Source organism: Notamacropus eugenii, chromosome 6 (genome assembly GCF_028372415.1).
Source record: "Notamacropus eugenii isolate mMacEug1 chromosome 6, mMacEug1.pri_v2, whole genome shotgun sequence".
Classification (NCBI taxonomy): domain Eukaryota; kingdom Metazoa; phylum Chordata; class Mammalia; order Diprotodontia; family Macropodidae; genus Notamacropus; species Notamacropus eugenii.
In genome coordinates this window covers 320,817,029-320,889,117 of record NC_092877.1, presented here as the reverse complement: position 1 = coordinate 320,889,117, position 72,089 = coordinate 320,817,029, and the positions used below count along the sequence as shown (strand labels likewise).

At 38.0% G+C, this 72,089-nt stretch overlaps 1 long non-coding RNA gene across 3 annotated transcripts; it reads left to right on the top strand.

Annotated features, from left to right (window-relative positions):
• Positions 1–28,521: 28,521 nt before the first annotated feature.
• LOC140509889 (uncharacterized) lies at positions 28,522–57,491 on the top strand. 3 transcript variants are annotated; one of them, XR_011968979.1, is made up of 9 exons: positions 28,522–28,605; positions 29,704–29,770; positions 34,709–34,821; positions 37,321–37,460; positions 44,364–44,476; positions 52,218–52,285; positions 53,043–53,083; positions 54,962–55,057; positions 56,411–57,491. It is a non-coding gene; the product is annotated as an uncharacterized lncRNA (long non-coding RNA). The 3 variants fall into 3 exon arrangements; XR_011968978.1 differs by having other exon boundaries at positions 37,094–37,460; XR_011968980.1 differs by lacking the exon at positions 34,709–34,821.
• Positions 57,492–72,089: the final 14,598 nt, after the last annotated feature.

Here is a 72,089-nt window from a genome sequence, read left to right as displayed (position 1 = left end):
GATCTGGAGCATGAGCGGCCCCCATTAGCTTATTTTCCTGATGCAATAGCTCTGATGGGGATGGGTTCCTTTTTTGGGGTTCATATCCCAAAGACGTGAATTAAGATCCCATCCCTATCAGCTCCATGTGGAGGATTCTAAAGAGTGGCTTCCGGGAGATTTGTGGTAATGTAGAAGACAAATGTCTTGGGGAGACTATAGAACTCCTGTGGATATTCTGGTTGTCTAAATGTGTGGTTCAGAGGAACATGTTTCAATTGATTGCATAGCTGAAAGAGTTGTCATTTTCAAAAAGGTCTAAGTTGGCTCTGAATGTCTCTTTCTGGTGCATCTGAGTCAGAGAGGGCTTGGTGACTCCTCACTTGCATCTTTGAGAGAGTATAAAGGGACAAGCCTTAGGGCCTCTTCCAGAGAAAAGGATGAGATTCTTTTTGTGATCTTTGGTGTTTTTTATTATTTCCTTTTTAGCTGAAAAAAAATGAAGCTCTCAGATTTGGAAACTTTGATCTATAGTAAAGTTTATAACTTTATAACTATATAGTAAAGTTAGGGTCACCCCTGACCAAAACCTGATATCAGTTTCTCTGGTTTCAGGGTCAGGTCACATTGGCTTTGCAAGTAACTTGCCCACCTGAGATAGGGGCATGGTGTAGCTGCTGGTCCAACTTTTCAGCCAGAGTTCACAAGCTCAGATTCCTAGTTTGCAAGGCTTCTTTCTCTCCTCACTCCATTGTATTCCTGAGTTGTGGTCTTATCCAGTGTTCCAGTGCTTTTGACATCAACTCGACTGCTGAAATCTGATGTCCTGGTTGAGAGTATATCTATGGTACAGGGACTGCCAGAGGGAAGCCCCAGGGAGCAAGGCAGCTTTAGGACTAAGAGCTGGGTTGCCAGGTCACTCCACTGAATAGCCAGTGCTTCTTACTCCTATCATTTCTCTTTTTCTCCATGAATTATTTCTTTCTTTACTGCCTGCTGCATTTACAAAGCATGGATAATTCATAGCATGATAGATTTATCTCTGGAAGGCCATTGAGTCCAAGCCCCAACTTTTTCCAGAGGAAGAAAATGAAGCCGAGAGAGTTTAGGTGACTTACCCACAGCCACACAGCCATTAAGTGTCTGAGGCAGAATTCAAAATCAAGTGTTCCTCATTCCCTATGCAATGCTTTCTCTCCTGTGCTTCTTAGCTGGGGGGCTTGCCTCTGGCCAAAACACAAGTGAAGCTTGAGTTTTTAGTTTTTTATCATGAACAGTAGGCATCTGAGTGAGGACTGAAGTTGGGAAGATAAAGTAAAAGGAGCACAAGGAAAGGAAGGCTTTTGGAGGAATTTGCAGTTAATTGAACACTCATGTCGATCCAATCAAGCATGAATGATCTTTGGCTGTCTCTGGAAGGAAGACAAATGGCAAGATAAAGCAATTAAGGAAAGTAAACACAGAGTTGAGACTGAGATACTAATTTCTAAGCTGATAGCCTGGTCCCAGTGTATAATTCCATTAGCATCATGCCAGCTACATCACATGATTTAGCAGTGTTCATCAATCACTTAAGTTTAGGACGATGCAAATTAAGGAAATGCATCATACCAACCACAAAGTTCTTCACCTGTTATACAAACAAAACTTAAGGAAACAAATGGATAGAGAAAATAGAATGGCCAGCCTTGAAAGTCAAGTAAAAAATTGAGGCTAAACATCCATGATGGAAAACCATCAATACTCAAGCATATTGTCAAGTATCTATAGACATTCTATAAGTTCCTTGAGGGCAGACTGTGTATCTTATATGTCTGTTGGACATTTAAATCCTTTCATCCCAATTTGCCTTCCCCATTACTTCTTTTTATGCATTTTATCAATCAGCCAAACCAACCTGTCTGCACTTCATCATACGTGACATATGTGTCTATAAGGTCATCTGTCTTTACCTCTGTTGCTTATAATTCCTGGTTTCCTTCAAAGGCCAGCTCAAATTACACCTTCCATAAGAGACCTGTCCTGGTACCCATAGATGCTGCCCCAATAACTGTGCATTTGCACTGTGCATATTTTACATGTACTTATATGTGTACATTTCCCTTTCTCCTTCCATAATGTAAGCAACTTGAGAGTGGGGATTATTTCATTTGTCTTTGTATCCCCAATGCTCAGCATAGGGCTATGTGGATAGTAACAGATTAATTAATTTTTAAGTTGATTGATTCACTGTATTCCTCAGTATGCCTAACATAGGTTTTTGATGCAACCAATAGATTCTTAATAGATATTTGTTACTTTGCAACTAGGATGGATCTACAATTTCACTGATATGGCATTCTCCCTCTACTCAGCCAAACGGCAACCCAATCTCCCTTCTCATTTTTCTGATACCCTTATAAATGTTTCATAAAAGATCTGCCCAAAGTACCGGAAGTCTCCCCAAACTATGCTTACTGAGTTTGTTATAAGCTTATGTGTAACTCAAGGGAATCTGTAGAGATTTCCAATCATGTGTGTGACTCAGAACTTGAGCCCTTTGATAAGATGAGTCAAACGCTTTATTGTCCACTGAGCAGGAATTGGTGGTAACTTGGTGGCCCTTTAAACGGAGAGGGACTCCACCCATGCATCTGTTCTGCTCTAGCACAAAAGGTAACTCTTGTTTTCTAGACTTCCCAAGAGAGGGTGGGATGGTGACCTTTCCCGCATCCCAGAAGAAACAGCAAAAATTGATGAGTTCTCAGCAGCTAAAACACGTGCCTTCTCTATTTGAGTCAAGATCTCAGAGCCCTGGTCACCTCCTCTGATGATTTTTTTTTTTTTGCCTGATTCTAGGTGACCAAACATAGATCTGGAGATAGAGGCATTGGAGGTAACCTTGTGAGTGTGATGGGTCTGGAATTCCTAGGTCCTTACTTGATTCTAGTAGCACACCAGAAAAAGCCCCAGTAACTGGGCTTGGAGAAAATTACTACCAGTTAGACTCAGAGGATAAGCCCATTTCCTAGCCTAAAAGGCAATACTTTCCACAATTAACTACCTGCCAGGCCAAAGTTGAGGTGAAATGTGACAATGCCTATCCATTAGTTCTCCAAACTGCCTTTCTGATGAATTAATATATGGCTCTCTCAGGGGAGTAATTATAAGTTGTTATGAAATCCTACTTTTGTCTTTCTGTCAATGCATACTTTGTGAATGTTTTGCACTTAGCATTTGTGTGTGTGTGTGTGTGTGTGTGTGTGTAAAATATACTATATCATTTTGTACATTGAGTATGTTTCTACTGCCATTTGAGAAGAACCAAAACTGAATCAAAACCCAAGCTTTAGAGAAATTAATATTAGAATCCTAGGGTGGAGTGGAACAAGCCAAAAAGTTTTAGGAAAAGGTGCCAAACCCATTTCCTCAGAGTCCAAGAATCCCTGGGACTGAACCTTGTCTATACCAAGTATATAGGTTCTGAGCAGAAGAGCTCTTTTGTGGAAACAGAGAAATTGCCCTGGAATTCCAAATACACCATCAGTTCTAATGTTTGTCGTGTTCCCTGATTTCAGATTGGTTTTCATTGCAGCAAGCCATTCCTTTTCTTCCCCTATAATTGTTCCCCTAGTCTACTTATCCCAGTGGCTGGCCCAAACTTTCTCTGAAACTTCCCATGCCATCTACTTCCCACCTCCAGCCCCTCTCAGTAAGGACATTCACTCTTCATGAAAAAAAAAAAAAAACAGAACCTTTCCTTTTCTCCTCATCTCACATACCTCTGACAACATTCCTCACCATCTCCTCTTTCACTTCCATCTCTGATGAAGAGATATCTCTTCCTTATACCAAGACTTAGGCATTTACATGATCCATAGGTATGCTAGAGCTATTTGATAAATTTTCTGTGTAAACATTTTCATGTTGGAAATCAGCAAACTCTATAAACTGGTGCCTGATTTATTGTTTTGTCAAATGCTTAGACTTAAGAAAATGATGGGAAAATGATAACAATGAAGATTAAGTATAAAAATGCATCAAATACATTTTCCCTCTGAAGTCAGTTGTTAAACATTTACTATCCCCTCCACCCTTCATCTTATCCCCACTGGTCTTCTCCAGAGTATTGGCTTTATTGTTAGGAGACCTTCTGCTCTGTCTCACATCCTCCTCCCCTTATAACTTTCCTCTGAGGTTGCTGTTTCTCTGCATCCTAAACATCTTGTAAGTACTTAGCTACTGGCATGTTGTCTCTCCCATATGTATGTGAACTCCTTGAGGTCAGGGACCAATTCTTGCTTTCTTCTTTTTGAACATCTCCAGTAATTAGCATAATGCTTAGCACATTTACTAAAGGCTTGTTGACCAACTATCTTTCTCATCTTTCCCCTTTATCTCCTGATTCCTTCCTTACTGCCCACAGACAAGACCACATTTCTCTCATCCTTTAAAAAACATCACTAGGCATTACTATGCAGGCTGCTTATCATCCTATAGCTCTCCTGCTTCTCAGCTAAACTCTTTGAAAACATCATTGGTACCTCTACTTTCTTTCCCTTCACATTCGTCTAAACCCGGAAGCAAATCTAGATTCCAATTTCATTATTACACTTAAAGTACTCACTCCAAAGTTACTAATCATGGTGGGCTTTCTCCTAGCCCTGCTGAAAGTCCCACTGAGACCCCACTGCTTTTCATAGCAATGCCCTGAGGGCAGTGGGCTCAGTAAGAATTTTAGTGGGTGAGAAAACAAGATCTTGACATAGAGGGACTTGGGGGTGGGAAAGATTTAGGAAGAAAAGGAAGGCTGTAAAATGTAAAACAGACATGCCTCAAGTCATTTAAATGCTTTTTAAACAACTGACTGAACAACAAGTCCAAAGAGTTAGTTTAAAAGCAATAGCTTTGACTTCTGACCTGGAGAGATGCTCCCCTCAGGCTGGATATGGTGCTAGGGACATAGGACAAATTACTTTGGGGGGAAAGAGAACAGTTCATTGACTGACTGTAATCATTATTGGGTTAGATCTTGCACATAGTGCTGAATGATTGTATCCTTACCAGCTAAGACAGTCTGTTTATCTATCCATCCATCCATCCATCCATCCATCCATCCATCCATCCATCCATCCATCCATTCCTCCATCTACCTACCCATCTATCTATCCATCCATCCATCCATATCCATCCATCCATCCATCCATCCATCCATCCATCCATCCATCCATCCCTCTCTGTATCTATATATCTATCTTTATATCTATGTATCTATCTAGTACTCTTAGCTTGTGTAAGCCCAAGCAAAGTGGGGTTTTTTTGTTGTTTTTTTTTTGGAGTTCAGTTTCCCAGGCTCATTGAAAACATCTGGAGGATTGATCTTCTTTGAACCTCTTGGTTCACAGCTGTGCTAAATCTCGCAGGTTTCATCCCTACTGATTCTGAATCAATCAGGGGCCAAGTCTTTGTTACATATATTGAGAGGTTGATATTTTGCTTTGGGGGTTAACTCATGAGAAGAATCTTTTGATTTCCTGATCAAGACTCTGAGTAGTCGTATGTTCAGAACTTTTGGACTACCAGATGTCTGTGTTCCCTCGATCCATTGATGTATGGGAAGCATATAACAATATTGCTTTACTCAGCCAGCTGGTGCCCTGTCTGTTGGTCTTTGCGCTAATGTCTTTGCTTGCATTTTCTCTGTATTTTCTCCAAGTTCAAGGTACTGACCTTTTGCTTGAACTAGTGAATGTAATAAAAAGTAGGACTGTTAATCCCTTTTTGAGCAGTCTTTCCTTTAAAAGCAAATCACAGAACCTGTGTTGGCAGGTCATCTTGGGTGTGCTAGGGTGCTTGTTACTACCACTTGTTGGTTCAGTAATTGTTATCATCTCTATACCTAATAATAAGAGGCCTGTAGCCTTCTACCCCACTGAAGATCTCTTAATTGCCAAACTTCAAAGTTTTTCCTCTAGCTTCGTCCTACTTTACCCTTCCGCAATGTTTCACGGATTGACCACTTTCTCTTCCTGGATACTGCCTCTTTTCTGGGTTTTCATGATTTTTCTCTCTTGTCTCCCTTCTACATGTTTGACTGTTCCTCCTTAGTTACCTTTGCTGCATTGTCCTCTGTGTTATGCTAACTGGGTATTATTCCCCAAGGTTCTGCCCTGGGTCTTCTCATTTCTTTTTTCGCTTTTGTATGTTGTAAACTCATCAGTTTTCATTTGTTCAGTTATCTTTTTCCTTCTGATTCCCATAACTCTATGTGTAGATGTAATCTCTCCTCTGACCTCTACTCTCATATCATCAACTGCCTATTGGACATTCAAAATTGGATACCTTGTAGACTTCTCAAACTCAACGTATCCAAAAAAGAAATCATTATCTTTCCCCTTAAATCTTCTGAGCTTCCACGTTACTGCTTAGAGTTACTTCCACCAACCCAGGTTCCAAAGTTTTCCTCATCCCCAATTCCTTCCTCATGATCACCACATATTTTTAAGCAGTTACTGAATTTTGCCATATCTTTCTCCGGATTTCTCCAATACTTCTGTTCTCTCCGTTTGCCCAGTCCCTGCCTACCCCAGATCAGGTCTTTGTCAAAAATAGCTCCCGTTTACATAGTATTTTAAATTTTGTAAAATGCTTTACATATATCATCTCATTTGATTCTCATGACAACCTTGTGAAGTGCTATTCTTATCTCCATTTTACACATGAGGAAACTGAGGCTGAGGGAGGTTAAGTGATTTCTCTAGGGTCACACAAATAGTAAGTGAGAAATATTATTGTTATTAATTTTTATTATTATTATCTCTCTTTAACTTTTAGAAGGCCCAAAGCCTATGGAAATTTGGGTTTTCTGGGAGGTTCAGACCTACTGTTTCCTTGGTTTAGGGGCTTCTGATTGAGGTTTCCATGTAGATCAGCAATTGTTCTGTAATTTAAATTTTTACCTAATTACTAGACAGAAAGGAAGTGGTTAATGACTTGCCTAGGTGAGTACGTGGAGGAGATGGAACTTGGACATGGGTCTTCCTGCATAGAGTCCAGGTCTCTATTCATGTATTAGAGAAAGGAATTTCTTTCTTTTTTTCCTTTCATCCAAACCCTACCAGGGCAAATCATCTACCCTTTGCTGGTGTCATTAATCTGACTTAAAAGCTGCATGAGTAAGAGATCACATGGCATCTCTCTTTAATTGGAATTAATATCTTCTTGTTGTTGGTGCCCGAGGGCTCCCCTGTTACCCTCTATTTTGACTGCACCCCGTAGAAATCCCATGAGTTATCATCTTATTCAAAAACTGGTTTTGTGTCTAGTCAATAATGATGTGATTTATTTTTTTAATGATAAATTCTTCTAATTGCTTTAGCTAATAAAACACCACTGAACTGATAAGCATGAGCAATACTGCTTAATTGCATTTGCTGAAGATAGAGTTGTATAGCATTTGTTATAGTCCTTTTAACTCTGAAGCAGCCACCATAAAAATGACGAGAGTACAGGGGGAAAATGACTTAAGAAACTCATTTAGAAGAGACTACACTTTTACCATCCTTCAATTGACTGGGGAAAAACTATATAAACTGAAACACAATTTTCTGAGATGTTTCCCATAATTCTATACCAGTCTATCTTTTTCCCCAGACTGTAGAGAGGAGGACCTATTTTAAAATTTCGGTTCTTTTATTTGTTTTGTTTCAGAATCACTTTGGGACCTTCCACGGAGCAAGCACTTTTGCTTATTAACTGTGGGAAAGCACTGGCTTTGCTACTATTATGCAGGAATATTTCCCCCTGTGGTTTTCTCTGTAGCCAAAATCACTTGAATTCATTTTCACCTACTTTATTTTTATAGCAATTGTCAGTAAGTAACAATTTTGTGACAGCACTAGTTTGCTGTAACTTCTAGTAGTGATCCTTTTAAACCATTTAATCACCCAAAGTAAGTATCTAATCTATTTGGCTCTAAATAGTTCTAGGAGTTATTTTAATTCTTATAGAAGTTTAATGAAAACTTCCATTAAACTGAAAAAGTCAAGCCTGTGTCCATTGCTACCTTAAATACTCTTAGTACCACCTGCCCCTTCTAGCTCCATGAAGACAGTTTCCACTTCTGAAAAATCCCTGGCGTGTTGATACTTGGAAGGCAAGGTCCTGCTACCTTCTCAGAATAAGCCCAGATTTTTCTACTATTCCAGGTATTGAATTTGTTCTTTAAATCCTCATAACTTCAAGTTACAAGGATTCTAGGGGGGCAAATAGGACATAAATGTGGGCACATCTATAGACCTGAAGGTCATGTGGAATCAGTCAGAGGAAAAAAGTTTGCTCACTGCAGTGATGAGGAAGTGGATTGTAGACTTTATTGTTTTTGTGCTGTGGTTTTAGGGCAGGGGAGACTGACCCAGCATTGAAAGCATCTAACTATGGAAGTCTTCATTGACTTGGCTTTGGTGGGAGAAAGAGCAGGAACCTAACACTGTAATCTGAATAGCCAGGTTTAAGGCAATATGATGAATTCACCCAAGGGTGGATTAGGTTATTATACCTTAAACAGTCATAAAACTTTGGTTATACAAACATACAAGGGGAAAGTGCTGGATCATGATATCTTACTTATGCACCTGTGGACTCCCTTCTTATATCTGGGTCTCCAGAAAAGCTACCCTAGATTCAAGGTCAAAGTGTACTCTGTGGGTTAGTGTCTACTCAAAACCACAGCTTATGAGACCCTATCAATGTGTCATTCACTTATGATCTTATGTATTTTTCTTTCCCCAATGTAATGTAACATTTGTGAGTAGGGACTATTTCATTCGTTTCATTCACTTATTTATTTCATTCATATCATCAATACCTAGTACATAATCCACATTTAATAAATGCTTGTTGATTGAATGATTGATTGATAATATGACAATGAGAGATGCTTCCATACCCACATGGGATACACTCTCCCATCACTACTGGTTACCATACTACTATTGAATAGGTCATACACAAGGGCACATATGTAGAAAACAAACATAATGCATATATGTGACCTGGGTAGCTCATACCACCAATACTGCAGAGCAGCATGGTGCAGATGTGGCTTTGGAAGGAATGGCCAGAGTAGGCCAAGTTGTTGGAATGGGGTACACTGATTCTTGAGTCAGGAGACATAGGTTCAATATTAGCTTTACTATTTACTGCTTATGTGATCCTAAGCAAGTTATTTAATTTCTTCTGAGACTTGATTTCCTCATCTATTAAATGAAAAGGTGGGACTGGATGATCTCTAGGGTCCCTAGCACCTCCAAATCTATCATACTAAAATTGTCTCATGAAATAGATATTTGGGCAAATGCCCAAGTGCCCACTAGACTAATCCAACCCTCATTAGAAGGACTGACTTTTTTTTTTGGATGGAAACATGTCTAGAATATACTTTTCCTGTTGGGATTGAGAAAAGGTCCACATTGCTTTTAGTAGGAGCTATATAGAAGCAATAGCTAACTTTCAGCAGTATCTCTCTACCCACCCATTCCTCTTTTTCCCTTTAATCTGTCATCTTGCCTTGCTTAGTCTATGGAACCAAACAACATAATCAGGAAGTTTTGAAATTTCTCTATTCCCTACCTCATAGCACAATGCTTGGTGCTTAATAAATACTTGTTGACTTGACTTGAACATAATGTTTTACAGAATCAGGGCCCACTGAACTGCTGCCCAGAAAGGTGGGAAATACTCTCTTTGTGCAATGATGAATGACACTTCATATTTATACACCACTTTATACTTGTCAAGTTTCATTCACGTGCCGTTTCTTATTGCATTCACAGCAACCTCATGAGGAAGACAGGGCAGATATTATCTCAATTTTTCAGTTGAGAGAAACTGAGACTCAGAGTTGTTCAATGACAGCTCTAGCTCACTCAGCAGGGCCAAAGCTGTAATGTGAATCCAAGTCTTTGGAATCCTTATAGAGTCCATGATGCCTCTGCTGGCAACAATCATCAAGCATTTATGGTTTACTAGGTGTCAGGCACAGTGATAAACAAAAAACAAAACAAAACAAAACAAACCCTCAAGGAGCTTATATTCTAATGGAGGTGTGTATGTAAATAGGCACTTCCAGCTAGATATATTGTAGATAGAAAGTTGTTGTTTGCTCTTCATTCTCCAAGAGACCCTGATGGCAGGGAGGTGATGCCATGACTTGCAAGTGAGGGAGGGAGGGCTGGGCAAGGTCATCAGTCTCACTTTTTCCTCCAGTCATCTGGGTTCAGTGGCCAGATATACATCAGGACAATTGGAGATGCCCCCAGAGAGAAGACAATCTGAGAGAAAGGCACTGGTAACGAGGAATTTGGAAGTTGAGCCTTGGAATAAGCCAGGAGTTCTGAGAGGCTATGGAGACCATTCCATACATGTCATGGTACTCAAATGGAGGGATTTTTGTGCACTGATTTGCACCCAGTGATGATGTGTGATGGGATTGCTGTACTGATAGGGAGTTTTCCAAGTTTTCTTTTTCTCTTCAGTGACATCATTTATGTAAAGCACTTTGCCAGCCTTAAAGCGTTTTGTAAATCCGAGTTGGTATTGTTGTTTCATTCTTCTCCTCTTTAAGTTTGAAAGAAATCTTAGAAACTGCCCTGGGATGTGTCATCACCTCATTAGTGTTCTTGTAAGTTTAATGTTCAGTGGGCCATTGCAAGGGAATGAAATGATTGCTTTTATCATTAAACTGCTATTCTGATTCTCCAACTCCACCAACCCCCTTGCCATTTGGACCCATACTTGACGGTTGCCGTTGTGTGTTGGTCTGGAATTTCTAACCTTCATCTTCAATGAGACCTTTCTAGGAAAAAATCTGTGTTGATTAGGGGAACATATCTAGTGAAATAGATTAGAAGTCTGAACACAAAATTTAGTCAGACACAGACTCAGATCTTAACTCTTCTCCTTAACAGGCAGCTTCATCTCACAGGGCCTCGGTTTATTTCTCTGTAAAATATAAGGGTTGGACTAGATCAGAGTTATATAGACCACATCTTCACTTTTTTTCCCCATCCCATTTTGTGGATCCCCAGGACAGTCTTGTGAAGCCTGTGTTCCCCTTCTCAAGCTCATATTTTTAAGTGCATAAAATATATAGATGGGAGTATGAAGGAAACCAATAATATTAAACTAAAGGTGCAATTCTTTTCCTATCCAATTCACAGATCTCTTGAAAACTATTCATCAATCCCATTGGGGATCCCTGGACCTCAGGTTAAGAGTTCCTGGATGTTTGCTGTTGTTGCTTAATTATTTTTCAGTTGTATCTGACTCTTTGCGACCTTTGGGGTTTTCTTGTCAAAGATATTGAGTGGTTTGCTGTTTCCTTCTCCAACTCATTTTACAGATGAGTAAACTGAGGCAAACAAGGTTAAGTGACTTGTTCAGGGTCATACAGCTAGTAAGTGTTTGAGGCTGTATTTGAACTAAGAAAGAGGAGTATTCCTGACTCCAAACCTGGCACTCTATCCACTGTACTACCTGGCTTCCTAGGTCATCTTTAAAGTTCTTTCCATCACTCAATTCTCTGGCAGCAGCCATTATTTAGCTAGTGAGGATTAATTTTTCCACTGATGCCAATGGCATTTTGCATATGGTAGGTACATGATAGATACTGAGTAGTTGATTGGATGCGAAATATCTAGGAAGGCTAATTGTGATAGCTAGCATTTACATAAGCTGTACAGAGTGCTTTACAAATCTTATCTCATTTTATTTTCACAGTAACCTTGGAAGGTAGATGATACTATTATTCTCATTTCACATATGAGCAGGCTGAGGCAAGCAGAAATTAAGTGACTAGCCCAGGATTACACAGCTGGTAAGTCTGAGGCCAGATCTGAGCTAATGGAGCTAGCTAGCTATCCTCTTTATTCTTGTCAACATGGCCTTAGGTTTTCAATTCTAGTACTTAATTGCACAGAAACTATCTCAAGTCAGTTCACTTCAAAGTCTAGTTTGTCAAGTTTGAATATTCAAAAGGAGACTGAAAACCTTTCAAGGGACGGCTTTTTAACCAAGTGATCCAGTCATGAATAACCTTTCTGTCTTCCGAGGAAGGCCTTGCCAAGTCACATAATCTTACCTTAGGATGGAGTCCTGAGTTAAAGATTATTTCTCCACCTGTGGAGGCAAAGTTGGCCACAGGAACAGCTGTTTTGGTGCTATATATACAGAGATGGCTTAAAAGCTGGAGTAAAGGAAATGATTTTCAACCCTAGCATTTGGGCTTTTGGCTTAAATGAAAAGAAATCTTTCCTGAAAGTTGCCTGGGAGGCTGTCAAGGGAGGTTGTTAAGAATGCATTCTGTTTCTAAAATTTTCCTAAGATTAAAAAAATAATTCTTGTTTCTCCTTCCTTCACAGCATCTCTCATATCTTTCCCACCTTTGCTTTCATTGACCTCTGCTCTAGCTGAGGTTTTATGTCCTCTCACCCAGATCATTCCAATAGCTTCCTAAGTGGTCTTCCTGTTTCTAGGTTCTCCCTTTTCCAATCCATCTTTGCCATTGCTGCTGTAGGCCAGGCTTGACTCCAAATGGGGTGCTAGTTCAGGTGGAAATTATAATAAATAATGCCATCTAATGGCTAATAGATCAATCAGTCAATAGGCATTTGTGAAGCTGCTACTATGTATCAGGTGTTGTGCTAAGTATTAGGATACAAGGAAGGGCAAAAAATTGAATCCTGCCCTCTAGGAACTTATATTCCAATGGAAAAGACAACATGTAGACAGCTAGTTGCCTATACAAGAGGTGCAGAATAGATAAATGGTTATCTAGAGGGAAAGTGTTGTTTGTCCTTCATGTTCCAAGAAGGCCAGTGATATCAGGGGTGGTGTATTGACTTGCTTCTGAATTGGATTTAGTTGAGGCAGAGTTGCACAAAGTTGTCAGCCTCTCTCTTCCTGAGTCATCAAAGTCTAGTGGCAAGACAAAAGTCTTTGTTATCTGACCGAGCTACGTGCTCCACAGCATCTGCTTCAGCTGCCTTCATGGCCATTGGATCAAATTGTCCTCCATTTACTCATTCTGCTGAGGAAAATTTTGGGGTAGACATCTTCCAAGCTCACTGGCAGCTTTGAGGCTTATGGGCTTCCTTCAACCTGACTTAGCCTGTTTGCCAAAACAGTTTATCTGGGTGTGGCCAAAGGGCATGCAATAGCTTCTCGGAGTCACAAGTGGAAGTTGGATGAATCAGGTGGGCTCTGAAGGTTGTTGAATAGCCCTGAAAAGGGCTTCATGACAAAGGTGCTAGTAGAAAGCAACGGATCAGGAAAGGCATCTAAACTAATAGGATACCTATAAATTGGGGAATGGCCAAATAAATTGTGACATATAAATATGAAGGCATACTATTGTGTTTTAAGAAATGAGGGAGTATGAATAGAGCACTAGCCCTGGAGACAGAAGGACCTGAGTTCAAATATGACTTCGGACATTTAACACTTACTAGCTGTTTGACTTTAGACAAGTCAACCCCAATTGCTTGCCTTTTGTCTTTGGCCCCCCCAAAAGAAATGAGGAAATAAATGATTTCAAAGAGACATTGAAAGGTGTATATGAACTGATATAGAATGAAATAAGCATAAACAGAATAATAATTTATTCTATAAAATCATTCAAAATGAACAATTTTGAAGACTTGTAAATGTTATATATGATAACAACACACTATAAAGATAACTTTGAAAGCTGTAAGAACAATGATTAATGTAATGATCATCCATGATTCCAGAGGACTGAAGATCAAGTATGATACCCACCTTCTAACAGAGAGGGAATGGATTCAAGATGCAGAATGAGACATATTTTTTGAGTATTGCCAATGAAGGCATTTCTCTTGCTTGATTATATATATTTGTCTCAGGGAATTTATTTTTCTTTTCTTTTTTTTTCTTTCAGTGGGATGAAGAGTAGGAGAGAGAGAAAATAGATTTCTCATTAATTAAAAAATAAAATTATAATGAAATAAAGACTTCTTGATAGTGGGGGCAATCTGCTATTGCTCTGAGCAGACATCAAGGGTACCTATAGGGGGTTAGCCATGACAGAGAAGAAACACCTCTTCATCAGCCACTGAAGGAGTGATGTCAGAAGGATGTAAGTTGAGAAAAAGGGGAGGGATTTGTCACTGAGTGGTGTCTCTTTTTTTTAAGTGAAATATGATTGGAAGTCCACAGCTGAGGGGGGATGGGAGGTGCCACTGGAAGTTTAAAGAAAGGGATCAGAATGTTTAGAATGGTCATTGTAATGAGCAGGACAAGGAATCAATTGGGTTAATGGAAGGTATTTTCAGAGGGAAAGCCCTAGCAGTGGGTTAATAAAAGGTGGTTGGCTTAGCCAGAGGATTGGTAGGATCTTCCACATGGATATAGCACTGATTCAGGTAGAAGCAGACCCTCTTGTCTCCATGGAGATCTGGATCTAGTTTTCAGAGCGTTGGAGCTCCCATGGTCATGAGACATCCACCAGATCTACTCTTAGGTGACTGGAAAGTTGCATCAACAGTTGGACCCCTGCCAATCAAATCTTGGGGGGAGCTTCCTTGCTTTTTAGGACAGAAACTAGCCCCAGCAGAATAGTGGGGACCCTGGCTTACCAGGCAAGTCCCCTGAGTCCCACTGGCTCCCATTGCCATGAAGGTTAAACAGAAACATGTCTCTGGCACTTGGTGCTCTTGACAGCATCATCTTTAGACAATTGTTCTAGACTTATTCGTGCCTTCTGCAATCTAGGCAGTGCCTCATGTACTACATTCCACATCTCCTATTTTTGTGTCTTTCATTATACCGTGTCCTGTGTTTGGAATGCTCTCCTTCTTCTCTGCCTCTGAGAATCCCTAGGTCCCTGAAAGCTCAGCTCAAGAGACATCTCCTCCTGAGGCCTTTGCTGAAATCCCTTAGGTACTAGTATCCCTCCAAATTATCTCTTGTGCGATGAATATATATTTCATATTTACTTATATATGTACATGTTTTCCCTGATAGAACATAAGCCCTTTGAGGGCAGGAGCTGTTTTATTTTTGTCTAGCTTAGTAAACTGACTCATAGTAGGTGCTCAATACATTTTTATCTATTTAATTTTATATTATTTTATTTGTTAGCCAATCAAAGGCTATTTGTCAGGTTGAGAAGGTTTAGGGAAGCTCTGCCCAAAGGAAGAGATTGAAATATAGGACATGGAATCAGAATATCTGCTTTTAAATCCAGCTTCTGCTATGTACGATCTGTATGACCTTGGAGAGATCCCCTTGGGCCTCAGGTGTCTTCATCTGTAAGATGGTGAAATTGGACTAGGTAACGACTCAGTGACCTTCTAGCTTTAATCCAAACACTAGACCATTCTCAAAATGTTATCTAATGCCTGATTGCCAAAGCAAGGGAAAGTTACCCTGGTAGCATCTGAGGAAAGCTCCAAGACAACATAACAGTAAAGAAAATAAAGGGCTGATTGACAGCATTGGATTGTTTCTGTACCCTCCATCACTAGCTCCTCTCTTCTTTCACCCTGCCAAGAACCTGTGTCTTCCAGACACCAGCACACTCCCCACCCTCCATACTAGAAAATAACTATGGTAAATCTACTGAGAGTTGAGCGTGGTAAAAGATTTTGCAGATTAAAAAAATTATGGAGCAGATGGGAGTAGGTGGCTACAGAATCACATAATCTCAGAATTGGAAGGGACCTCAGAGACCATTTCATCCAACTTGTATCTAAACAAGAATCCCCTCTAATAATAGCTGGCATTTATGTCGAACTTTAAGGCTTCAAGCCTTCCTACAATATCTCATTCAATCTTTTAAAAAGATCAATTTTGACATCATTTAATCTTTTAAAAATTCTTTTCAAAGTATATATATATAATAGAATATATAGTATATATAAAAAACACATATGTAGTATGATATATATATTATATGTATAGGTATACATGTAGATAAGTATATATTTGCAATCAAAGATTTGTATATGTATATCTGTAAATGTATGTATGTATTCACACATACACACACACATTCACACATACACACATAAACCCAGTAGGGTAAGAGTTGTTATCATCTCCATTTTACAGAAGGGGAAAATGGGTCTCAGAGAGACGTGGCCAAGTTCAAACCCAAGTTTTCTTGAATTTAGGTCCAGTCTTCTAACCATATGCTATACTTGCCTGTCTACGTTGTACATGACAGGTGGCCATTCTTCATTCTCAATGACATTAGGAGGGTGATATCTTGACTTGCAAGTGAATTGGATTTAAATGAGACAGAGCTGTGCAGCCATCAGCCTCACTCTCTCCTCCAGAGTCATCAGAGTCCAGGGGCAAGACAGGTTAGTACAACTGGCCATGACTCCCAGGTGGCCATCAGCCTTTCCTTGAAGACCTTCAGTGAGAGTGAGCCCTCAGCCTATTCCACTATGGGATAACTTTACTCGTTAGGATGTCAAGACAAAACTGGTCTCTTTGCAACGTCCAACCTGTCTTGACTCTGCTGCTTACTATTTTTGTGACCATGAGCAGACAAGGGAATCTTTTGGCCTTAAAAAGGGGTCTTTGGTGGAAAAAGCCTGAGAATCATTGAACTGGCTAGAGCTTATAAGATCCTCAGAGGCCTACGGTGCAGTGATAGGTGTTCTTTGATCTTCCTCCTGCACAACCTTCAAAATGCTTTGTATCTGAGAATATTAGTTATGCCTCTAATAAGGGCACCTTGCTGTGTGGGTCTTTCTTAAAGGCAATTAGTGTTGGATGCCTTTGGGTAAAGGCTGGGTGTAAGCCTATATTTAGTGCACTCAGTGGAGCAAGGGTTATGCTGGGTTCATTCTGACGGCTCTTAGAACTGCCTGGGTTGGAGGAGAACAGAACATTTCACGATCTGTCACTTTGGGCTTTGTGAGATTCAGGGACTTTTGCACTCTTCTTTGGAAGGAATATATATATGTATATTTATAAAAAGTACATTTCTCTGACTTTTGGACCATAGCCATTCTCAAGTTAAAATAACATGAGGACATGGATTCTTAGTTTATGAGTTAGTTCACCTCCCTAAATGCCAGTGTAAATTGAACTGGTGCTAATTGCTAATAAGAATTACATGTTTTGAGGGAAGAGTGAGGGGAAAAAAAAGCGAAATTAATTCAAACCTAATTTGCATTCCCTTGCCAAATTTGAACTGGGACCAATTTGCAAACTGAGTTATCTCCCTTGCTTTGATAGAGTTTATAATGGAATGCTGGAGATTTCTTAACTCATAGCATTACTGTTTTAATAAAGACATATCCACACAGCTGCAGTCTTGGTGTCTTGTAACATATTGCTAATAATTGAGCTAATAAGATTTTAGAGTTAATTAAAAGGAGGGAGGGAAAAAAAAGCACCCATAAAGTCTGGTATAGCCCAAGCAGCTTGAGATAACAAGCTGACCAAGCAAAAACTGAACAGAGGGAAAGAAGAATAAAAAGAGTTATTGATGACTTGCCAATTGTCAAACTTTTATGCATAAAAGAGTATTGTGGCATTAGGAGACCTCTTTGAGGTTCTTAATACTTTCTGAGTATTTTTTTCTACAAAAAATGGTGGATTAGCATTAGAAGCATCGTTTGAACATACCTCTCACTAACCACAAAAATCACATTTATTTTTTACTACATCTTCTAAGAGAGTGAGGGACTTGGTATTTTTGTGCCTGTTACTTCTGGAAAAGATGAGAATTTTCACAACATTACACCAGAGGCCAGTGGCAGAAGTGAAATGAAAACTTTGGTCTTGCCTGGTTTGCCAGTGGTACTGAGTCCCTTCTCTTTACTGTAAGCCCAAATTTTTCATCTCATATCCTTTGCTTTCATAGAATAGTCTTTTCTAGAACCTTTTGGAGTGTGAGCATCCATTGATTGACTGGTTCATTGATTCATTCATTCACACATTAATTCATTACTTCATTTATTAAAGAAACATTTCATTAACATTCATAATATACAGTGTCCTAAGCTACAACCTATGGGGTGGAGTGGAGAAAGAGAATAAAAGGGTAAAACAAGGACCCTGCTCTCAATGGTATCTCAGTGGTAGAGCAGTGGCTAGAATACTGGGCATGATCTGAGGAAAATCATAAGTTTCAATATGGCCTCAGATGCCTACCAGTTCTGTGATCTTGGGCAAGTCACTTAACCTCTGTCTGCCTTAGTTTCCTCAACTATAAAATGGGGATGACAACAACTACCTCACAGGGTTGTTGTGAGGATCAAATGAGAATATTTGTAAAGTGTTTAGAACAGGGCCTGACACATAGCATATACTTAATAAATACTTTTTCCTTGCCCCTTTTCAAAGAACTTACAATCTTGTAGAGGAAGCTAAGATGAGAATAGATAAATATAGTATAAATTGGAATGTATTAAGTGCACCAGTCTCCAGGTAACCCAAATACCTGACTAGCTAACAGTCCCTCAGAACATTTTTGGAGGCTGATGCATGTCCATTGGAATGTGCAGATTGGAGTTCCAGAGGTATTCTCTTTCAAATGTTCTAGGTAAACCTTCTGGGCTCCATTCCCAGGCTCCCCCTGCCACTCACATTTTATAAAACTGTTTGATGAAATAAAACACATCAACCTCAGCTCTGACATGTGACAGCTTGAGGACTATTCTTAAATGATTTAGGGAGTCAGAAGCAACATCTGCAAAATACTTTACACATGAGCTTGAACTGAATTCAGACTCTCTGAGTTCTGATTTTTTTTTTAACCATCAAACAGCCATGAAAGTGCTGGATATGTAATTTGAGCACTTGCATGATGAATCCTGTCTGTATCTGATTCCTTAGGTTCCATCTTTCCCTTCTCAGGATTATTAGTCCTTCCTATAAACTCTGCCCCTTCCCACTCCAAACCTCTCCTTCGCTCCTCCCAGAGCTCTGTTTCTCCTGGTCCCAGCTGTTTAAAATTCCTTTATAAGACACAAAGCCATAGTTGAAGAGGAGGTTGTAAAGGCAGAAAACTTTGAGACAGCACATTACTTCCATTTACTCTAAGGTATAAACAATAGACTCAAGGAAACCATCCCCATACCCACTTATATCTAACTTATGCATGGTTGTTTGCATGTTGTCTTCCTCATTAAACTGTTAACTCCTCCAGAGCAGGAATGTCTTTTGCCTTTCTTTGTATCCCTAATATTTAACACAATCCCTGGCATGGAAGAGGTACTTAATAAAGCTTGTTGACTGCCTGTTCACTAATGGAATAAGTGACATGGCCAACCTGGGGATTCCTTTTGCTTGACTATGTATACTTGTTGCAAGGGTTGCCCTTTTTTTTTCTTTTCCAATAGGTTGTCAAGAAATGAGAGGGAGAGAAAATATTTTTGTCAATAAAAATCCCTAAATTAAAAATAAAACAAACTAATTAATAAGAGATCTCTTCTTGTAGAAGGTTTGGATGGAGAGGAGGGGCTTGAGGAAGACCATTTCCCCACAAGAGATGTAAAAAGAAAAGTGGTTGGCACATCTGGAATTAAAGGTTTGCCCAGGGCTAGCTCTGCTTGGGGCATGGAGGGGCGGGGGGGGGGGGGGGGGGGCCTGGAGGGGCGGGGTATTAGCAAGCAGTGAGAAAGACAAATGTAAAAAACTGGTAATGGTACTTCTGGCAGTGCTCATTCATTCATTCAATCATTCAATATTTCTTCACATTCAAGGCAATATGAAGCAGGCAAAGGAATATAAAAAAGTGCCATTAAGGTACTTATAGTATAATCTGGGAGAAAATTCATTTTAATTTTAAAAATTAATTTAAATATTAATTTTAATAAAAACATTTATTAAGTATCTGCTATGTGTAAGCCACTTTTGTTGAGGAAACAAAGAAAGCATGACATGGTTCTGATCCTCAAGGTAGTGACATTCTTCTTTTGGGATGATATAATATATATATATATAATATACATATATATATGTAAACACGTGTAGGTGAAGTCAACATGAAATAATTGTTTGGGGGGGAGGAGGCACCAAGTAGTTGAGGGAAAAGAAGAAAAGTCTCATGTAGAAAGTGGCCCCTGAGCCTAACCTTGATGGGAGCCAAAGACTCTAAGAGGCAAAGGTGAGGATCGAGAACATTCCAGATATGGAGGACAGCTTGTAAAAAGGCATGGAGGTAGGAGATGGGAACTGGTAAGTGGTGCAATTTGACTGGAAGATAGGGGAGATAAAAGTACATAATGTGACATTAGGAAAAAGATAGGTTAGAACAAGTCCATGAATGACTTTAAATAGGAAGTTGAACACTTTGTATTTTATCCTAATAAAATAGGGAGCCATAACATTTTATGCTAAAAGTAGTTGGGAGCCATTGAAACTTCTTGAGCAAACGACTGACACAGCAGACCTGTGCATCAGGGAGATTCTTTTGGCAGTTGTGTGGAGGATGGATTGGAGGAGGGAAGTACCAGATGAAGGGTAATCCATTAGGAGGCTATGACAATACTATAGGTGGGAGGTGATAATGGTATGAACTAAGGTGGTGGCTGTCTGAACAAAGAAAAAGGATAGAGGAAACAGATGTCATGAAGGTAGAACAAATAATTTTTGGCAACTGATTGTGTGTATGTGTAAGGAGACTTGATGACTTTGAAGTTGTAAACCTGGATGAGTGGGAGAATGAATGATGGAATTCCAAACAGCCTTAGGGAGTTTTGTTGAATGGGCAGGTTTAGGGGAAAGAGAAGGAATTCTGTTTTGGATTTCTTGAGTTCTAGATACCCAAGGTGGAGGCTGTACAGGAAGCAGTTGGTGATTTGTGACCAACTCTAGGAAGCAAGACACCTGTGTATGTAGAATTGTGAGCCATCTGCGTAGGAAGAGCTAAGACTACCAATATATACATATATACATTTACACGCGTGCACACACACACACACACATACACATACACACACATATACAGACAGAGAGAGACAGAGACAGAGAGACAGAGACAGAGAGAATAGGATATATGTAGAGAGAAAAGAGCCTGGGTGTATTCATACAAAAGGGAAGGGGACAAGGATTATGATCTTGCAAGGAGACTTGTAAGTGGCTATTTAAGTAGGAGAATTCCGAAGAGAGAACAATGTCACAAAAGCTAAGGAAAGAGGGAGAATCTAGGAGAAAAGGGGTAGTCAGTAGTGTCAAAAGTTACAGTAAAATCACCCAATCTCTTGGGCATATAGCACAGTTGTGACCATGTCACCCCCTTTCCTCAATAATCTTGAGAGGCTCTCTATTACCTCCAGAATCATATGTTACTCTATCTGTGATGTAAAGCCATTCACAACTTGGCCCCTTCTTACTCTTCCAATGTTTTTAAAATTTGATCCTCTGTGCATTCTTTATAATATTCCTATAATGGTCTATCAGTAAACATTTATTAAATGTCTACTATATGACAGTAACTGTGCTAAGCACTAGGGATACAGAGAGGCAAAAAAGAATTCCTGTTCAAATTTCCCTTCATAAGGAGCTCACAATATAATGGGGAAGACAGCATGCAAATGAATATAGAAAAGCAAGCTTTATACAAGGTAAATAGGAAATAATAGAACGAAGGCACTGGAATTAAGAGTGGTTGGAAAAGGCTTCCTATAGAAGAAGAGATCTTAGTTGGGACTTAAAAAGAATCTAGGAAAAATAGTAGGTAGATGTGAAGAGGCAGAGCATTCTAGGCAAGGTGAAGAGTTAGAGAAAATGCCTGAAGCCAAGAAGTGGAGTGTCTTGTTCAAGGAGCAACCAAGAAACCACTGTCACTGGATATGTTGAGAAGTAAGGTGTAAGAAGACTGAAGAGGTGTGTATGGGGGAGCTAGCTCATGAAGGGCTTTAAATGCCTCAAGAGGCTTTTGTGTTTGATCCTGTAGGCAATAGAGGGTCCCTGGAATTTATGGAATCTATAAGTGTGTGTGCATGTGGTGGGGGTTAGGGGTGGGGAGTGACACGGCCACACTTGATCTTTTGGAAAAGCACTTTAGTGACTGAATGGAGAATGGATTGGAGTGAGCAGGTGCATGAGGAAGGCAGACCCACCAGCAAGCTATTGAAATAGTCCAGGTGGGAGGTGATGAGGGTCTGCACTAGAGTGGGGACAGTATCAGGGGAGACACAAGTATTCGAGAAATGTTGCCAAGGTAAAATTGTTACTCCTTGGCAACAACTTGGATAGGGGAGGTGAGAGATAGTGAGGAATTCAGGATGATGTGTGCTTATCTCAAAGATTATCACTTGAGAATCAGTCAGGTATTACATTTTTGTGACTTAACTACATAAAGTGAATCCTTCGATGGTGTGTGCCTCTTGAACTAGTTAGTGAACAAGGTATGGAATGAGGGATATGAAGAGCTGGATTCTCTTTGCCTGGAATTTCCAACGAGTGGCTTAGTGACCTTCTTGACTGCTGTGACTTTACATGCCAAATGGACATAATATTTCCTTGCCCTTAAATGTCTTTCATTGAATTTGTCTTTTCTGCATCTTGTATTTGTAGCTAAAATGAATCTATCAATCTTTATAAGTCTGGCAAATCAATTTATAAGCATCTATTAAAATGTATGTGATTTGGGACAAACCATTTTGTTTCCTGTCTGATTCACCAGGGCCTGGGGTCATTTTCATCTTGTTATGAAGTCATTCCAAAATTGCTAAAACTGAGAAAAGTACACAGAGGGTGATGTGTCCTTGAGCCAAGTCATGCCACTTATTTTGGCTTCATGAATCAGTTCAATCAGAGGTACCCTTGGGGGAATGGGTAGAAGTCTGGTCTGGAAACCAGGAAGACTTGGGTTCAGAGCTTGTAGACATCTTACTTTAATAGCTGGGTGACCATAGACAAATCATTTAACCTTTTAGAGCCTCGGACAAGTCAGTAAGACTCTAGGTTACATTCCAGTTGCTAACCTTCATTGGTGGAGGGAATTTCCATACCATGATTCGGTGGTATATGGCTCCCTATACCTATGAAATCCTAGGTCTGGACAAAACCAAATTAGCAAAAGGCAGTTGTCACCATATCCAATGTTTTTGCAAAATTTCAGAATGGATTTTTTTATCCTTCATGAATAAATTCGTGGATCAGATAATGAAGTGGATAGATGGCTGCCTTTGTAGAGGATGTGGGTTTGGCTCCTAGCCCTGTCACTATCTGTGTGACCATGATGACAGGATTGTATTTGATGACCAATAAGCCCCCTTCCAGTTCAAAATCCAAGGTACTATGATCTCTCCAGCTCTCTAGCTTTTTCTCTCGGCCTCTTCCCTTCTGCTAATCCAGTTCCACTAAAGAGTAGGTTGTAAGGGGAGAGGTGACTTTGTTGGGTGTGGGAAGGGGAACTCTTTGACTTTCATTATGCAGATCAGAATCAAATGAATAATTAACCTTCACCAAGCTGACTAGTTACTGTATATGTAAATGCAGTGTTTTATGTAACCTTAGAGATTATCTCTGATAAAACTCTCATAAAATGTGTTTTATTGATGTTTTCTTTTCTTTACATCACAGTCTCCCTGACTTACATTTCTCCACCCCCCCATTGTAAAAAAAAATAAAGATGAGCAAAAGGAATGAATTCAATGACAGAACTGGACAAAACTCTTCAAGAAATCAGTATTTAGTTCCATGAGCTCTGGATCAGAGTGTAAGGGGGAGGGGAGGGAAATTACACAGAGCATAGGTAGCCCCTCTCTCCCTGCTTTCTGCTACTCATCATGAGTTCAACCTTTGGTGCTAGGCTTCTGGATGCTTCAGGTCTTGCTGTGTCTTGGAGCTGAAAGAACTTGATAAGGCTTTCCCCTTTGGTATGACAGCAAACCCTGGGTGATCATTCTGCGTCGCTTAAAAATGGAAAACAGCTTCTAGTTCACTCCTTTCTATGAACTATCCTACATGACAATTAGTTCTTTCACTAGGTTCCTTGTGAGGGTGTTGGGGGAGAGATGGCATTTTTTTCATTCCATTTTCCTCTCATCATGGTGACTGCTTCCATGTAGCAGGTAGAATAGAGAAATTCAGCCAGAGCTTATGCCTGGGTCTTCCCCCCCCACCCCCCCAGCTACCTTTCTTGCTTTGTTTTTCTTTTCAATTCAATCAGAGATGGACCTTGATACAGCTTGGAGGTAACTGTGAATTTGAGAGTAAAGGGACTGCTTCATTGGGTGAATGACAGTCCTGGACAGAATTGGCAGCAAATACATATTGAGTTGTTTGCACAGTGCAAAGCTGAGGTGAAATGTGTAATGCCTCATGAAAAGTTCTACAAACCATTTTATATTCTGGTGAGGTTTAAGTATCAACTCCCTGGGAGAGAGTGTAATAACATAGTTACTGAATCTGGTTTTAAGTCTTCTTTTAATGTCTGTTCATGATTATTTTATATTTGGCATTTCTTTTACGTGTAGGAAAACAAAAACCATACCTGTCCCATACTTGATTCATGTGATACACTTTTACTGACTTTTTGGGGAAGATTCTAGTACTAATCCAAAACCTAAACCTTAAGTCATTCTTCTTCAAGATTCTGGTGTGTAGAAAACAACTAGCCAAAGTGTCTGAGAAAAAGGAGTCTGACCCCTCATATCAGGTCAAGATGCCTTAGGATTGAATCTGACCTTGACCTTGTGTGAGCCCAAAACAGAGGGCCCCTGATTAGAAAGGGAGAATGAGATTGATCTAGCTCCCCTGGGTCCAACAGCAGTTATTATTAAAAGAGGAATGAAGCTATACTCACTATGCATTCTGGTATCTCTAGGTCATTTCTTGGGGTCATTCAACATCTGCCCCTTCAGATTTTGAAGGGTGTTCTTGTATGATGGTTATATCAGTGTTCTAACTTATAAGGACACTTTGAGAATTAAAAAATCTGGAGATTGTTTTAAAAATGTTTTTGAATGAAAAGTCAAAAAAAAAAAAAAAAGCTGTGAACAGGATCATATATCTAGAAGAGATCTCAACAGCCAGCTAGTCTGACTTCATAATTTTAATAGATGAGCCAGCTAAGTCCCAGGAAAGTTAGTTGAATTGCCCAGTATCAAACAAGTAATAATGGTCATGGGCAGAATTTGAAGACAGGCCTTCTGAGTCCACATCCAGCATCTTTCCACTATACCACATGAAGAATATTCATAAATGACATCTGCTATTGTTCAGAGTCTGTAGAGAAAAATGTGTAGATACAAAAGCAAATGAGATTTGCTCCCTTCTCAGGGTACTGTAGAGTTATAAATTAGGTAGCTGTATCTTGCTGGCTGCTGGCTCTGTTATCAAGTTCAAAAAATTTAGAGCTGGAAGGAATCTTGGAGATCATTTTGCCCAACTTAATATTTTACACATGAGGAAATTGGGGCCAATTGGCTGACCAAGGCCACATAGATTAGAAACACCAGAGCATAGACGCAATCTTTGGTTATCTAACTCCAAATCCTGTGCTTTTTTTTTCCCTACAAAGGTCTTTTATAACACTTGCAATGGGGGTCTGGGCATGTCCCAGACTCCCAAAGTAGAAGACCACAGAGAGCTACTTCTGGGAGAATCATGATGATGTTTAAGAGAAGTCCCTTGGAGGGACAGATTTTGGAACACTTGTAGACATTCTGTAGCTAATTACACAAGAGGAAGCTATATTTAACTGATTGTAAAGGAATTAAAAGAATCCTATCATATTTATTTGTGGCATCAGTAACTTCACTTCAGTGCTCTTGGGGAAAAACCCTACAAGGAGGACAACAAGTAGATGAAAGAAGGAAAAGATCTGCAAAAATTCTTATAAAAATCTTTTTTTTTTTTGTAAAAATATTTTTTTACCATCAAAGATAGCGAAGCCCCGACTTTTGGAATCCAGCATCACAGTCCCACATATACTTGTAGAGGAACCAGAAATGACATTGAGTGAAGCAAAAAGAGAGAAACAACTGGGCTAAATATCTCCATATATCTAGAAATGGAAGGTATCAAAGGCATGAAAAATTTGCATGTTGTTATTATAAAAAAGTAACCAGAAAAATCAACAATTTCACCCACATGTTTACTTTTCAATCTATACACATTTTAAAGAACAATTTCAATAGATTGTATTGATATTTTTTCTTTTACATTGCCTAAATTTGTCCTGTTTTTCTTCTCCACACTTCTCAGAGAGCCATTTCTTATACCAAAGATTTTTTTTAAGAAGAGGAAAATCAGAGTAAAAAATAAGCAGTCCCAATAAACATATTAAAAAAAATCTGACAGTATATGTGATTATCCATACCTATGCATCTCCTTCCCAACCTCTGTAATAGAGTAGGTGGAGGTGATTTGATGACATCCTTGATGAGGGCATTACAAGGGAACAGTCAGACCTCTGCAAGAAGTATTCCACAGAAAATCTCATCATTCCCAATTGATCAAAAGATGTAGAGAATTCAAATCCCTGTTGTGTTTATTATTTATTGACTATAAAAAGACGTCTGATTCAATAAAGCAAGTTATTACCTTAAAAGCCCTTCTCCAATGAGGTTTCTTCCATGTATATCTTCAAATTATACAAGATTCTTTGAAAAATATAACAGCAGACATAGCCTTATTCAACAACCTTCTGATCAGGGATTGTTTCTTTCGTTATATTCATATTTCTCCTGCCTAACACAGTGACTGACACACAGTAAGTGCTTAAGAAACACTTGCTGATTAATTGATTGGGTAATATCAAGAGAGCATAGAATGAGGGGACCCGTTTCAACAAATATGTTTGGCACTTTATTAGAGGAGATCCAGCTACAGAGTCAAAGTTGAAAAGGATACCTATAGATGGTGATACTACCTAGATTCTCCTGTTTGTGGATGACATTGTGCTTAGTATATAAAAAATGGAAAACTATAGATCCTCCTAAATGTGATCTTTGATCATTCAGAAGAATTTGGCCTAATGACTCACCCAGAAGTACCAAGTGAATGAAGACTTCTTATTGTATAGATGAGGTCATGCAGGTGAATGGTTGATGAATAGATCTTTCCCATCATTTTGCATGTGTGTGTGTGTGTGTGTGTGTGTGTCTTATATAGACACTGAAAATGCATAGTAAATTGGACCCAGAATTAAATAAGAGAGTAGATTGGATTGCCTTTGGGAAATACAAAAGTATTAAATTGACCCTGACCATTTCCCTGAATTGAAGGTCCATCTTTTTATTACTGGCATTCTTCTGGTCTTGTTGCATGCCTAAAAGATAAAGAATATTATAATCTTTGAAAGACTGATTTTAAAAATTGCTTAAAAGAGAAGCTCATGGTGGACATGAGCCAACTGTAACACATTACAATTAAGGAATGGAAAAGGAGAATCACTGTAAAGGATGTTATCCAAGAAATACATGGGTATGACACAATGGAAATTCAAGTAATGACACTTGAGTCAGAGGACCTGAATTCAAATCCTTTTCTGCTTTCATGACCTTGGTAGGTCATTTAACTTTAGTGGACCTCAGTTTCCTTGCCTGTAAAATGAAGGAGTTAGAATAGATGGCCTCCAAGATCCTTTCTGGTTTTTGATCTCTGATCCTACAAGGAAGAAGAGGGGCTGGTCACATGGAAAGATCAAGGTATAATTGATACATTGTGCCTGTTCTTGATTCATCCTTCTGAAGAAAAAAACAATACGTAATAAACGCTTGTTGTTGACCTTGATATTACGTGGAAGTAACTCCCGTGGTAAAGTTATGGCAGGATATGAAACGACGTTGCAGAGGATGGGGAAGCAAGGATAGACTGAAATCTACGTTGTCAGAAGTAATGCTCATATCAATGAGATCTAAGACCATTGGACTATTTTTATTATTGCTATCCAGTATACTTACTAGACTATCACTTATTATACAGAGAGGAGTTTTAGTGTTAGAGTTACACACATACACAAACATCCGCATACATATAGAAACACATGTATGTACATATATATCCATATATGCACACACATTTATTTATTACGTATCTATACACACATATTATACACACATATATACACATACACATATATACATACGCATATATTATAAAATACATGTATTATATATAACTACATGTACATATATACACACATGCATATATGTATACACACATGTATATGTGTGTGTGTGTGTGTGTGTGTGTATAAAACTTAAATGGTAGTTGAATTGTATAGTAGGGAAGAGCACTGAACCTGGAACCAAGAAGACTTGCATTCAAATTCTCCCTCAGACTCTTACTAGTTGTGTGATCCAGAGCAAGTCACTTAGCCTCATTTTGCCTCAGTTTTATTCTCTGTAAAATGGAGATAATAGCTTACAGAGCTGTTATGAAGTTCACATCAAACAATACAATGTTTACAGTGCTTTGTAAACCATAAAGTGCTGTGTAAACACTATTATTGTTGTCACTGTTCTCACCCATTGTCCTGCATACATTTGTGCCCAAAGTAAATTCACATTAAATCAAACAAAGGTATCCTTCTTCCTGCTAGCTGCATCCACTCAACGACAGCCAGTGCAGATTCAAAAAGACATATTGAGGATATACTGAGCTGAATAAATACATAAAACACTGGCCCAACATCGAAGCAGAGAGGTGAGTGCATTGTATGAGGTGGTGAGTCATGAGAGGTACATGTTTGGACAAGGGGGTGGTGGGGAGGGTGGATCCCCCAACTGCGCCCAAGAGCTCCCAGAATAATTCTCTCTCTCTGAGGCCCAAAGGAAAAACCAGCCACAATATGTTGCTATGGGGAAAAAAATAGGGCGTTATTATTTAACATTTTTTCCTTTTCTTTTCATTTTAGATTTAGAGACACAGTTTAATAGGCAGGTGATAATCCAGTGAGAAAATACCCACCCAAGGCTTGAAGTAACCGGAATTCTCTGAACCAGTTGAACTAGTTTATAATTATGAAGTACTGTAATTAGATGATTGGTTTTTTCCCAGACCACTACAAAATATGAGTTTAAGTTTCAGAGTTTGAGACACAGGTTTTCTAGGCTTGAAATACCTGACTTCATCTTCTTTTCTGAGAATGTTACCTCCGCTAACTCCTTGCCCCATCTCTTTCCTATTAAATTATTGAGCACATAAAGAAATCTAAATTTTGCATCAATATAAATCACTCCTATGAGACTCAATTTCCCTAAAAAAAGTTACTTTATTGTAAATATATCAACAAAGTGTAGTGATAAGAACCTTGTCTTGTAATTAGTCAGAAAATCTGGATTTAAGTCCTTCTCTTCCTCTTCTTAGTTTTGTATTCTTGGGTAAGTCATTTAACCTAGCTGCACCTCAGTTTCTTCATTTGTCAAATCAGGAGATTGGATAAGATGTTATATTGAAGACTCTTTCTAGTTCTAAAACTCTCTACCAGGCGAATATATTAAGGAAAAAAAAAATCCTTCTCATTGTCATGTGTCTCATTTTTAGCAACTCGTTTACATGAACTCTCTGGTGCCAAGCTTCTCTTCATAAAGGTATCTCATAGCCTTACATAAAAGTACTTAGTATCAAGCAAGCATGTGAATATTTTATGCTAAATGCCACCTTGAAGACAGGAAAGAAGACAGAACACCATAATCAAGTCAGATAATTAGTACGGTGAGAGTGTTTAATCGGAGGCAGGGAACTTTTTTCCAGCTTGTACTGTGTCTGTGGAACAAACTACTACTTCATGCAATTCTTCAGGGCATTTCAAGGCACTTTATCAAGATCGATGGATTGATTAATCATCCTTCTTGGCGTCGGGTGTGAGGTGAGTAATAAGTACCAGTCATCGGTAGGTATGGGAAGGAGAGATGGATGTATGGGAACAAAGACTTCCCATCATCACCTGATTAGATGCTAAAACCAGGGGCCTCCGACTAGAGAATTCCTTTTCTCACTCAATCAAAATCCCTGAATTTTCAAATGTGCCAATTTTAAGAGCCTAATGACTTCTTAGCAAATATGCAACAAAGCTAGGAAATTTTACCTAACCCATCCTAGGACAGCATCTTGTGGTTACCTAGTGAACTTTTCTCTAGTGTAGGGAGAAGGTAAGCTGGGATCCCACACCTACTCTAGCTTCTGAATTCCTCATGGGAAGATATTTTTAGCAATATCAATAAGGATATATGAGACTATTAAAACATGCACGTACAGCTTTCAACTTGGAACTGAGGTGATTAGCTTTTAAAAATTAAATAAGACATGACTAAATGATAACATTAAGAAGCCAAATAATTACAGGAATATCTGGGTAGCTAGAATATTGCTAAGGAGTTCTCCAGACAGTTTGGGTTATTCCAAGGTTATCCTTGGATTTATACTACGAGGCCAATCTGCAGACGTCCCTTGTGTTTTACAATTCTACCCAGCACGTAAAATAGGTTCATTCGGTGGTAGCATAAAGGATGCAAAAAGAAGATATGGCAGACCCTGCCCTAAAATACTTTATCTGAGAAAGCAAGGCATTTTAATATGTCTATATCTATGTCTATATCTATCTATCTATCTATCTATCTATCTATCTATCTATCTATCTATCTAATCTATGTCTATATAGACACCCTCCCACATCTTCCCCCACCCTCCCCGTATATATTCACCTCTGAAAACCCAAATAACTTGCACTTAGTGGGATACGTAAGAGTAACATTAACAAGCAGAAGAGAGTCTGGTGAAGATGGCAAACATAGCATGACATAAAAAGCACTGAATTTTGAAACAGGGAACCTGGGTTTGAGTCTCTATTCTACTGTTTAATTTTCTCTCTCCTTGTCTTTCTCTCTCTCTGTTTTCTCTCTGACTCTGTCTCTCTCTTTCTGTCTGTCTCTCTCTCTGCCTTTGTCTCTCACTTTTGAATGATTTTTCACAACGATTCTACTTGACCCACTGATATAATTAGTGGTAGTTTCAATTTTTCCCCAGTGGTGAATGAGAGTTTTAATACCTCTCTTCTTTCCCGAGGACATCAGACAGTGATTTTAGGGTCCTCTCTAAAAATAAGAAATCTCACCAATGCCAGTAAAGGTAATGCATAGATTAAATACTAAGATAAATTTCCTAGGAAACAGATACTGTTACAGTTGGAGCAGACTTTACCAAGTAGTTGGAGTTTAAAGGATGAATCATTATTAGACATTTAGATAGAAAGGAGCAAGAACATTCTCAACATGAACATGGTACAATATGATCAAAAATGAAGAGAAAAGATTGAATATAGAGTAATCAAAAGGCATTGATAAAACCAGTTTAGCTGAATCTGGGGGTTCATGTGGGAGAGTAGTGTAGGATAAGGTTGATAACAAAGATTTAGTCCAAATTGAACAGGGATTTAAATACCAGGCTAAGAATTTGGACTTTATGTTTTAGGCTTTTAGGTATTAGAAAGTTGTTGTAGGTTTCGAACAGGAAAGGAAGATGAAGGAATCAGTGTTCTAATAAGATTAATCTGGTGGGAGTGTACATGTTGGATAAGAAGGGGGAGTGACTGCATATGGAGAGATTACTTGGGAAGCTGTTTAAATAATCCATTCAAGAAGTGAGGGCATCGTAGACTAAGGTAGTAGCAGGGGAGATGTAAAGAAAACTCTGGGGATGAGACATATGTCAAATAGGAATCAGCAGGACTTTTTGAGCCTAATTGAGAAAAGGAGGTAGTGATGAGGAGGACTTTGAAGTAACAATAACGGATCAAAGGTGTATTGTATGTAACTGGGATCTAGAACCAGAACTCAGATAAAAGGATAGGGCTAGAGTAATATTTAAATCAGCAAGGAAGTGAGAGTAAGAGTTTTGAGAAGAGATGATTTCTGCCAGGAAATGCAGAGAAACAGGATGGAGGGTCCCAAACTGAGCCTGCGGTGTTGCTCACGGTCAAGGAAGGAACTGGAGATAATGGAACAGTAGCTAAGAAGATAGAAAATCCATAATTGAGGAGCTAAGAGAGGTTTCCAGAAGCTGGGGTAAGTAAAGAATGCTGTCAAAGTCAAAGAGAATGAGGAATGAGAAAATGCATTTCTTAGAATAGGGAGGGACTCATTTAAGTTTGAGCTGGAAGATACCTCAGAGATCGTGGAATCTAATCTCTTTATTTTTCTGATAAATAATTCCAGCTCAATTTGCATGTCCTTGGGCATCTAACATCCCTTCTGACTTTCAGTCTATGACCCTAGGATTAAATGACCTTCAAGATCCTTTCTAAATCTATGTAGCTATGAGTCTCATAGAGATTAAATCACTTGCCCTAGGTCATAGAGATACTAAATAGTTGATCAGGGACTCAAGTTCAGATCTCCTGATTCCAAATCCAAGGTTATTTCTGTATCGCCATATTTTCCATGATCACTGGACATTTTCTTCCCCTTCTAGATATGATTACCTATATATGCCACCAGGTATGATATAGTTGAGAAATTCGTCTGTGTTTTCCCATTTTCCATTTCATGATGAGCTTGAGAGTCACAGACATTGAATGACTTGGTCAAGGTCAGATAGTTCCTAGAGAGAGGATTAGAACTATCTCTTGATTTCTCATCATTTGCCTTTTCTACTGTAATTAAGTTAGGTGGGACGCACTGCTCTATGTGGATCCTTTTTGCCGCTCAAGGCATAAGAACCCAAGTTTTTACCTTTATTGGCTTGGCATTTTTGAACATAAGGAGACAATTTTTGTATTTATTCTGTACAGTTTATTACATTTAGGCCTAAACCCTGATTCGCCGTTTGGCATTTCTATGTGGAAATACTAGGTGGCACTCTAACACTGTGGTTAGACACATAGTTAACCCAGGCTTCCTCTTTTTTTCTGGGCACATTAAGTCCAGAACACTGAAACTGTATTCAGAAATGTGTTTTAAACATCATTCTAAGGGAATACCTTAAGCATTTAGCACATTTTGGCAAATAATGCAATTCTAAATGATGTCTAACATTTTTTAAAAATTGCAATTAATATATGTCATTAAGTTCAACATGTAAAATGTTAAAAATAGATGCAAGGTCTTCACTAATAAAAGCCTACTTTAATGTCGTCTTTTATGGTTTGTAAGTATCAGAGCCAGAATTCAAACCCACCCTCCTGGCTCTGGACTCAGCACTCTTTCCATTACACCACACCAAGGAGGGTACCAGACCCATTAGGTAGCTTCTCACACCATGGGTTTACTTAGGTCCGTTCTCTCCTTTCCACCCCCACACCTTCCAGCCTGTGCTATGAAATCTTTGGACAGACCTCCAATGGACCATTCCAACTCTGGGCTCACTACATCTTAGTGGGGAGGGAGAGAAGGAAAGGAAGGTAGGTCTACTTGTTCCCACAGTTCTGAGAAAATTATCCCAGGGTTTACAGGAGGTGAGGCCGATTTTGCAAGCCTGAATTAAACCATGCAACTTTTCATTCAGAGATCATTCAGGCCCCAAGCTTCTGCAGTTTTCAGTGCAATTTAAAAATACCTTGGAGGTAGCCAAGAAGAAAAATCATGGGCTGTTTTACCGATGCTATTTCATGAGCCCTCCCTCATTTTTTCCATCTAGATTTTTTATCCTTTTGCACTCTGGTGTCTCAGATATAAGTTGCATTTAAGTAATGCATCCAATTCTTTTCTATCTTATAAGAAAAGAGCTAGAAACATTAGTGTAACCTTCCACCAGTACTGTCACTGTTTGATTAAAAAAAAATATGTAAATACACATATATGTGTATGCACATATAGATTGAAATTGATCTATGTCCATGTGTATACGTGTGTATGAACATATATTGTATATTGCAATGCATACCATATATATATATACATACATACAAAACACACACACACACATATATATATATACATACTTAAATATATACTGCTATCATATAAAATGTGTTAGAGCCAATGGAATATATATAGCATTTTAATGTTAAAAAGGAAATATCAAATTATCCACAGCTTCCCAGCTAGATTCACAACCTGCCAAGTCGTTCAGTAGTCCACTGATAAGCTCTTCACACCTCCTGTTAATACTCTCAACCTTTCATTTCCTTCCTCTGAGAGGCCTCTGAGAAGAGATATCCATGTGAGTGTCTAACTCACCAAAGGGAAATGGTGGTGCTGAAGAAGGTTCCCATTCAAGACATTAGAATGTCGTTCCCTTCCCTCAACCTGCCTGTGTGGTTTTTCATTGTTTGCTTTTTAAAACTCAGATTCAAGGAGGTCAAGCTATCTACATAGGCAGATTATTAACTCTCCTGTACATCTGGCCTGTTCTTATGTTCAGAGGGGTGTGTGTGTGCATGCGTGTGTGCGTGTGTGTGTGTGTGTATGTGTGCCTTTAATGCAGGATGAAACAGAATAAGTACAAATGTCCCAAGAAGACATTCCTCAGAAAATGGTGATGAAATGACCATTTTATAGGATCATACATCTAGAGATTTAAGGGACCACAGGGGCCACTGTGTCCAACCCCTTCATTTTACAAATGAGGAAGCTGAGTCCCTGGGAGCTTGAGGAACTTGCCCATGGCCACATAAGCAGTAAGGGTCAGGGGTGAATTTCAAACCTGGGTCCTCTGCCTTCAAAGTCAGTGCTCTTTCCATTGCACTCAATTTAGGTTTGCCAATTACTTCATATGTGTTGTCTTATGGGATTTTACATCAAACTTGTAAAGTAAGTGTAATAGATATAATCCCTATCGTTCAGAAAATAAAGGAATTTCTATTTTGCAGTTCACTGGATATAGTCATGAAAAAAAGTACGCTGGCCCACTGGCCCAAGGTCTAAAAGAAATCAAGAGAATCTTATAAAAACCAGATCAAGGGCCTTAACAACATTCATCGAGGTATGATACATGTCAAATACTTACGATCATAACATCACGTTTTAAAGTAGAAATTTAACCAAACTCATCCTTGATTCCTCAAAATGGTAAATGTGGGAAGAGGCATGATTGTTGATTCTGGTGCCCAGGAGCAAGTGGCATTAAAGGAACCCATAGCAGTAGAGGTACATAGGGAAATAGGAGCCTTGAGATATAGTGAGAGATGGTTCATGGAGGAGCACACTTGATATACAGGAATGATGGGAGGAATTGGCCCAGCATTCTGAGAGATTCTTTAAACAAATCATTTTTTGCTAAGTACTAACTAAGAAATAGGGACAGCTAGTGGAAGCAGTGGATAGAGTACTAGGTCTGGAATAAGGAGGACTAACCTAACTGAGTTCAAATTTGGCCTCAGACACTTACTAGCTGTGTGACCCTGGACAAGTCATTTCACCTTGTGAGCCTCAATTTCCTTAACTGTAAAATGAACTGGAGAAGGAAATGGCAAGCCACTCCAGTATCCTTGCCAAGAAAACCCCAAATGGAGGCATGAAAAATTGGACACTACTGAAAATCATAGTAGATGAAAGTAGGTCTTAGAATATGGAAGACTTGGTTTAAAATCTGGTTTTGACACATACTAGATGTATGACCCTAGGAAAGTAATTTAGCATCTCAGTGCCTCAGGCACCTTTCTAAGATTATAATCTTCAGAGCACCTGTTACTTCTCTGTTTTTTATAGAAGAAATTTTCTTGTTAGGATTTTCTTATAACAAGCAGATTACTGCCCAGGTTAGGCCATGACCTGTTTTTGTATGGGCTGCAAGCTAAGGTTTTTGCATTAGTAAATAAAATTTTATTCTCTTTTAAAAAGTTAAAAACCATTCTTAGTTTCAGGGCTGTACAAAGACAGGCCTGAGATTTTAATCTTTTGGGCTAATTTGTTGACCTCTGATCTATGCCAGTGAAATCTAAGCTCAAACTAAGGACTAAGTTCAGTTGTTTCTATGCTACTGAAAGAAACACCCCCTCAAAGTTGGCACCTGGAGCAAAACACCAGTCACTCTATCCTAGTTATGGCTCTTGAAATATATGGGGGAGAATCCAAACTTCATGAGTCATATAGAAATTCTCCACACTTGTTGAATTTTTAAAACTACTAATGTTGAGCAGCTTAGTTTGAGTTATGGTAGGTGCACTGACGTATCCAATATAACTCACACCTCTTTTTTTATGGCAGTCTCTACAATGGAATCCTGAACTAGGTAGAATTTTGAAAATGCTCCAAGAATTCAGTGCTTTTAGTCTTAAATGCAACAGAAACATGACAATGGCTCTGATGAAACCATCTTTGATAGATTAGTTAATATCCTTTACCATGTTAAGTATAGAAATACAAAAAATATTTCCAACTGATATTAGGCGAGTAAAGCTTGATTCACACTTTTTGGGTGCCTACTTCCATTTGGTCTTTACCATAGTGGGTCCTCAGGAAAGTTACCCTGACTGAAATTGCCCATCTTACTTGTCACTCTCAGTCTGTATGTATCTGCTTCTTATAACTAGATAAGTTTATGGGTGCAATTTGCTACAACTGGTTCACTCAATCCCAACAGCAGATCCTTGGGTATTGAGGTCAGCATTTAATTATTCTACCAAATCTCACAGCCCCCTTCAGATCTACCACAGTCACATGGATCTAGTCCATATGGCTAATGGAAATAATCAATACCAAACAGGGAAAGGAGAACTGACAACTTAAAAAAAATCTAAATGAGCATATTTAGATACTTCTAGTCACACGTCGGTAGTTTTATTACATTTATTAATTAAAGCAGTAAGGCAAATGAACACAGCTTTCTATTTTCTTTACAAAGGGGAAGAGTAGAAAGTATGGGTTGTTTTCTTTTTTATAAATAATGATGCAAAATCAGAGAATCTAGGGGAAAATCAATGGACTGGATGGCTTAGGAGACTGCTGGTTGCATTTTATTTGAAATTTAGAAATCTAATTTACTATGCATTTATTCACCTTTGGCTACAGAGTCTGATGTCCTGCCTCTGGCATTATAGGATTATGTGGAATAGGATTTGGGGATCTAGCTTCTGAATAAGATTTTTTGAAAAGTGCTCTTTTTGGAGAATAAGAGTATTTTTAATAAAAAGGTACCTATAAGAGGCCCACAATGGCAAACAAAGATAAAAAAAAAAAACCAACAAGATCTAAAAATATGCATTCCTGAAAACCCCTGAGTTTTCCTTTTAAATGTGTGTAATGCTACATTTCAGATCTGCTCAATAACTGTTGCACAGTTCTTCCTTTGAAGCCATTTTCATTTTTTCATTGGATAAATGAAACTGAAGACAAAGGAAGTTTGCAGCTAAATAGAAGGATGGCTCCCAGGCTTTCTGGGAGATCTGGAGGAACAAAAGACTTGGCAGAGCTGGTTTCATCAGGAATCCAAAGGCATAAAGAAACATAATTTCATGGGATGCCTGGTCACCTCATCTTGCAGGGCTCAAGATGAACATTTGCTAAAAAAGAGTACCAGGAAGGTAATTGCAGCTCACACAACCAGGAGAACAGCAGAAACATTCTGAAAGGACATTCTGGAGCAGTGTTATGCCAGACGTGCAATTTGTCCACAAGAAAATGGTAAGTACAACTGAGGTCACTTAGACTGAGCCTCTCATCTTACAGATGAGGAAGCTGAAAATCACAAAGAGATTATGTGACCTGCCTATGACCATACAGGGTTGAGATTCAGTCCCATGCCCCCTAATTCCAAAGCCAACATGCTACTCCATGACTCTACCTCTCAGACATCTCATCCAAGTGTCTGACAACGTCTCTCTTTTGTATATGAAACAAATACAGTCAATCTATTGTAAGTATTTCCATATGGAATCTCAAATTATTCATGGAGCAAGGGACTTTAGAGGTCATTGAGTCCAGCTCCACAGACATATAGGACGTACATTCTGAGTTTTCCCTGGACCAATAGAAAGCGATTTTAATGAGATAGATAAAACATCAAACTCTTTTAAAATAGAACACCACAGGATTAGACAGCATTATTTGTTGATCTTTAATGATTGTTCACATGAAACAAATGTTTGCACTACGCCCCATTTGCAAATAATAACAACATATTGTCTAAGGGAATGTGAATATAGTGTGTGTGTACTAGCAAGAGGTAAAGATGCAACGTTGTGGTCAGAGCAGGACACATATACCAGTCTATTTCTTCCGTGAACTAGTTTCTGAACTTGGGCAAATCACTTTTCTCTGGGATACAGTTTTCTCGTTTTTAAAACAAAGAGGTCAGATTAGACATTCTCCAAGGTCCCTTCCACATCATACATTTTCTAAGAATGTTCTGAGAAAAAAGGGATTTTTTAATGTGGTCCAGATTAAATAAATGTAAGTGAACCAGGACAGAATGAGTTGTAGGGTTCATAGAAATGGTAATGGAGACCAGGGCAACGTAAGACAGAATCAGAGCAATGCCTGATGCTGGCGTTCTGGAGACTTGCCTATTTATTTCTGGAGGATCCAAAGGGAATGCTCTGTATCATAGAGATGAATTTCTTATTCAGCTGATAGGTACATTGACAATGATTCAGGGAAGGTCCTTTACTTCTGGTAGTCTTATTCATACTTGTTGGAGAAGTAAGAAGGAATGATGGGCATGGAATCATCTGTGCAACCAGGGAAAAGTCATCTAAACTCTCTATGACTCAATTTCCTCTTCTGTAAAATGGGAATACAATGCCTGTGATTCCTGCCTCAAAGGGTGCTTTTAAGTATCAAATGAGATAATATAAACCTTAATAATGTCATATGTGCTACTTGGTTCTTCCTCTTGTATGAAATCATGTCAGAGTTTTGCTACAGAATTTTAAACCTGAAGAGTGGGTTCCTTCTGACCATATTCTGGGGGAAGAGGCATCTCAAGTTAGTGGATTGTTTGCCCTATAAGTGGACAGTGGGAGTAAGATAGAGTTCAGCCTATTATTCCCTGATTACAGACCTGCATGACCTTCCTACTTCACCTAAAATAGTCTTGCTAATCCTGTCTTTATGTATATATATATATAAAATTTATTTTTCAGTTCTTAACATTCACTTCCATGAGAATTTGAATTCAGAATTGCTAATCCCTTCTTTAAGGACTCCTCCTTCTTGTACAGAGAATGAAAATCACAGTCACAGAATATCAGAGTTGGAAGGGAGATCTGAGGTCATTCATTCCAACCCTTTGAATTCTAGCCTCATATCAGTTAGCCTCACTCCCCCATCCCATGATTATGAGTTGATAGCAATTAGTCAGTCAGATTTACCTAGCTTTCAGAAAGAGGAACTTAAGGTGACATAGGAGGAACACTTAGCATGAAATATGTCTCTTCCCCCTCTCCCCTTGACAAAAAACAAAAACCTTCCCAAATATCCATCTGTGACATAGGGGATAGAGGGTTTGAACTTAGAGTGCATGTGGTAAAAGGGTTACTTCACAGCTTCTTGTCGATCAAAGTCTCTTTCTTACTTTTGTGGGATTCGTCAAGTTCTCCTCAGGCATGATGTGACTTTTCTGCTGGTCTCTTTGTTGAGTCAGAAGCTTCTGTTCCTTAAACTGATCAGTTTTATCCACAACTTTTGATGCAGACACTGACCTCAGTCCCTGCTGTGTCTCCATACTGCTAGAACTTCAATGAGTAGTCCAAATCCTTTAAAAATCTAAAATTCACAAGATCTTCCTCTGGTCAAGGAAGAGGGTAGGAAGAAACCAAGACATTTCCACTCCACTGCAAGATATTCCCACTCAGGGGAGTGGCTGAGAGAGCTTTTTCTACTAGCTCCATGGGGCATGGTCAAATCTCCATCAAACCAAATTGACTTCCTGTTGCATTAACTAAAAAGCCTTTGATTGATTCAAAGGATATGTCTAGCTCCTGTTCACACCAAGTTTATTTCTCTGATCAATTGATTCTTTAAGATGCATTCTCACCTGAGAAAAGTATTTGGGTACAGCATCTTGTTAATTACTTCACTTGGGGTGGGAGTGATTTGTTCAGTAGACTTCCAACTTTACTGTACAGTTCTATTCTATCCTCAGCTTTTACTGGTCTTGTACCATTAGAATAAGTTACATGTTTAAAGTTATTTTCCAGTCACTGATCTTAATCTATCAAGTCTTCATGTTGGAAGTTGATAGGTAATTTTTCTTGATTTGGTAGAATTTATAATATTCCAGGAAAATATTGCCTTCAAGTCCTTCCTTGTTAGGTACCCTCCATCCCTGGTCAGGAATCTATCATTCCTGCAAGTTACTCACTTATATTGCCCAGGTTATTTATATTATGCATTGGGCAGTAATAGTCAAATGAAGGCAGTCAAAGTCTGATAAATTACAACAATCAATTTAGCCCCAGAGAATAGAAGATTAAATATACTTCCCTCCTTTCAGTAAAGAAATAGGAGAGAACAGATGTCGTATCACACAGACTATTGAACACAAGCCACTGGGTTAGTTGATTTTGATTATTTTTTTCTCTAATAAAAACATATTTAACATGGGGTGTATTGAGAAATGACTAATTTAAAAGTAAATACTAGCAAAAGTTATATAAAAGTAAAAATAATAGGTGATAATTAATGCTAATTATTAATAATTACCATGAACACTTATATAATGCTTTTAAAATTTACAAAGTTCCTTCCCCATAGCTATTCTGTGAAGTAGGTGGTAGAAGATGAAGAAGATGCAGATTAATGTCCCAGGAGAATAATGGTAGTTTAAAAGGAATTTTGGATAACTCATATACACCTTTAAACTTAGAAACCTTGAGAAAGAAAAGAACAGAAGAGAAGAAATTCAAAACATAGACCTAAATACCTAATGGCTTTTCTAGGCAGCTAAGTTGGAGTCTGAAATGATCAGAGCTAAATAGTCCCTGACAGACCCCATCTTAGTAAGGAGGTGGGATAAGACAGAGAGGCTGCAGCTGAAAGCCCCCCCAAAGAGCAACTCAGCAATGTTAACAAGTAATTCAAGAGGATTATCTGCAGAAATAGTAGAGAGCAGCTATAATGCCAATATGATATTGACAGCACCTATGGTGCTGTCATGGCCATGAATATCCTGGCACAATTCTGAATCACGAAATACATCAGACTCTCCACATGGAAAACGGAACCAAAACATTTATTCAGATACCAGAGGGCCACATCCACCATAGCAACAAAAATCTATACACAATAACAATGCAGAGAACAACACCACCCCCAAACCCTCTCCCTACAAGGCTTCCCACAAACCAGCTCCATTAAACAAAATCACAGACAAGCTCTCTCACTCATGCTAGACAGCTGCCTGCTTGCCTGCATCTTTCCTAGCTTTGACTGGTCTCATGACTAACTTCCTTTCAGCTCTGCTGTAGCTTTACCTCTTCCTGTTGCACTCTTCCTGTTCCACCCATTCAGCAAACTCCTTCCACCACAAGTTCCATGTGACTCTGACTTCCATGTGACTCAGGCAGGTCACATGAGCCTATTAATGAATGGGAAAGATCTTGCCATTTAAATTGCCATTACAGCAACTCAGTGGAAAGAACTACAGAAAGTAGCTGTGTAGAAGAAATTGGAACTTTTTAGTTTTTTTGACTAAGACCCTGACTTAGAAGTAAAAGCAGCACATCCTGTGAACATACCCTCCCACTTATTCCACTTCCATATCTTGCTATCTTTCCCTAAATTCACTTTTTCCCATGGATTCAATTACACGCAGGTGGAGCTGACTGCCTTGGAGAAACAATGCATATTACAAAGGTCTTTTTCTCTTCTGAGCTTGGAATTTTCCTCAAGTGTCTGAATTCCCAGTTACGACTCTACCCTCACCTCTAAATAAATAACTTGGGGGAGGATGGTGAGAAAGTGGATATGGAAGAACTTGCACTTGGAGGCCAAGGTGTCCCCCAGTACCCCAGCATTGTTGTAGCTCACCTGAGTCCAGAGTTCTTGAGGGAAGCATCTTCCTTCTCATTCATCTGTTCTTGCTCATTCTCCTTGTACTAACCAAAAATGGAAGCGTTTTTAGACAGCTTTTTGGGGTCAGGGATGTGACCTGCAGTAAAAATCAGGGCAAGACCAACTCTCCACACGGATTAAAATTCACAGCTCCAGTTACATTAGTACAATTTTTATTTGATATATTCACAGTCTATGTTTTACGTTGAGTTTTATTTTGATAGACTCACAGTTTCAAAAATTATTAACTCTAGAAGGGACACTAGAGTTTATATAGACTGACTCTACCATTTTATAGCCTAAGACCTCAGAGAGAACGGTCATATGACCAATTACTGGCAGAGTCAGGATTAGAATTCCCATGTTCTAATTTAATCCTCTTTCTACTATAACTCATCCTAAGCAGACACATAAGAATATTTGAAGCTTCTAAATCATTTGGTTGGTATGATTTACCTTGAGCAGTTCAGAGTCAAACACTGCTTATTTTTTGCACCAGGTTAATTCAATAATTTAAATCAATTCAACTAATTTTACTAGTTGTGTCAAGGCAAGTCACTTAACTTCTATCTATCTCTGTTTCTTCAAGTATAAAATGAGGATTAGAGGAGCAGCCACTTACCAGGGTAGCTTTGAGAAGCAAACATGGGTGGGTGCTTAATAAATGCATGCTTTCTTCCTTTCTGCTTTTAAGGAACCTGCATTCTATTGGGAAAACTGTGAGTAAGCAAAGATTTAAGCACTAATTACCGATCAAACCAATTAGTTTCCAAAGAAAAATAAACTAACATTCTTGCAGGCTCTCTATTTTAATCATTCAGAAGCAAAAACAAAACAAAAGAAAACACAACCCACAAAACCCCAATCACTTCATAAATCCATTGAAACTGTTCTCATTCTGCCACTCAAGGAACAGGGAATTACTTGGAGAGATTGATAAACTGATGTCTTTGCTCGAGTACTGACATTATTGCTTATATAACTCACTGTACAATTATTTCCTATGTCTTAAAAAGGACTTAGCTTGTTTATTTCAGCCTATATAATCTTTTCCCTTTTGAAAAATGTCCTTTATGTGTTTACTTTTTAAAATAGAGCAAATTCCTGAGCTGGGAGGAAGTTTTCTGTAACCTTCATGAAAACACTCTGAAAACATCTTTTGAAAGAATGTGATAAAACAATGAATTAATTCTTTGTGTGTTTGTCACCAGAGAGCAGAGCTAAAGAAACCTAAATTTTTTTTGCAGCAATTACATTCTTTGAAAATTAGGTTGATAGGAATTATAGTAGCATTCAAAGAAATGTTAAAGCTGATATGTGGTATGGATATGTGTGTACCCCAATTTTCCAGTATAGCGTAATAGATTAATTCATTATCCTTTGGTCTCCAATGGTCAGGTAGAAAAGCTTCCATTTAATTGCATGCAAAAATAGAATTCTGGAAAAAAAATAAGATTATAAAAGAAAAAACAGATTAGATTTTAATGCACTTATAAATGGTGTAAAGTTGAGCATATGATTTTTTTTTGCTACATGTATCCTGTAATTTCAATGAATGTCTCTGGGGAAGAGAATTATTCTATAGTAAAAAAAGTATGTAATCTGATAATTGGATGCAATTCCAAATAATAGTTCCTAATTCCTTAGGATTGTAGCGGATGCTTAAAATTTATTTCTAAATCTTTTGTATATCATATTTTTACTAGTGAAAAAATGAACATCCATCTCTAATACATGGTATTTTTTAAAAAATGCTTGAGTGGGTCAGAGTAATTGTGTTACATTGAGTTGACTTTGAGTAGGAGATTTCAACATGTAATGATGTTCCTATGAGTGTGGATTGCTAAATTTACCACAAATTCTTAAAGTTGGATCCCAAATTTTCCAAGTGGGCAGGAATTCTCTACATCTACCTCACTGATAATCAAGTAAGCAGTTTTGCAATATCTTGAAACCAGGAATAGTTTGTGATGCTTTTGGAAATAGGGCATTTTGGAAGTCAACATAGACATGGCTGAGGATAAGTGAGACACTTTGTGATTTCTCCTATTATAAAGTGTTCCCACATTAATGAGATCACAGATTAACTGGAATGTTAAGGTACAAAAAGGAAACGTCTACAGATAATTCTTTAGTTTTTAAATGAATGAACAGAGGCCTTTGCAAAAAAAAAATCCAACTTTGGGGTTTCCTTTTTTCTTTGTTGTATGCTATCAGTCAGTCAATAACCAGTTGACAAATATTTATAAGCGCTTACTGTATGCCACCCACTGCGCTGAGTGATGGGAATACAAAGAAAAAAACCCCACAATCTCTGCTGTCTAGGAGTTGACAGTCTGCGGTTAGAATTTAGAAAGATTCAGTTCTGTATTTTCATATAAAGCTCTTGTTCTTGATAAGGAAAGGAAACTATTTGCATAAAGGGTTGTTTATGTAACAGAATCTATGCTCTCCATAAGGTGGGCACTTGTACCACTAGCAGAGAGTAAAATTCATTTCTTTTTCTTATGCTGTGTGAATCTGGTCAAACAGGGAGAAAACCAAGTGGCACACGAGATAGAGCGCTGGGCTTGGAATCAGGAGACTGACTCATCTTCCTGAGTTTAAATCTGGCCTCAGGCACTTTATTAGCTGTGTGACCCTGGGTAAGTCACTTAACTTTGTTTGCCTCAGTTCCTCATCTATAAAATGAGCTGGAGAAGGAAATAGCAAGCTACCCCAGTATCTTCACCAAGAAAATCTCAAATGGGGTCACAGAGAATCAGACATGTGAAGATTTGGAGATAGAAAAAAAGGCAAAAACATGTTTTGTTTTTTTGTTTTTGGCAAGTAGTCTAATGGGGCAGACAACATACAAGCAACTACATAGACTCAAGATATAGGCAATATAAATGGGAGATGGGCTCAGGGAGGAGGCAGGATTGGGAAAAGCCTCTTACAGAAGGTGTGATTTAAATGGAGCATTGGAAGAAGGCAAGGATGCTAGGAAGTAGCCATATCTTGCTATAAATTCTCCACAGTTGAACTACCAAATAGGCGGAAGGTCTCTATCTTGTTTTGTTTGTTTGTTTTTTTGGGTGGGGGTAATGTATCAAAAATACCAGAACAGCATTTGGTTATGACTATGACCTTTCAGTATTGTTCAATGACCATGCTCTGTTTCCAGTCATATGTATTTTTGACATCTTTTAAAACATTTATTTGGGCATAATTCATCACCAATAATGTATTAATGCCTATATATTTATGTCTATCTGTATCTATCTATGTCTCTCTATCTCTCTATCTCTGTTAATCAATATACCCATCTCTTTCTTTCTTTCTTCCTTTCTTCCTTCCTTCCTTTCTTTCTTTCTTTCTTTCTTTCTTTCTTTCTTTCTTTCTTTCTTTCTTTCTTTCTTTCTTTCTTTCTTCCTTTCTTCCTTCCTTCCTTCCTTCCTTCCTTCCTTCCTTCCTTCCTTCCTTCCTTCCTTCCTTCCTTCCTTCCTTCCTTCCTTCCTTCCTTTCTTTCTTTCTTTCTTTCTTTCTTTCTTTCTTTCTTTCTTTCTTTCTTTCTTTCTTTCTTTCTTTCTTTCTTTCTTTCTTTCTTTCTTCTTTCTATCTATCTATCTATCTATCTATCTATCTATCTATCTATCTATCTATCTATCTCTATCTATCTATCTATCATCTATCATCTACCTATCTACCTACCTACCTATCTATCTATCTATCTATCTATCTATCTATCTATCTATCTATCTATCTATCTGTCCCCATCATGCATCTTTCCATTGCTTTTTGTGCTACCTGAAATTTTGATTCTTCTGTGATTGTAGTGTTCAGGTCATGTAGCATCCCTAGGAAGGTATTAGAGGTTTAAAAATGGACTTCATACTAGTGGGTAGCTTGGGATCATAGAAAGTTTGGTACAGACTCCCAAAGGAGATCCAATCCATCTTCTCTTATTCAATTCCGGTCTCAGCTGCAGAACTCATCTGATAGAGTATATCAAGGGGCTACTCATTAAGCTGCATATTGTAATCTGAGTAATATACATTTTTCATTAAATTTATTTATCCTGTGTGGGTGGTTAAATCAACTTCTTTTAAATCATTGATTTAATTGAAGAGCCTTTGTGCTATCCCAAGGCTTGCTTGATATAATGTCATTTAAGAATAGGAACATTTGAAGGTCATCACAATCAATAGGGAGTCTTTTGGTTTAGATTTTCCACATAATTAAATAAAGAACAATATACAAATAGCTGTTCCTAAAATTAAAGATGGAAACTGTTAAAGAGAAGAAAAGTTTCCCTGATTCTTCTTAATGATTGCAAATTTTTGAAGCTAGGATAAAATATACATATATATTATGTGTAAGATATATCTATTCAAATGATAAAATGATACACATGGTTATATCCTTATAATGTCTTTCCTCCTATCCCCATGCCCAGAAAAAGAACATTTTAATTCATAATTCATTTTTTGCATAGATGATGATGCCATGTAATAGATTTGATTGGTTTTTATGATCAGATTTAGTGAATTGATGTAGATTATTAAAATTGGAATAGAAATTATTGATTATAAAATTAGTGATTATAAAATCATTTTAAAGAGGAAGGCATTGTAGCCCGTAAGGATAAGATGAACAAAAGATATGAGTAGATAATTTTTCAAAGTATGGACTTTTAATATTTTTTTTCACATTGCTTAGATTTCTCTTCTGTCCCTCCCACCCCTTCTATCAGAAAATTATCTTCAATAAGAAATAATTTTTTTAAAAAAAGGAGAAAAAGCCCATCAAAATTGATTAACATATGAAAAATTTTGATATTAAATGCAATGTCCAAGTTCTGTCAATTTCCCTCTCCAGTCTCTATAAAGGAATGGGGGGAGGTGTTTTCTCATAATCTTTCTTTATAATTTTGTGACATTTTAAATTCCTTTATAGTTGTTTTTCTTTGTAGTTGCATTGCTATAGTTATTGTATATATTGCTTTCCTAGCTCTGATGGTCATCGATTTCATGTAAGTAATTTTATGCTTCTGTATATTCATCATATTTGTCACTTCTTAAAGCACAGTAATAATCTACTACATTGATGTACCATAATTTGTTTGCTATTCCCCAACCAAAGGACATGTATTTTGTTTCCACTTCTTTGTGACTACAAAAAGTACTGTTGTAAACATTTCTCTGTATGTGAAACCCTTCTTTTTGTCAATAACTTCCTTGGGATATATGTCTAACATTGTAGTCTCTAGGTCAAAGAATAAGGCTATTTTTGGCTACTTTACTTCTATAATTCCAAATTGTTTTCCAGAATGGTCATACTGATTCCCAACTATACCAATAATTCATTAGAGTGCTTGACTTAATACATTCCCTCTGCCAGTGACTATTTCCACTTTTTGTCATCTTTGCTAGTTGACTGGATGTAAGGTGAGAAACCTCAGAGTGGTTTCGATGTGCATTTTTCTTATTATTAGCAATTTGGAGAATTATTTTCTAGGATTGTTAATGTTTTGCAATTGTTCTTTTGTGAATTGTCTGTTCATATTCTTGAACCATACATAATATACATATACATAATTTTCAAAAGACAAAAAATAAACCCTTTAATAATCAATTAAAAATGCTTCATTTCATTAATAATCAGGGAGAATAAATTAAAATAACTTTTTGCTACCTTATAAAGATGAAACTGGCAGAAATAATGAAAATCAATAAACTTATTGCTGGCAAGGTTGTGGAAGAATAGATAAAACTCATTCATTGTTAGTAGAATTGAAAACCCACAGAATTATTCTAAAGAATAGCCTGAAAATAAAAGTAGAAAAATTAGAAAAAAAAATCATCCCTTTTAATCTAATAATTCCATTGTTAAAAAAAAGCAATATGGAAGTGATTAAAAACACCACAATCTATTTGTTCAACAATAAAGAAATAAACATATTAATTTATATATTTTGATAAATAAATTTTGATGTATTAACGTATTCAGGCTGCCGGGTATGGTGGACAAAGAGCTAGTCCCCAAAATCAAGCTAACCTGAATTTTAGTTCTGTTTCTGATAATCATCTTGGTGAAATAAGATGATTTCACAGACAGCTCTTTAAGCTCTATATTGTAGAGCAGAGGGAGTTCGCTACGCCAATGAAATTTCAGTTCCACTCTAATGTAGTTGAATAAGGTAATAAATTCACACTGACAAGTAAGAGAAAAATAAAGGAATATGGACAGATCTTTATAGAATAATGTAAAATAAAGCAAAACTGGATTAAATAGTTAAAAACAGAATCTGTTAAAATTTAGATTAATTTAAAAATTACTAATAACTACTGAGTTTCATTAGTTAATAGTTATTGAGTGAGCTTAATTAATTGTACTTATGTTCAATAGTCTTTTTTTTCTTTTGAAGCTGTGTCTCCCTACCTCACTGGGGCTAGAAATGCAATAGTTTCTCACACTCCTGACCACACTGCTGATTCATCCAAAAATTTTAACAAGCTCTTTTTTTTCAACCTGGCCCATTTTTTCCCCTCCTCAGGCTGGCCTTGCATTCCTTCCGCTTGCCATATTAGTGCTTGGCTTTAGGCTCAGAAATTCGGAAGCTGAATTGGATGAATTTCTTGAGTTGGGAACTACTGAGCTACAGAAAGGCTAACCCTAAAATAGTGAGCCACACACCCAGTCAATTTACATATTCAAAAAAATGAGCCATTTAGTTAAAAAAGAAAGGATGACTCTAAAAGGTGAAGTGATTTTTCTCCAGAATACATTGTCATTTAGTGACAGCGCCAGGCAGTTATAGATGAAAACCTTCTGGGTTCTACAGGCATCATGACTCTAGGGGCCTCTTCAGAGTTTGTAATAAAAATAACAACAAAGCTACGATTGTCTTATACTCAAAGTTATTTTTCGTAATGTTATAATACTTTAAAAATGGAAAATAGAAAACATTTTGTAAACTTTAAAGCACTATGTAGGTGTTTTAATTTTTTTTGTTCACAGATTTTTAGCATTGCAGTTTATATTTTAGTACTGAAAAATGAAGTCACCAATATAAGTCTTTTTATATCTTTAGAACCTAACAAATACTTTAGAAAGCTGGCTAAGAAAAAAAATATACATATACATATGAAAATTAAAGGGAACCATAGCATAAAGTCATAAAATGGAATTTTACAAAAGCTGAAAGTTATTATATGAAAATTAAAAAAAAATCATGACCAAGTAATGGGTTTTCCAAAGAACAGCAGAGAGAAGATAGAAACATAGAGAGTCAGAGAAACAGAGAGATTAAAAAGAAAGAGAGAAACAGAGAGACAGATGGAGAGACAGAGAGTTACCTCTTTAGGTAGTACATACAAAGAGAGCTCTTTCTGGCTCAATTTATTTGTGAATAAATGGTGCATGCTGTACATCTGAAATGCTGTAAAATCATGATCTAGATGCATTTAAAGACTGATTATGCTTTGTAAATAAGTGTTAAACATGGAAAACACAGAAAAACTTTTTAATTGCTGCAAATACTTTCCTCTTGTCTCTTGGATTGCTTAGGATCTCTTGAATTATCAGGGTACAATGATTCCTGAGTAAGTCCATAGGGATTGTGTGGTATGGAGGAAAGTGTGGATTCAGGAGACATGAATTTGGACCCAGCTCTAACACTAGCTGTGTGACTATGAGTGAATAACTTAACCTACCTGAATCTCACTTTCCTCTTCTTGAAAATGAGAATAATTTCTCTTATGTGACTTGTTTCACAGAATGTTATGAAGAAAAGGCCTTGTAGTGCTATATTAATAGGAATTAATAAACCAGAATCATGACAGGGCCTGAAAACAGGGTAGTATAATGGAGATCACCGGCTTTGGAGTCAGGAGGCCTGGTTTTATGTACCATCATTGCTACTTATTACTTGGACAAGTCATTTAACCTCTTTACCTCAGTTTTCTCATCTGTAAAGTGAAAATAATAATAGGATTTGCCTCCTTGGGTTGTTGTGAGGATCAAATGGGATAATATTTGTAAAGCACTTACTATGGTACCTGGCACATAGTAAATGCTACGTGAATGTTGTTATGATTATAATATTAATTATTATTATTAATTATTTAATAGTAATTATTACTTATTATTAGTTATGTGACTTTGGGCCATCCGAGCCATCTACCTCAGTGTAGTCATCATCTATAAAATGAGAGAGTCGGACTAGAAGTGAGGATTTGGAACAATAAGCAGGTTTAAGGTAGGGTTCACCAATAATCCTATTGACTTAAGGCTTCAAAGTTCAAGGGGAGAGAAATAATTATTAAGAAGCAATTATGGGGGAAATCCAGACTTTTTCCCTGTCCTATTTCCTTGTTCAAAGCCCAGCCTTTGAAGGACATTACTAACCTCTATCAAAAATTTGCCCCCCTCCCCCAGACTATCTAATCTAAGGTGCCCCTTGTGTTCCACTGAAGCAAGGTTGGTTGGAGGTAGATCCTTTGTCTGGATTGCCCAGGACTGGGGGTGGTTTGAAAGTAGAGATAGCCTTTTTGTTCAAGAGTGACATGATGTCACTCTCATACCCTTATTAGAATAGGTCCACTACCGTTAATTGTCAGCTAGTCAGAGCTGATTGCTACCTTATGGAACACCCACTTTTCCAAGGGCATAAAAGGCATGAGCCCTCCATGATGGTCTTTAGCTTTTGAGAGTGTCACTGACCTCTTCTATTAATAAAATCCTCTCATTATTAACTAAAACATTACCCAGACTATGTCTCTTAAACTTTTTAAATGTCACAAGGGTCAACTTTTGCCACATTTGCCCATTTATGATTAAATAGTCTTCCTACCTATCCTACATGATGATATCAATATACCATGTGCTGGCTAGAGTGTGTGAATCAGCCATTTGCAACTGACACCATGGCTCCATGTTTCCATTTCCTTGGGCATTCAAGCATGGGTCTTGTGTGACTATTTGGTCATCTTTCCCTGGAAGCTAGGTTAGGACCCAAGCCCCCTGAGTTTGTAGTAGGGTAAGATAATGCTGGATTTGGAGTCAGGATGACTTAGGCTCCAATCTAACCTTACACTCTGCCTGGGATGTGAAACACTAGGCAAATCAGTTAACCACTCTGACCCTAAGTTCTTCATCTATATTAACAGGCTTAGTGATCTCCAATCCAGCTCTAAATCTATGAATTTATGATTCCTAATTTAGTACTTGGTCTACTATGCTGGGGTACATAAACATAGTAGGATTTGAAGATTTATAATTATCTGTGTAATCACCCTCAGTTTTAACAGTTTTGGAGACAGAACCTTTAATATAGGAGCTCTGACTAATAACACTATGGTCAATTTTCTTGTGCATTCTTTAGAAGGCAACATTCATTGATGGGCTTTATAGTCTTTAAAAGTGATTCTTTTTGAGGGAGTGGCTTAGCACAAGACCAGATCTGTTGGTTCAATCATTAGTTTAATGTTCTTCCTTCTAGAGAAGTATAGGACAGTAGATGGGACACTAAGGAATCAGAAAGATATTGAGTTCAAATCCCACCCCTCTGACACTTCTTAGCTTGGAGATCCAGCACCTAGAACAGTATCTGGTCTGTAGTAACTGCTTAATAAATACTTGTTGACTTATTGATCCAGTGATAGTCACTATCATCCATGAGTTCAGTATCCTCCTATATAAAAATGAGAGATGTGATTGTTTCTAAAGTCTCTTACAGTTCTAGTGATATGATCCTCTGAATCCACTTGAACAGCTTAACAATTGAAATCTTCATCTGAAAAGGATATAGACCTGAGTCTAAGGCCTTGCTAATTTGAAGTATGCTTCCTTAAGTATTCAGGATTCTTTCTTGGAATCAGCCCAATAGACTTTTACTTCAGAACGTGGACTTCGATTTTTCACTACAGTCCTTGATCACCAAACCTCAATTTGAGGCATCAAATACCTTGAACATCCCTTGGTCTCTGAACCAAGGTAAATCCTTGGGTTCAAAACCCTTGCATGCCTTTTCCCTAATTGTCTGAATTCTTTCTCCTACAATCTCTTGGGACTATGGCTCTATTTCCTTTCCTCTTTCCTTCCCCCTTGGCTCTCATAGGGGAAACCTCAATGACAAATTTTTCATGATTTACTTACAAGAGATAAGAATGACATAAAGAACTAACTGAAGAGCCAAAATGGGGTAAGGAAATGAGAAAGATAAATAAACAAATCCACTTTGTCCCAGACTGGGCAGCCAATGTTTCCTAAACTATTTTAGGGAGACCAGTAAAGTTTGTGCTGGCCCACATGGTAGGACAAAGCTTCTAAGCAATTTTTTTCCACTGGCAGATATGGTAGGAATATGGAGCCTTCAACTCTCCCTTTTGTTCTTGTTCCTAGGTTTATTTGCATGTGATTCAAAGAGAATTGCAGGATTTTCAAGAATTCCACTTGCCCCAGACTCACAGGTTTGTTGCATGGAGTTCCTAAACTGGGTTTTGGTGATATTGACTGATAGATACTCCATTATTTTAGGCAGCTATGTGCCTCAGTGGATAGAGTCTGGGACCTGGAATCAGGAAGTCTGAAGCTGAAATCCTACCTTAGATGCTTAAGAGCTAGGTGACACTGAGCAAGACGACCATCGCCTCTGTATCTCAGCTTCTTCATCTGTAAATGGGAATAATAATAGCACCTCCCTCACTGGGTGGTTTGTGAAGGTCAAATGAGTTTAATGGATGTAAAACTCTTTGCAAACCTTGAAGTATTATAGAAATGCTAGCTATTGTCATTAGTAATAATGAGGAATTCAACAGGAATTAAAGGGGATTTTCCATCTGTAAGTCAGATAATTATCTTGGGCTAATTATTTAGAGTGGGGCCATGAATTTGGCCTGTGACATTTAGCTCTTCACTAAAAACAAAGCTTCAGTTTTCCTTTACTAGGGAGAGGCTGACTAGCATCCCAGGAGATACTAGCAAAGAATGTCCTGCAAAGGCATAAGTTCAGCATATGGTGGCAAAAAGAGTCATTCAGCAACTGTCAAGACAATCTAGGTGCCATCAGAGATGATACAATGGAGATCAAAGATAATGGAAGAAAGCAAGCTGATGCCATCCTCAGAGGACATTGGCGATTTTTATAGTGGTGGAGATTTATGCAAGTCATGCATGGTCCCTGGTCACAGGCTCACAACTGCCTCCTCCTTTTCTGTCTTTCCCCAGGTGGTGTCACAACTCATGGAAAATATACTCCTGTGTGCTTGGTAGAAATCTTTTCTTTTGTCATTTATCTCATTGTGCTACATAATTAAATGTTTTCCTTTGAATGAATGAATTCTTTATCTAGATGGTCAAAGTACACTTATCAGTGGGGCTTCATGAGCTAATGTTTTGGGTTGGTGTTGACTCTAAGTGTATCTGGTGCCTGGAGTCCCCATAGTAGGACTTGAATGCTATATTACCTATGTAACTTCAGTTCTATAGGCTGAGCTTGGTTCAACCATGTCTAGTTTTATTTTTAAACCTTCAAACAAGAGTAGCATTTCTACTTCCAGAACATTCCCATTGCCATGTAGTGGTTTTTCCTACCTGGATATAACAGAACTAGCTCTTTTTCTCCTACATAGCCAGTCCCTGCCCCACTGACTGCCAATCAGAAAGCCTTCTTATTGAATGAAAAGTTTTTAATGTTTCACTTATATCCCTAAGCAATTACTTATTAACTCCTACTGTTTGGTCATTTTTTTAACTGTTTGTCACCTCATTTGGGGTTTTCTTGGCAAAGATATTGGAGTGGTTTACCCTTTCCTTCTTTAGCTCATTTTATGGATGAGGAAACTGAGGTGAATAAGAATAAGTAACTTATCCAGGCACATACAGCTATTAAGTGTCCGCAGCCAGATTTGAACTCAGGAAGATGAGTTTACCTGACTACAGATCTAGAATTCTATTGACTATATCACCTAGCTTTCCCACTTACTGTCTACCCACTGCCTACTTATTATCCTATGCCAAGGAACCCAGGGGCAAGCATGGAAATACAGATGAGTAAATGAAACAATGGACAGTTTTTTTTTAAGGATATCACCTCACAAAATCAGTAGATCACCACATAGGTCACCACAAAGTTCACGCCTTCCTTTCCTTACGTTTGGCTATGGTGATTTTTTTTCAAAGTATCTCAGAGTGGTGAGTAGTATATAGTTTAATAAAAAATGCCTTGACTTGACTGGGACCATGTGTTCCTTTCAATGACATGGATAGGGGGACAAACATCCTATCCATGATGAAACAGAATTAAAGTCTTACTTAGTCTTAAAGCATCTTTTTCTTCAACTTGACACTAATCATTGCTGCATGTAACTGGTACCCTTTTGAAAAGCCGGTCCAGAATCTGCTTCCCTTCCAAAGTTGATCTGTGTTGTATCCTATACATTTGGGCATCCAAGTTCATTTCTTTATTGGGTTGTTTTATCTCTGTCTGTCTGGGGTCAAGCACTCGTCTGGTATATAGTAGGCACTTAATAAATACTTGAATTGCATTCTGTTAGGAGACTCAAATGCATGCTGAATCTTAATTCTTCACGCCTCTGCTAAGGTACAGAACATCGCTAATAGATGACTCCTTTATAAATCTGCTTGGGATTCAGAAGTCTACTCAGGGAGATCCTTCACTCACCCCCACCGGATCTTTAGAAAGATTAACAGAAAAGGGCGACTATTTATATTTCTATTTACTTTCTTTTTTTTTTATGAGACTAGAAGAAATGTGAAGAGGGGAAAAAAATCTGTGTACAAAGTATAAGACATTGCATCAGAAACATGGAAATATCTGTACTTAATTTGGGATTGATATCGTGTTCCTCTGTCTGCCAAGAATTATTTAAACAATTGTTTATTTCATTGTGCATTCACAACATCTGCCCCTCTCTCTTCAACAATAAAGAACTTCACAACATGTGGAGCTTACTGTACGAAGGATTCCATTTTTCAGAGTCACTTTGTTGAATTATAGCGGTTGCTATAAATGCTGACAGTCTCTTAACTGGAGTTGTGCTAGTGACTGCAGCTATAATACAAACAAATGAGATTAAGAGGGTTTTTTTAGGGTTTTATCTCATATTCATTTTGCTTTGCCTCAGTCAGGACTGTTCTCCCAGTCTGAGTAAAGCAGTGAAGGTTTCTCCTTGGCAGCCGGCTTTTGACAACACAAAGAACTTAAGGGACAGTGAAGGCAAGTAGGTGTCTTTTTTTCAATTCAACTCAACAAAAATTTGTTAAGCAGCTACTGTTTACAATCATTATATGAAGTTCTAGAAATATTAAGATAAAAACTAGTCCTTGTCCACAAAGAGCTGAAATTCTGCCCCATTAGGAAAGGGTATGGCATATGCATAAATAGGTAAATACAAAGTATATTTTTATTCTTGTATTCAAATATATAACACAGGTAATTAAGATTATCAGGGTACCCATCTGTTGACTGTGAGCACTTGGAAGGGAGGTGAATCTATGCCTTGGCATCCCACAGAAATGGTCTGGGCAGGGAGTTGCTAGTGCCCCTGCCCTAGCAAATCAGGGGTGTTGCCCCATGTGATCCCTTTCAGATCAGGTGAGGTCCCCTGTTTGCTCCTATTCCAAACAAATTGATACAGAGTACTTTAAAAAGGGAGAAAATGTTAATAAAGTGGTGATGATCAACTTCAGAAGCAGTCTCATGTAGGAAGCTATATTTCCCATGAACACTGAAGAGAGCTAGGGAGTCTAAAGAGCTGGTTGCAGGGAGTGCCTTCCAGGCATGGAGAGCTACCACCTGCACAAAAGACATGGTGGTGGGAGTTTATATAAAGCAACCCTTAAGGGAAAAGATCTACACCTTCAATAAAAACGATGCATTAAAAAAACACATTATTTCACAGAAAGTAGAGTATGGTAGATATGGACTCCTTTTGCTGAAAGATTATTGTTCATAGTAATATATTCTAGGAAGAAAATAGTTCCAGATTTTTTCATGGTTAAGGATTAAGTTATTTTAGAAATGTACATTGATTGGCATCTGTTCTGCACTAACAAAGGATAAAATCACAGCATTCCGTGGATGTCATGCTTTAATTAAAGAACTGTACTCTTCATATTATATTTGTACTTATTGGCTGGTAGTCCTATTTTTCAAGCTTAAGACATAATAGGAGCTAGGATAAATGGTTGCAGATAGCTTTTGACTCCAAAGTCCAATTATTCTACTTACAGGAGTTAATCAGAGATGTAATAAAATAACAATGACATAGTACATATGTGATTTCTTCCCCTTGAGATGTGAAATACTACTAACCATTAGTTTCTTCCAAGAACATTACATGAAGTTACAAGTATTATGATTACTGTGTTCATGCGTAATATTGTTAAGTAAATATTTGTACCAATATATGGCCATTTTCACATTTCCTGAGGTGTAAGCAGTCCCCAAAGGTAAATAATTAAAGGATATGCTTTCTTGGGTAGCACAAACCAGTACTTGATAGAAGTTTGATTATTTCACTTGTCTCTTTGATAATCCATAACTGTCCTTTGCAATTATTTTCATCATCCAGCCAAGCAAAGATAAAAGGCAGAACATGTTTCTTTTGCCTACTCCCAAGGAAACTCCATTATCCTTGAAAGGTCATGTGACAGGGAAAAACCCAATTGGGTCTAGAAGAAGCAGCCCACAAGGACAAGCTGAGAGGGAGCAGAAAATGAAGTTGTTACCAGACAGCAAACTGCAGTCCTCGGTTCTTATGAATATTTGAATGAGTAACTAAAAACAGCTCAGTAAACTCTAAGCAACTGTGACAGCTGAAACTGCCTGGGAAACGAGCAGCCTACAAGGACCATGATGAAAAGATCACTAGTCACATTTCTACCCCACACTACTTCTGGTCTGTGGAGGAACGCTATCCGATCTATTTGCCTCAAATATAAGTTATGAAAAATCTGATTTATCCATGCATTTTCATAAGCTGAATAGCCTCCAGAATCTCTTGTGTTATTTTGAATTCATTAAAATGCAATGATTTCTAACAATCTTTTCAAGGCAAGAGAATGGCCATGTTTTCCAGACACTGAAATATTGATGTTAGTGTTGTTTTTACTCATAGAAAATTGGCCCTAGTGAATCTTTCATGAATATCTTTCAGCTAGGTCCACGTGGGAAGAAAGATGATGAGAACAGTTTCCCTGAAGCCAGAGTGTTTGGAATAATTCTTCCAAAAGCTCTAATAAAGAGAGTTACCAGGGATATGCTTTATTTTTCTAAGCAAATATAAATTATAGCCCTGCCTTAAAAAAATCTGTTGATGCCTAAAACTAGGAAGCCCTAGAATAGATTTTTGTCATATGGACAAAGTTCTGGAAGATATTTGTGGAGGATGCATTTTAAGAGAAAGGCAGGAAAAAAAAGCCCTCATTTTCCTTGACCTCTCTGGATATGTGGACCAAAGATTAATGCCTCGACTATTATCTCCAATTTACTGGGAAATTTGCTGCAGTTCATAATTTTCAAGTCAGTGCCTTTAACTGGAAGAAGAGAGTAAGTTATTTGGTTCCTGTAACTGTATATTGTAAATCTGACTTAAATCCAGTAGGTTTGGTACATTTTGATGAATCGTTTAAATAAAATGGAGCCTACTTAGAGTAGATAAATTCCTAATAAAGAGAGGACTTCCCTTTAATAGTGCTACATATGTATGTAATGCTGCAATTTGAGTCTATTTTGGCATAAGAAAACTAGTTGAAGCTAAAATAAAGTTAAAAGAAAATCCCTTTGTATCACCATCCATCTATTCATCCATCCATTGATCCATCCATCTATCCATCCATACATCTACCCATTCATCCATCCATCCATCCATCCATCCATCCATCCATCCATCCATCCATCCATCCATCCAGTAGTATTAGTTACATCTCCCCACAGTACAAAGTCTAAGTCCAGTGAGTGGAAAGAGAAATCAGAAAGGACTATAATATATTAAGCTTGTTGACTCTAGAATTTCAGGAGAACTTAGGTTCCATCATAGTCACCATTTAAAGCACTACTGATGTGGCCTTTCCCACCAACACTGGTTCTGAGTGCTAGACTAGACAGTTCTGTTGGCAGTCAGAAGTTTGGAGACCTTGCTGTGCCTGGGAAATGCCTCATAGGCTTTAATCTGCTTTCTTTCTCTCCCATACAATGGAAATGTATTCAAATATGGTTGCCAAGAGTGCTAGGAATTTTAGGCTACAGACGCAGTAAGGGTTTAAATTTGGGCAAAACAAATATTATAGAGGCATGAATGTGAACTATATCAAAGGTATCAATCAACAAAACACAATAGAGATGGTACACAGTCAACCTTTCTGGAGTAGAAGGAAATGATAGAAATTCACTTTAAGGCTGGCCTACTTCATATCTAGTTAGCATAGTATACTGACTTAGAGAATATATTAGGATGAAGCAGAGAGAAAACAGAGATAACATGATGCATTGGAAAGAGGATTGGACTTAACAGTGCAGTTCCAGATCCTGATTCTGCCACCAACTACCTGTGTGACCTGAGGTGAGTCATTTAACTTCCCTATTTGGGCCTTTCCTATTTGGGTCTCGGTTTCTCATCTATAAGGAAGGAGTTGCCATTTGAGGTCCTCCTTAGCTCTTTTTTTTAAACTAAATTATTTTATTTGTTTTCAGTGTTCTACAATCACTTCCATATATCTTAGATTTTTTCCCCTCCGTCCCCCTCCTTCCTCAATCCCTCCCTGAGATGGCATATAATTTTATGTAGGTTCTACATATACATTCCTATTAAATACATTTTCACCATAGTCATGTTGCATAGAAGAATTAAAATGAATGGGAGAAATCATAAAACAAAACATAATACAAAAGAAAATGGTCTACTTCATTTTGCGATCAAATTTCATAGTTCTTTCTTGGGATGCAGAAGGCATTTTACCTCAAGGGTCCTTTGGGAATTTTTTAAGTCCTTGCATTGCAGTAAAGTACTAAGTGTACCAGAAAATTTTCTCGCACACTGTGGTCGTTGCTGTGCTCAAAGTTCTCCTGGTTCTGCTCCTTTCACTCAGCATCAGTTCATATAAGTCTTTCCAGGCCTCTCTGAAGTCTTCCTGTCCATCATTTCTTACAGCACAATAGTACTCCATTACATTCATATACCTCAATTTATTCAGCCATTCCCCAATGGATGGACATCCCCTTGATTTCCAGTTTTTGGCCACCACAAAGAGAGCTGCTATAAATATTTTTGTACCTGTGGGACCCTTTCCCATTTTTCTGATCTCTTGGGGATACCGTCCTAGAAGCGGTATTGCTGGGTCAAAGGGTATGCACATTTTTGTAGCCTTTTGGGTCTCCTTAGCTCTTAATCTATGATCCAGCCATTCCCCATATTGGGGCTCTTGTTCAGGCTTTTGGAGTAAGTTGGTAGTTAGATTCCAAATGTTCTGAGTACTCAACATCAGGTACTATCAAGATAAACCTCGATAGCCAGTGGTTCAAAAGTGCCCAGTGCAACCAGATGTCTGCATAGACACATTTTGGGTTAAAGACATATGTCAATATATGCTTATCATGCCTGGTACTCATATTCTCTTAATATTAATCCATTATTTATGTTTATAGAAATTGCAAATGTGGCTTTGCATCCATGGATAAGAGTGCTGGCTCTGTCCTGGAGGAACTGATCACTCAAAATGTATCTTTCATTGAGAAACTCCATGATATACTCAGGCGTAGCAATGCAGAAGCAGAACTTCATTCCTACAGTGTGTGCTGTTTAAAAAAAAGAATTTAATTTGGAGATTCTTCGTGGTCTATGAAGGTTCTGTGTACATGTTAAGAATGCTTTCCTTTTGCATAAAAGGGATCACGGCTGCAGCTGCTGCCTGTAAGGCCCTGTATGTTACACATGGTATGCGGTATAACTAATTGTAAAAAACATTTTTATTGATCCATTTTGAGGGATGGAGGTACACACAATTCCAGGGTTGCAGGTGCTTGAGACTGGGGAGTGACCAGGTGGCATTTCCATGAATAACAAATTCAAAGATATTTGAATCTTTAAACTGTTGCCTTAAATCAGTCTGTTATGTAAAGTGGTTTCATCACAAAGTCATTTCAAGGTCAGAGGTCGCCCGTGGCAATCATCACAATGTCTTGGGGATTATATAGGTAATGCTGCTGTGGATTTTTCACTGAAACTCATTTTTATTTCTCTGTATCATCCTCTTCCATGTCTCATGCTGGCTTCAGGGGCTGAAAGAAAAATAAATCTGCTCCATGGCCTCCTAAAATGTGGTCCCTAAAGCCAGAAAGATTTCTAGACCTATTCAAGGCCCAAATGAAGCCAGATTATTTCATGAAAACTCATGATATTCGGATTAGCTACATTAGATGGCCAGGCAGCAGCGTTTACTGGTAGGAAACTGGGTCAAGAAGACAGCAAATTTTGAGCAATGGCAGTAAACTTATTATTTTTTTCCCTAAGCCAAACTATGATCATGGATTCTTTATAGATTCATAAATAGCAAAATAAATATTACATTACTGAGCAGCCCCAATATCTAGAGGTGTAAGAAATACTTGCTTTCGAGAAATTTGCAATGTAATGTAGCAGATGGAACAAATACATAGGATAAAAACTAAAATCTCAAAAAAGGAAACAAATTCAAGTTGTATAGCACGTGAAAAATGTACATAAGGGCAGAAGGGACACTGGACTGAATGGAGCAGTCCTTGTTTCTTTCCTCCTTAATTTTTGTTTCTCTTGTTTTTATTTCTTTCTTTCTCTTCATTTCTTTCTTTGTCTACCTCCCTCCCTTCCTCCTTTTTTTCCCTCCCTCCCTCCCTTCCTTCCTTCCTTCCTCCCTTCCTTCCTCTCTCCCTTCCCTGCCTTCCTCCCTCCCTCCCTTCCCTCCCTCCCTTCCTTCCTTCTTTCTTTCCTTCCTTCCTCCCTTCCTTCCTTCCTTCCTTGCTAAATTCAATTGATTAATGTATACAGAAAAAATCCAAATTAAGTTTTTTATTGTTTTTATGTTTTAATTGACAGACACTTGATGGGATGATAAGGCAGACCTAGATTCTAGATTACCTAGAAATGGAAAGCAACAGCAACAATTAAACCAAAGCTGCCAAAATTAGTAGGAAAGTAGGAAATGGAGAAAGAATTTTTGTAGCAAATTTCTGTGAAAAAGGCCTCATTTCTCAAATATATAGGCAACTGAGTAAAATTATAAAAATAAAAGCTATTCCTGATTAATAAATGTCAAAGGATATGAATGAACTGTAAATTTTCAGATCTCAAAGCCCTCTATGCCAATAGAAAAAAATTCTAAATTATTGATTAAAGAAATGCAAAATTGAACAACTTTGAGGTTGCCTTTTTTTTGAGGTCACACCTATCAGAATCGCTGCTCTTGTTCATCCTTTAGTTTGAAAAGGACTCAGGACATCCTGGGTGATGTCTTGACTTGAGCACGAATTGGATTTAAGTGAGGCAGAGCTGCACAAAGTTATCAACCTCACTCTCTCTTCCAGAATCATCAAAGTCCTGTGAGTAACCCAAGAGAAAAATAAAATGACAAGTGCTGAAGGAGATGCAAAAAAGTAGAGTATTATTGCTGGAGTTGTGAACTGGTCCAACCATTCTGAAGAACAATTTGGAACAAAGTCCAAGGATCTATAAAACCAGGCATACCCTTTGACCAACAATACCACTACTAGATCTATATTCCAAAGAGATAAAAGATAAAGGAAAATGCACCTATATATACAAAAAATATCCATAGCAGCTCTTTTTGGGGTGGCAAAGAATTGAAAATTGAGGACATGTCCATCAATTGGGGAATGGATGAACAAGTCGTGCTATGTGATTGTGATAGAATATTATTATGCTGTAAGAAATGACAGGCAGGAAACTTTCAGAAAAACCTGAGAAGGTTTGCATGAACTGATGAAGTAATGAAGTACAATGGGCAGAACCAGTAAATAACTGGACAGAGCAGCAGCAATGCTGTGTGACAATTAATTATGAATGATTTAACTGTTCTCAGCAATACAATGGTCCAAGACAATTCTACAAGACTCATAATGAAAAATGCTATAATCTTCCAGAGTATACTGATGAACTCTGAGTACAAATTGAAGTATAATTTTTTCATTTTATTTCTCTTGTTTTCTTGCAACATAGCTAATATGGAAATATGTTTTACATGATTTCACATGTATAATTAACAAGACATTGTTTGCCTTTTCAATAGGTAGGAGAGGGCCTTTAGGAGGGAGAGAATTTGGAACTAAAAAAAAGGATGTTAAAATAAATAAATAACACATTAATTTTTTTTAAGAAAGAAAAAACTATAATCAATTCTATTTGGCCTGCCAAATGTAAGAGCCTTGTTAAAAACAAAACTCAATTTCTTGCTTATTGAGGATGGGCACACTTCATTTTAGTGTGGAAATACTCTGAGACAGAATTTCATAAGAAATTAATTTTAAAAAATCAATCAAGTGAATAGTTATTGTTTGAAGAGATGAACTAACATGAATTTAACATTTTAAATAGCATTTACTTGGCTTTTTAATTCAACAAAGAGAGATTCCGATGTGATGAGGTTGTGTTCATCCTTCACTGCCGAAGAAGACCATGCTATCAGAGAAATGATGACATGACTTGTACTTGACTTTGTTTTGAGTGAGGGAGGGCTGTGCAGGTCACCAGCCTCACTTCTCCTCCAGAGCCATCTGAATCCAGTGACCAGATATTCATCAGGATGACTGGACATGACCCAGGATGCAATGGGAGACCTTGGCCAATACGTGAAGAGGTAAAACCTAAGAAGTCACTAGTTTATTTTTTCCCTTCTGACCTTTCACATATTCAAAGGTTTTGTGATTTATTAACTGTAAAATATATTTCTCTCAGGTGCAACATAGCTCTATAGGCATGGCATTATGATAAAGATTGTTGGACTCTGTCACCCCTAGTCTTCACCCATGGTGATGTGAGATGTATAATTATCAATAAACATCTTTATGGTGCTTTCTATTGTCTAAGGGATCACCATCCCTCTCCATTTGGCAGGCTGGGTTATTCTTGCTAAATTTCACTCAATTCAAGTACCGTTGATTGAGTGACATAATGGTCTCTAGTTCTTTTCCATTCTGTTCTGTTCCTAAAGAGAGAGGCTAGGGATTTCTTCTCCTGCCATCTTGCATACCTTTACAGACCTGCATAACAGGAAAGGATTGATGAGGGACTTGATGAGAAATAAAGGAAAGAACATTTTCATTTTAGTAAAGATATATACTTAGATGTAGATTAGAAAAAAAGGGGCAGGCTCTCTTTCAATTTAAAAATAATTGGCATGGTATTTTTTGTAATAGATATATAAGATGAATTATTGATAAATAATTGAGGTGGGAGAGTGTGGGGGCATCTCCATACCTGCAACAACTGACATTTTAATTTAATTTAAATCTTTCACATAGTAGGCGTTTAATGCTTGTTGATTGATTAATGATGGTGAGCATTTTCCTCAGAATTGCAGTCCACATACCACATTAAATGATGATAATCACACAGAGTCAGAAGGAGCAGTAGGAATTATGATTACAAAAATGGCTAAAATTTACATGTTTCTTTAAGGTTTGCAAAGCGATTTGCATACATTATATCATTTGGTCTTCACAAAAACCCTATGAGATAGATGCTGTTATTAACCCCATTTTACAGATGAAGAAACTGAGGTTGATTAGTTTGATCTCATTTTATAGAGGAGAAAATAGTGACTTTGTGAGGTCAAAGTGAAATAGGTTTTAAAGCTGCTTGGAACTGTAGAAATTAGTTAGATCAATTCGGCTATTTTATAGAGAAGCAAATTGAGGCCCATAAAAGGAAATGCCTTGCTTACGGTCATACAGATTATATGGGACAGAACTGAGATTCACACCCAGGTCCTCTGACTCCAAATTTAGCTTTCTACCATATCACACTACTTGTCCCTTTCCATGCTTCAAGCTCATTTTCCCTGAATGATGGTAATTATTATTTAGAAAATATGATTGTCAGACTATGTGATATGAGCAATCTTTTTTCAAGAAATCAATGTCCTTTAAGTTAGATATCCAATAAAATATTTGGATATGCAGTCAATCAGAGTGAAACAAAGACTTATTCTTTCCCAGAACTAAATTTTTACCCAGCTCTGCCCCCAGAAAGAAAAGAAGGAAGCATTAGAAAGAGTATGGAAATGTTTGCCAAAATCCCTCAACCCTGTGGAGTCATAGCAAAGATCTGGTTAAGTGATGATGGAAAGGATGCCCAGCAAACGGTTATCAAGGACAGCAAGGCAATAGATTTCTAATTTTTAAAAAATATTTTTTGCAAATTATATATAAAAACAGTTTTTAACATTCTTTTAAAAATTCTTGACTTCTAAGTTCTCTCCCTGACTCTGTCCCCTCACCCCTCATTGGGAAGCAAGCAATTGACATAGGCTATTTGTGCAATCATGCAAAACATATTTCCATATTAGTCATGTTGTAAAAGGAAACAGACCAAAAAAAATAAAACAAGAAAAATAAAGAAAATAGAAACAAGTATATTTTGATGTGCATTCAGATTCCATCAGTTCTTTCTCTGGAGGTAGTTAGCATTTCTCATCATAAGTCCTTCAGAATTGTCTTGAATCTGTGTTGCCAACTGGATGAAACTGGCCTTTAACCTGTGGGTGACTAGAGCTGAAAAGAGCAGGCTAGAGACAGAAGAGTCAGGAATCAAACAAGTTTAAATTCAGTGAGGGACACGTATGCGCTGACCTACTGTAGTGTGACTGAACCTTGATTTATATATTTGTGACTAGACAAAGATTCCAATAGAGTAGTGAGACTCAAGAGCAACCCTGAGGAAAGGCTGTGTAGTGATAAAATGTCTATTCAAAACATAGCCTATTGGTGGTCACCCAAGCTCAGGGACCATCAGTTCCAGAAGGTGAGTGCAAAGGATTGTTGTTATGCCAAGCTCAGGGCACAGTTTGCTTGCTGCTCCTTCACTCTGGAAAATAGGGTCTCTCCTACTACCTTGACACTGTATTGCTGGGAAGAGTTGTCATTCACGGTTGATCATCATACAATGTTGCTCTTATTGTATACAATGTTTTCCTTGTTCTGCTTATTTCACTTTGCATCAGTTCATTTAAGTCTTTCCAGGTTTTTCTGTGAGCATCCTGCTCATCATTGTTTTATGTCACAATCAATACACCACAATTTGTTTAGTCATTCTCCAATTAATGGACATTCCCTCAATTTCCAATTCGTTGTCACCACAAAAGTAGTGGCTATAATTCTATTTTACACAGGTACTTTTCCTTTTTTATCTCTTTGGGATATAGATCTAGTAGTAGCATTGCTGAGTAAAAGGGTATGAATGATTTTATAATCCTTTGGGCATAGTTCCAAATTGCTCTGCAAAATGGTTGAAACAGTTCAAAACTCCACCAACAGTCTCATTTTTCCTACACCCACCCCCCCCAACATTTGTCAGTTTCCTTTTCTGTCATATTAGCCAATCTTATAGTGTGGGATGGTACCTTAAAGTTGCTTGAATTTGCATTTCTCTACTCCATAGTGATTTAGAGGATTCTTTCATATGATTGTAGATAGCTGTGATTATTTCATCTGAAAACTGCCTATTAATATCTATTTATCAATTGGGGAATAGCTCTTATTTTTATAAATTTGACTCAGATCCCTATATATTTGAGAAATGAGGTCTTCATCAGAGAAACATTCTATAAATTTTTTTCCACAGTTATGGTTAATAACTGTACGTTTCCCACTATCCTATTTTTCCCTTGTGTATTCTATTCTCTCTACTTTCAGCCCATCTATCCTCAAAAGTGTTTTACTTCTGATTCCCACCCCCTGAAACCTGCCATCCTTTCTGTTAGCATCTCCTCCTTCTCTTTTGCCTTCCTTCTCCTACTTTCCTGAGGGATGATAGATTTCTATACACAACTGAGCATGTATACTATTCTGCCTTTGACCCAGTACCAATGAGAGTAAGGATCACATGCTTTATCCTTACCTCTCCCATCTTTCCCTTCACTCTAAAAACTCTTTCATGCCCCTTTTGTGTGAGATATTTTAACCCACTCTACCTTTTCTTTTACTTTTTCCCCCATTGCATTCCTCTTTCTCTCTCCTTGATTTTATTTTATTTTATTTTTTAGATAATCATCCTATTATATTCAACTCACATCCATGCCCTCTGTTTATGTGCTTTTAACTGTCAAATAATGAGAAAAGTTTTAGGACTTCCAAGTATCATCTTCCCATGAAGGAATGTAAGAGTTTAACATTATTGAATCCCTTATGATTTCTTTTTCATGTTTACCTTTTTATCCCTCTTTTGAGTCTTGTATTTGACAGTAAGAATTTATATTCATCTCTGTGTTTTCATCAGGATTGCTCAAAAGTCCTCTATTTCATTAAATGTCCATTCTTTTCCCCTTGAAAAATTATACTCAGTTTTGCTGGGTAGGTGATTCTTGATTGTAATCCTAGTTCCTTTGCCCTCAGGGATATCATATTTCAACTTTCCAATTATTTAGTGTAGAAGCTGATAAATCTTATGTTATTCTGACTGTGACTCCATGATATCTGAATTATTCCTTTCTGGCCGCTTGAAATATTTTCTCCTTGACCTAGGAGCTTTGGAATTTGGTTATAATTATAATATAATATACTATATATATATAATAGGAGTTTCCATTTTTGGGATCTCTTTAAGGAAATGATTAGTGGATATTTTCAGTTTCTTTTTTACCTTCTTGTTCTATAATATCAGAATAGTTTTCCTTGAAAAATTCTTAAAAGATAATATCAAGGCTTTTTTTTTTTTATCATGGCTTCCAGGTAGTTCAATAATTCTTAAATTGTCTCTCCTCAATGTGTTTTCCGGGTCAATTGTTTTCCCAGTGGGATATTTCACATTTTCTTCTTTTGATTTTGTTTTATTGTTTCTGAATGTTTCATAAAGTCATTAGCTTCCACTTGCTCAATTCTAAATTTGAAGGAATTGTTTTCTTCATTCAACTTTTGTATTTCCTTTTCCATTTTGCCAATTCTTCATTTTAAGTAGTTCTTCTCTTCATTGCATTTTTGTACCTTTTATTTACCATTTGGCTATTCTGTTTTTTAAGGTGTTACTTACTTTACTAAGTTGTTGACTCCAAAAGAATGATTTCCTTACATCACTGTCATATCTTTTCCCAATTTTTCCTCTATCTCTGTCACTTGATTTTAAAAATCCTTTTGGAGTTCTTCTAGGAATTCTTTTTAGGCATGAGACAAGCAAATTTGTCTTTGAGGCTGTGGATGTTGCAGTTTTGACTTTATTATCTTCTGAGTTTGTATTTTGATCTTCCTTGTCATCATTGTAACTTTCAATGGTCAGGATATTTTTTGGTTATTTGTTCATTTTCCCAGACCGTTTCTTGATTTTTAACTTTATGTTAAAATTGAGCTTTGCTCCCAGAAAGTGGGGGAATATCCCAAGTTTTAAGTTTTTGTTTAGTTTTTTTTTTCAGAGCTAGTTCTGGTGGTCCATAACTTTTCAGATTTTTCAAGATGGTATGATCTAAGGAGTGTTGTGTTTACTACTCTCCTGACCTGGGCTTTGGTCTTTGAGCAACCACAAGCACTCTTTTCCACTCTGGATCTGTGACCAGTATCCCTGCTTCTCTGTGGCTGTAAATTCTGGTTTGCTAGTGCTCCTCCTAACCCTGGGATTGTGACCCAGGACTTCAACCCAGAACTATGTATGGGTAATGCAACAGAGTCCTGCACCCAGCATCAGCAAAGTGACCCCTGTATTCTCCTTGGGACTAATTGTTTGACTCCCTTACTGTATATGGGCTGAGAACTCCAGAAGCTGCTACTGTTGCTGCAGATTCAGTTGCCCTCAAGACCCCCTGCTGGTTTGCTATGGCATGGCCTGTGCTGGCATAACCTTTGATGGATTGCACTCCACTCTTACCCTACTGTGATGATCTTCCCTGCTGACCTAAATTGTCTTGGGCTGGGAAATTGTTTTACCCCATCTTTTTGTGGGTTCCACTGCTCCAGAATTTGTTTTGAGGCACTATTTTAATTTGTTTTGAGGTGCTATTTAAATTTGTTTGGAGGAGAATTTGGGAGAGCTCAGGAGAATTCTTGCCTTTTCTCCTCTAACTTGGTTTCCCCACAACCTGAATTTCTTGAAATGGTCTGTTCCCTGCTTTTTTCTTGGGTGGTATTTTTTTCTCTATCACCCTTACTAGGCAGTGCAGCGTATGGGCTGTGTGGCCTAGAGTCAGGAAGATCTGAGTTCAAATATCACCTTAGACAACTACAAGGTGTATGACCCTGGGCAAGTCACTTAACATCTATTTGCTTCAGTTTCCCCACCTGTAAAATGGGTATAATAGTAGTACCTACCTTTCAGAGCTGTTGTGAGGATTAAATGAAGTAATACTTATGCAGTGCTTAGCAGAGTGCCTAGCCCATACTAGGTACTATATAAATGCTAATTATTCATAATAATTATCATTTTAAGCAAACTTCTCAGTTTCCTCATATGCAAAATGGAAATAATAATAGCACTTGCTTCACAGGATTTTTGTGACGAATTCATCTGTTCAGAGGATGGACATATTGGAGTGTAGTCATTTGAGCTCTTTCAATGAAAACAATCAGCAGCCTGCCCGATTTCTCCTGACTAATAATGTATATAAAACCCTTTGGAAACTTTGAAGTATTATGAAATGCAAGTTATTATTATCATTATTATTTATGATTATTACGATGGTTGCTACCAAAAAGGCTTTAGGCTTCCCAAAGGAAGGTGACATTTTATCTTGTAATTATGCACTTCATGTGGAAAAGCATTAGAAAATCATGCTTAATACATCAGTGAACCAATAGTGCCATGGATGTGACTATTTCAAACGAAGGTGAAACTTACACCCATCCATGCCTGCCTTTGTTTTATAGGTGGTCATGGTCAAATAACTTGTTGCTGAGTGGCTAGTCCACAGATGCTGAGCCTTTTCACACTTCCTAGGGTGGTCCTCTGAAATCTAACATTGTTGGATCAAAATTCTCAGATCTTCTCCTCCTGGGTAGGGTTGGTCTGCCATAGGTTCCACCACACTACCATAGCCTTTGAAAACTCAGGAGCTCAGTGAGAGCCTGAGGAAGAACTATGTAGTGGGATTGGTGGTGCTGGTGGTGCAGGACATTATTCTTTGTTGATATAGGATAATGAATAGGAACTGGACTTGATATTTCATTGATATTAGTGAGGAAACTCCCTTTACTGATGCAGATTGTTAGCTTTTCTGAACCTCATACATTTAGAGAGTTGCCTAGACTACTGAGAGTTTCAGTGACTTTCCCAGAGTCATACATGAACTCAGGATTTGAACTCAGGTCTTCCTGGATCTCAGGTCAGCTCCCTATCCACTAGATCATGCTATCTCCCCTCTCCTTCTAACTTCCAAAATAGTTCTGTCCCAGCATCTTCTGTATCCAACTATACTGCTGTCATCAGCAGGATGGAGTTAAAAGCTGTGGTGCTCAGAAAGGTGATGGATTACACCCAGACTCCCACAAACTCTCACTTGGCCTAGCAAGAATTTTCTAGAGTTTCATTAGGAGAGGTTGAATTTCTTTAATTTTGAGAGATGCTGTCTGGGGGCCTCGTGCAGCACAGCTACTGACATTCTCTCATTAGAGAGACAAGGGCGGGTGTTATGGTTCCACTCCTTTGGGTTTTCGCTGTGACTTTTGTGCAAGCATTGTTGAAGTCAGGGGGACAAATTGCTTTTTCATTCCAAATCTATGTCCACAAGTCAGAGGAACGATCATAGATGCCATCAAAATGTTCCTATAAAAAAAGAAAAATTCTTTATAGCATAGATAGAACCATTATCCAGGGATGGCTGAAAGAGTTTTGGGGATTATAAGAAATATCATGCATTTGTGCAGTACTTATGTTTTCAGAGCATTTTCATTTTCATTTTGTGCTCACAACAGGTGAAGTTGTGAAGGTAGGTACTTTTGCTCACATTTGACAGTTATGGAAACTGAGACATGGAGGGCTTCAATTCAATATGAATTTCTTAATTACCTACTGTATGTAAGGCAAAATAGTAGGCCCTGAGAACACATCAACCAAATTAAAAATTCTACCTGCCAGGCGCTTATATTCTATCAAAGAGACAATGTGTTCAGATATAAAGTATACGCACAAAATAAGCATGCACTAAAGTACAGAAATAAAAGGTTGTTTTTTTGGGGGGGGAGAAGGGGAAGGTACTAGTAACTTGGGAATCAGGAAGGATCTAATAAAGAAGGTTGTAAATGAGCTGAACTTTGATGCGGACTATGGTTTTGAAGAAGTAGAAGGGGGACAAAGAATATCTTCTAGCTGAGAGCAAAAGCCTTTTTAAAAAATTCCAAATGCTTAGCACACCGCCTGACATAAAGTCAATGCTTAAGACATGTTTTTGGCTGACTGTGAAGTTGAGAGTACAAGTATCATGATCCCCATTTTTCAGATAAGTTAACTGAGGCTTAATGAAGCTAATAATTTGGCCAAGATAATTGTGGCTATGAAGTTGAGGCAGAATTAAAACTTAGTTCTCTACTGAGTTGTGTCTACCACATCATGTTGCCTTTGTATATACACTGAGATTGTAAGCCCTGTGAGTATGGGGATGGTATCTTACCAATTTAATTCAATTTTGCATTTCCCCTAGTTAGCTAGTATAGCAATCTGCAAACAAGACATACTAGATAAACATTTGTTGAAATGACTGTATGTATATGTGTTTTGGGGCTCCCTGAACTAGTTTTCTAAAGAAGCATGACAATTCCTGTGCTACCATTTCAAGGGAGGTTCCTATCGTTGCTCTAGGTCAAGATTCAACAGACCCTCTTTTTTTCTCCCTCTAAACCACTTCACTTGGCAATCTCATCTGCTCCTGTGGTCTTAACAACCATCTCTATGCTGATGATTCTCAGATGTGCCTATCTCGCCTCAGACTCTCTGCTGACTTCCAATCTTGCATCTCCAAACGCCTTTCAGACATCTCAAACTGGATTTGCACTAGACATCTGAAACTCAATATATCCAAAACAGAACTCACTGTCTTTCCCCCTAAACTCTTTCCTCCTCCTACCTTTCCTATTACTGTTGAAGGCAATACCATCCTCCCAGTCCCTCAGGCTCATAACCTAGTAGTCATTCTGAATTCCTCACCATCTCCACTCTCCCCCAGCCATGACTAAGCTGTTGCCAAAGTCCGTTGATTTCACTTTTTCATCATTTCTCAAATGTACCCCCTTCTCTCCTCTGACACCACCACTATTCTAGTGTAGATTTTCATCACTTCATGTCTGGACTACTGCAAAAGGCTGCTGATGATTCTGCCTGCTTCAAGTCTCTCCCTGCTCCAAACCAACCTCCAATCAGCTACTAAAGTTATTTTTCTAAAAAAACAGTTCTGATCATGTCACCCTCCTATTTAATAAACACAAGTGGCTCCCTATACCCTTCAAGAGCAAATACAAAGTGCTCTGTTATAAAAAGCCCTTCACAGACTCCCTCCCCTCCACCTTTCCAGTCTTCTTACTCCTTACTCAATAAGTAATAATCTTTGATTCAGTGACACTAGTCTCCTGGCTATTCCATGAACAAGACACTCCATCTCATGGTTCTGTGCATTTTCTGTGACTGTCCTCCATCCTTGGAATGTTCTTCCTCCTCCACTCTGACTACTTAGCTCTCTGGCTTTCTTTAAGTCCCAACTAAAACCTCACCTTCTACAGGAAGCCTTCCCCAATCCTCAATACCAATGCCTTCCCTCTGTCAATTATCTATATAGCTTGCCTTGTATATTGCTCTTTCCTCCCCCGCCATTAGATTGTAAGTTCCTTGAGGGTAGGCACTGTCTTTTTGTATCTCCAGCACCTGGCACATAGGAGACATCTAATAAATATTGATTAATTGATAATCATTGATAATGCATGATTCCAGCATCGTTAGTCATGTCTGTATCCACTTGTGTTGTCCTTTCCACAAAGTCATCTTTGTCTTTGTTTTAGATCTTGGCTCAGTAGACTAAGATCTGAAGCCTGGGTATCAAAGCTGTTGCTCCCCAAACTTTCTTTCTATCATAGCCCCC